General features: G+C 50.2%; 2 protein-coding genes across 2 annotated transcripts; both read right to left on the bottom strand.

Annotated features, from left to right (window-relative positions):
* Window positions 1–30,186: 30,186 nt before the first annotated feature.
* LOC119098722 (zwei Ig domain protein zig-2) lies at window positions 30,187–51,959 on the bottom strand. The gene is made up of 10 exons (XM_037221732.1): window positions 51,918–51,959; window positions 43,276–43,375; window positions 42,582–42,648; window positions 41,941–42,092; window positions 39,610–39,735; window positions 36,492–36,561; window positions 35,258–35,357; window positions 34,045–34,153; window positions 31,562–31,684; window positions 30,187–31,216 (listed from the first exon to the last, which is right to left on the bottom strand). Exons 2-10 carry the CDS (start codon window positions 43,372–43,374, stop codon window positions 31,205–31,207), a joined length of 858 nt encoding a protein of 285 aa, XP_037077627.1. The 5' UTR covers window position 43,375; window positions 51,918–51,959; the 3' UTR covers window positions 30,187–31,204.
* Window positions 51,960–54,257: 2,298 nt separating this feature from the next.
* LOC119099024 (embryogenic cell protein 40-like) lies at window positions 54,258–55,569 on the bottom strand. The gene is made up of 2 exons (XM_037222071.1): window positions 54,966–55,569; window positions 54,258–54,265 (listed from the first exon to the last, which is right to left on the bottom strand). Exons 1-2 carry the CDS (start codon window positions 55,567–55,569, stop codon window positions 54,258–54,260), a joined length of 612 nt encoding a protein of 203 aa, XP_037077966.1.
* Between the last annotated feature and the right edge of the window lie 16,520 nt (window positions 55,570–72,089).

Raw genomic sequence — 72,089 nt, 5'->3', positions numbered from 1 at the left:
AGTTCGGAACTGTGCATTTTACGTTGACTGCCAGCTGGGTTCGCTGCATTTTTACCCGGTCTGTGTTACCTTGCTCGCGGTCACAGCTGTTCATGAAAATGAACTAATCTGATTGGAATTGAGCAGAACGTTGCCCGCATACATATCACCCGTTGTCCATATCCTTGCCAACACGTATTGACGCCAATCAAATTCCATTTGACAGACGTAGACACATACCAATAAGATCCAGAACATGCAAAGCATGCGACTTAACGGTGTGCGAGCAATTTTGAGGACCTATCTACATGTTATGTTACCTGTTCTTTCTGGCATGTCTGTTTAACTGACCTTTCCTTTCTCACCCGTCTGACACTAATATGCCTGCCGTTTCAAAAACGGCTTCCCGCTCAATTTGTTCTTCTAAGAACAGTTGCCCCACCTTGGAATGCTTGCTCCATACAGAATGCGTGCATCCACCGAAACTCCACCTCTGATGTAAAACAGCCTTCAAGCCTTCAGCTCCCGGGTATACGACATAATGAGTTTAGAGGTCTTATGCTGAAGTTCAGCGTTAAAGCGTTAACGACCTTCGTTGTACCGATAGGTACTGGCTAAACGAAGTAGCCATTCCATTGACGGAATTCAATCCAACAGAACTGGTACACATTCCGGCACACATTTGGCGGCTGCTCTGCTGGCAAGTAGCGAGTATATGGGTATATAACCCTTATTAAACAGCAGTTATATCTTATATGCAATTCCTGGTTCCGACTCCGACAAAGGCATTATCGGGCGTCAGCTGCCGTCAAATCAAGTCTTTCACTTGGGTGGCGGAGTTTCACCGTTTGCTGGGGAGGGGTTTCCGGTCACTGGTGGGGATTACCTCCGCCCGCCTCCCCCCCCCCCCCCTTCCCACCACCACTTACATATTAAATAAGCTCTCCCCAGCATGCCGGGAATGAAAGGACCGCTCCCGGAAGGAGGGGGCTTTCTTCGGTTGTCCGGCCACTGAGAAGGGATTAGCCGGGCAATGCCAGGGCCTCCGTCATCAATGACAGTTTAGTGGATACCCCGCTGAGGTCTTTGGCTAGGCCGGATCTGTGCAGAGCCGCAACAGCAGCCCACAGAGCCGCCGACGGCCAACGGATTCAGGTTCCCGTTCAGGGTTTTGTTACAGGACCAATGTCATGTGTCTCATTCCTGTCCATTGTGTTGCATTCAGCCTAATTTGTGAGAAAAAAAAACTTGCGGACGACCGCAAAGCGAGTTTGGGAGGAGGATTACTGTCTAAGCCAGCATTTCCAGGATGCTTTTGTCTTGGTATTTTTGTCAAAGAGGTCCATATCCCTTTCCGAGTTGCATCCTAAATAGAGATCGACGTCAAAACATTCAGAGTAAGCAGCCGCGCACTTTCCAGCTCTAACTCCAAAAAATGGTCGAATTAGCTTGTATTGCAGAATCACAAGTAGCACCGCGGTCAGTAAAATTACTCTGCCTAGCCGTAGTTTGTCTGGTACTGGATGCGAATATTTGCAGGTGAATCGCAACGGAAAGTGCGAACGGCATACAGAGGTAGTATTATGGAGCGCATCGGCCACTTAGACCACTTCGCTGGCAAGCAGAGGCAAAGGTCTCTTAGCTAGCAGAATAATATGGTGAAATTCTCCAGCGGTAGCGGTATGCTATACCGCAGTCGGCGTTGGAGGTAAATAGGTTTGTACGAATGTGACAGAGGCATCTTGGTTTTTTTTCGTTCTTTGTTGTTTTTTGGGGGTCATGATCTCATGGCTGCACTGTGCAGTGAGCACCACCGGATGTTACAGCCACGCGGTTGGATATTCGCCGCGGAGAGCACCACCTGACGTTACAGCCACGCGGTTGGATATTCGCCTCGGAGAGCACCACCGGACGTTACAGCCACGTGGTTGGATATTCGCCGCACTGACATTCCCGTGTTGGAAAGGTGATGCACTGCGAAATGAGAGAAGACGTCGCCAAAAATGTCTGGATTTGGAGAAATTGCTCAATCGTTTAGGCCAGCCCAGGTGATTAGCACTGGCGGTCTGTGGGCTTCCCAATGAACGTATTTCTCAAATTCAGGACGCAAAAGTGTCACGAGTGTCGCCACTAACGGCGAAAGTTCACAGCTTCCTGTACAGCCAGCGGTAGGTGCCGCCCCATTCCAGCGTGTTATCACAACTGACGTCACCCAGCAGGGTGAACAAAACTTCGTCTCGCTCACCTGCTGGTGTGGCCCGGTGCGGCTTCCCACTGCTATGACTCTGGGTCGTGTCATCCCCTCTCATTTTCATCATCATCATCATCGTGTCTCACATTTTTAGAACCTAGAATAGAAGGGCGGTGCGTCTCATGGCTGCACTGGTAGCTGTCGTAATTTATTTTACGCAGGCGTTATCAGCCTGACAGACCCAAAATGTAGGGATTTTTCGCGCACTTAAAAGAAGCTTTTCCATAAAAACATCCCGATGTAATGTTCATAAATTGACGGACCTGACTGAACTGATCGTCATTTTCCGAATGGCGGACACATAGGTCCCGTTTCACTGCATGATTAGTATCCCACCAGCGCATGAAATGTTCTTCCATTTCAAATTATGACTGTAAGAACATTATGCTCCACCTCTGCCGTAAACATACCTTTGCGCCAGGAACACGTTCAAGACATGCTATTCCACGGGCACAGTGACCCCGGTGAGACACAGTGGCAGCACGGCGCCTGTTCGCTTTGGAACAAATTTCACCACCAAGATATCATCGAACACAAAAAGGAGCAATACCGACGAATGTGTCGTTCGTTTTTACACTCCGAACAGTGCTTATAAGCTGTAAGATAGTGATCTAACCGCTTCGATTCAGAGGGCTCGAGAAGCGCAGAAGCTAGGAGCGCAGACCGGCCGTTGTGGTGCGGCTACTGATTGGCTCATGCTGTGAGGAAGGCGAGGGAACTGGTCCAGTGGCTCAAAACTGGCCATATGGGTGTTTGCAAGCTCGGTATTGTTTTGCTTGTGAAGGGATGTATTTTTAAAGTGGCAAGAAACACGTACTGGGCTTTTCGCCGGATCCATGTCCGAGTTTTCGTGATTTGCAATTAGAATGCCGTGCATTTTATTTTGTCTTTGTCCCTCCAGCAGTTGCTTCTTACGTCTTTTTCAGCCAGATCTGCGTCAGATTTACAGTTAAACTGATTCGCTATCCCGTTCACATGTCATAAGTATGCTGGGCCGTTTTGGTTGTCGTGGCTTTAATTTTACAATGTACTCGACATCTTGTAGCCGCGTGATATACAATTTGTAACCCATTCTTACTCGGGCTTGGTCTGTTACGTGTAGCGTCAGCGTGTTCAAGGAAGTGTTGCCGAGTCTGATAGATCCCGCGCAGGCACTGCTTTTGAGAAACCGAGTTATTGGTTGACGACGCATAGGATCGGATCAGCCACGTGGAATAAAATGAGCTGAAGCGAGCGTTTTCGTACTTCACAATTTTCCTTAGTTTAGATAACGCAGGTGGGTTCAGTTGAATAGGACAGTCACTTTCATGACAGGTTTTGAGAAGCCGATTTTCGCCACGTCGTATTCATCGGTTCGATACTTTATGTGTGTGTGTCCTTTCTCGAGAATCTTATTTAACATGCACGTGATGTCCGCTGATCAGAATCCGCTGATGATGACAGCCATTCTTTTTATCGGAATATTCGGTAGCTTCTCGCAGGCGAAGAGGCTGAAGCCGATTTATGGCCATTTCTAACCTTGCAGAGTAGAGCCATGTTACCAGGGTCGTTGGTTACACTCCGAGCACTTCACGACCGCGTTAAGGCAGCGAGGAAGCCCTATGCGTCTCGTACATTATGTTTGATGAGTATCGTTAGGAACTGCATCAGGATCGCAGGCAGCATATTTCAAGAAGATACGGGCAGCCACGTCCCACACGATTTGTATGGAAGCACAGTCCAGCCATGTACGTCTGTTGCCAGGATCGGGTGACGCCGCCTGATTTGCTCGGCAAAATGTAGGCCATCGGGGCCCTGTGCCCGCACGCGATCATCCTTGGCCCTGTTCTGCGCTTCCGTCTGATGCAAGCTGCGATCCTGCGCACACTGTCTTGTCTGCACAGACGCCGATTTTGCGGTATGTGAAACGTGCAAGCCGGGAAGAACGTGCCGTGCCATCTGTCCTGCTCGCTGAAGGGTCACGAACGGAGGAACGGGGCTCGGGGGGGGGGGGGGGGTGTAGGAGTAGACCAGATCACACGAGTTGCGTGATGTATCATGCATAAGGAATGGTGTAGAGTATATTTCGAGGCATGAAGCATGCACGTTGGCAGTGTGCAAAGCCTTTACGAAATGCAAAGGACATATTTTGCTCGCGTGGACGTCCCGCTGCGGCCAAGGCCGGCTTATCGCCCTTGAGACGGTGATATATTCTCAACCGTTAGGCACATCAGAAGCAGATCTTGGCACACTGAGACCAGACTTATTGGAAGACATAGACGAAATGCTATTGCTTTTGCCAGGGGAGTACGAATGGGGGATGGGTGATGGCAGGGGTCCGCAAATGAGTTCCTGAGAGACTGGGCAGGGGGATATGGCTGAACCCACTCTCGAAAGAAGGAAAAACGAATTTCCCCCGGATTTGGCACACCTGTAAAAAGTGTGCGGGAGAGGGGAAGGTTCTGCTGCCCCACCCCCTTCCTTCAACAGAATAGAAAACTACACCCCCGTCTATTGTCATTATGAGTGGCGCTACATAATCCGTTAGCAAACCCTCAACATCTTATCGACCAATAGATATGAGACCAATGACTGTGTTAGACAATTATGTCTCGAGCGTCAGAAAGCTGACAAAATGTTCACCGGGGAAGAACACTTAGCTTTCCTCGAGCTGTCACGAACCTAGAATGTTTGTGAAATCAATCAGCATCTAGTTTATCATATCACGCTCATCACACATACTGTTGGTTGACGGACGGGATGTAAGGACCCATAGTCCCCCCCCCCCCCCCTTCACTTGGCTACTTCACTCCCAGAGTCCATGGTGTAATTGCACCCTTCTCACCAGTTCTTTTCTTTGCAGTTGTCCTTCTAAACAAAGCACGCTAATTATTATAAATTCGTTTTGACTCATGACATCTTTAGAGTCACACGACTCGAATCGTGTTCCAGCTAGATTTAACGCAAATTCCTGTAATGCGAAGTAAAATTCAAGTCAATACAATTCAGTAATGACCAGAGGCATTCTGTTATCAATAGCTAGCGCACAGAAACAGTTGGTCATAGTATAACGGAAAGAGCCTAACAGGTGCAAAAAATAGAACGGAAATTAAAAAGGAAACTGTTATCGTGCGGTTCGCGTGCCTGCTTATTGTTCGGTGCGCTGACGTAACTCTCCCCAGCCGCATCTCGCACTGTTTGCGAACTACACTAAATCTCCATTACGGCTCGCCATAAGCCGCAACAGTTCCGCGCTCACCCAGTTTCGAAAGAGCGGGCAGAAGATTCGACCTGTCGGCGATCAGCCCCGAAACGGCCGGATGGCACGCGTCTGTTCGCCACAGATAACACCGCGGCTTCGTACTTGTTTTGGAGTTGGTGGAGGCTCTCCGTGTTTGGGCGAGAGGCTTCTACAGACGGGTGCGTGCTGATCGCGTTCTGTATTAAAATGGATGGGGTGGCAGCGTCCACTGGAAAGTACAGAGCCTCTTCACTGTTAGGCTGGATTTACTATTGCCCATCTGGTTCGGTAACTGGGGACCGATACGTTGGGAGGAAGAACCCTGACACGGAGACGGCCAGTGTGTGTTTTTTGGACGCGTCTGCCAATAGTTAGAGAGAGTAATGCGAAGGATTGCGGACTCGGAAATGGACTTGCGGAATTTAAAATCTGTTTGGCTCGGCTCGGCGATGAAATTATCCCATTCGAAGTACGACTCAGTAGCTTTCAGAAAATTTCATCCGCCTTATACATGAGCGAATTGTGCTATTCCCGAGCTACCCCCGGTACTTAGCCTGACGCCAGGGATGGAACTCGCATATTAGGGACCGCCACACATATTTGGAAAGGGAAAGAGGCGCAGGACGTCTCCTTGCTCCCTTCTTCAGCACGAATGGCGTGTCATTGAGAGGGGGTCCGACCTAGCGTTGGGAGGGTATGTCAAAGAGCTGCTACTTTTGAGCCCGCAGGCCAGCAAAGCGCGGGCTTAAAACGCCTGCAGTTCTTTTAGCTGGTGTCACTATGTTGCAAGGGTTTGTGGAGGTTTTCCGTTTGAAAGGCTTCCATTTGCGCGCTTTTAACCGCGTATTTGCATCTAATCAAACAACAATTGTTGACAACAAAGTTTGATGCAAGTCACAGTTATCTTTGCCCAAAAATAATGGCACAGAGATGTAACAGCATTATCAAGTATTTCAAATATGCAACGCATGCCATTTCATAGAACAGTGACCCATGACATGTAATAGCTTCAGGAGTAGACTACCATAGCTTATTAATGGTCGGATCTACGGTTAGGATCACTTAACTACATACTGAGTGGGTGAAACCTTATTACACGAGCACAAACCATTCTGAAATAGTCCCAAATTGGCGTTAGATTCCTTTTGTAAATGCATTTAATTCATTTTGACATCCTCACCAGGCATTTTTACTGATGGTGAATTCTGCCATGAATGTAGCTTCCCGCTCAGTTAATGGGCTCCAGCTCTACCCCCCCCCCCCCCAAATGGCTAAAAAAACATGCTTAGCAATTTATCCCTGCTGGGCCCACCTCAAGTATATATTACAAAGCTACACTCCTGGATTTTCCGCAACATTTGTCGATTAAATCACAGGTCACAGAGAACACAGGTCACAAGCGAATACACAATGGTTTGTAGGCGCATCTAATGAATGCACCTGCACAGAACATGCTCAAACCTCAAACACTACCTGACGTCTGGGTTAAATTGAAAGCATAGTTCTACGTGTCAATTAACCAAACCATTCCAGCGGTCACAGCAAACTTTCAAAATAAACGCGCCGGAGGACGAAATCGGCGCACGGAGGTCGACAAGGAATGGGTAGTGTCGTCAGCTGTTCAAGGAGTTTGGATGTGCAAGATGGCCTTCATGTGGCATGCTGCCGAGCTGGCATTGCTAGCAACTTTTGAATGGATCATCAGGTGGCCGTGGTCAAGACATGGGGTCATGCATGGTGCACTCGTCTTTTACCAAATAATGTGCTTGCTTTCCGTTTCTCGTCATGTGTCCTGACTATGCCGAGGCTGGTCGGCATTCCGTCTACACCGGTACGGAACGCATTTGGAGTATAAATCTAGCATTTAAAAATAGTTTTGAGGTCAAACTCCAAACCTCTTTACTTCACGAAGGCACGCCTAATCAGCCATCAGTCACGTATCCACTGCTGTGTATGACAGTGGAAAGAGTGCTATTGTGGTGTCCATGGGCTATGAACTCTGCTGTTCTTGACGTTCCTTCCAAAGCATGTGTTTGTGTGTGAAGCTATTTAGTTTCCAGCGTGTGTCAATAGTTTCCCGTGAAACGGGCGACTTGGCTGGTGTAAAGTACCAAGTACCTTTGAGCTTTGGATGACCTCTTTTGGTTTAAAAAACATGCCTTCACATATACATATATACAACTGAAAGTCGTCGGATGAGCGCGGGTAAATGTCATTTCAATGTTGTCTTTTGTATTCTGATCCTGGTCGGAATCGTTTCATTCATTTCCTTTCAAGGCATTTACGTATCCACGTATTGGCTTCATATCAAGAGCCTTCTGAACGACCAGAATAATTACTTTTTTAGACGAAGAGGATGTTATGCTCGGCACCAAGGGGATTGAATGTGTTGGTTCTTGAGCAACCTGCTTAAAATGGCTCACAGTTTCAGATATTGAAATGGATAAAAAAACAATTTTGCTCAGTTTTTGTTTATAAAAAGCAGGCGAGAGAGCAAATGTTGGTATCTTTATTGATTCATGTAGAGACCCTAATACTATGATAAGGCAAAGTGCGTGTACCTGGAATGAAAGATAATGTTGGAGGGCCCATACGTGCTTTTGGGAGAGACTTACCTTGCGGGGCGGGTGTGGGTTTTCACATTTGGATCCGCGATGGGTGCAACTATTCCAAATCTCCAAAAGTAGCACCTCTTATGGGATTGACTCCCTCAGAAAGGCACACGGTTTAACCCATGCCTGGCAACACCAGGGTTATTTCGCCATCCACAACTGCGTGGAGAGTTCAATGATATTCCCGGTTATTCAGAAATAATTGAGTCAACATATGCCTGTCACATTAGTATTGGTAGACAGATGTGACACAGCCGACCCGGGATAAATCACGGAACGAAGATTTTCTCGTTTTCTTTTCAGGACAAGGAATAGTCGTTTGTTTTGCTTTTGTGATCGGTTTTGTCGTTTGATGCTTGACACCTGTATTAAAATATATGATGAACCTAACGCGCCTGTGTTGAAGCCATCGTTTTTATGTCGTGCTATGTTTTTTACTTGCAAAATCATAGCTTCACAAATGCGTCGCGGGTTTGGTCCCACTTAAGAAATAATTTCCGTTTTTTTTTTGCAAGCAGACTTTTAGTAGCAGTTACGGCAGTCTGACTGCAAATTTATACCTGAATATGCCAAGCCGTCTTCTTCTACTGCCACGGAATGAATACATGAGTTGAATCTTCGACCTTAGCATGTGCATACCTTATTTGGGACGCTGAGGACAGTCCGCCCGCTCCCTTGATGAACGGATTGCCCGTGTGCCATGTTCATCGCGTGCTGCGATGCAGGAATGCCGTGCGGTGTAGTATCGACGAAACCGAGCCATTTCCGGTCGGATGCTTGAAATGTGATCGCGTATTTCGGTAAGTCACAAATCATCTGGCGTTTACGATGGTGGGACCTGTTGTACAACAGCTAAAATTTTTGAGATTGCTAATGGTAGCTGTCAGGGCCATACACAGACCTGAGAGCGGGGGGGGGGCGAAGAATAGAAAAGTGCCCCCCCCCTTAAAAAGCCAGCGGCGGAAACAATGCTTCTGTGCCCTCATTCCAAAAAAATTACGTAAGCGTTCGTACTTTATTTGTCGAAACACATTTTTGCTGTTTTCGACAAGGCCTTTGCAAACTGGTAGTTTCATTTTTCCTAGCAATGGTCAATGGTGCATACTGGCAAACGGATGGCACACCATGCTGAGATTTAAGTTTATAACTTGCACTTGCGATATAGCCGTATTGTATATTTATGTTTCAGTGCTGCTGAGCCGTCTGTATCGCGAATGAACGCCTTTGTTGCAGCTGAAAAGGCGAGCAGCAAGGCTGGTTTTGTGGCCATCTATAAGTTATGTCACGTTGAAAAGGGACATTGTTTTGTGGAGTATACCCACCATTGCCCTTGACAGCGGCTAACCATGGCTATCAGAATAAGTTGTTCAAAGTGATTTGAGGTGGTTTGACTTGTGTGTTGTTAACTTTGTCTGGTGTCAACAAGCTGACACAAATTGATTGAACCAAGGCACTAGTTGAAACCAGCCAAAAATAAGGCTTATCATATTTTGCCACAAGTGCTGCTGTCAAGAAAAAGGTGAGGTGAGTTGAAATGATGTTCGGCACATGGACTAGACTAAGTTAGGCTGAGTTGGTTAATTCCATGGCAAGTGGCAGTAGGAACTTTGCAAGAACCAGTTTCTCACAAATGCTGCTGTGATACAAATAGGCAAGACATGATGAGATTAGGTGAGGCTTCTTTAGGTTTGGCTTAGTTGGGTTACTTTCATGGAAATAGACATTAGTATGTTGCAAGAAACAGTGACATAATATTTATATCTACTGACTATCTTTACAGAGGCCAGAGGCATATAAGTGGTGTTTGATTTGGTAATGTGTTGACTTGCAGGAGTCCAAGGTTTGTTATTTGAATGTTTTATGCGGGTTTAATTTTTTGTTGTTGTTTTTGTTGCTGGTTTCCTTGCTTTGTTTTGTGCTAAAAAAAAGTCCTGTGAAAAGGAAATGCAAAGTACAGCGCCAAATATTGGTGTCACATAGATTTTGATACTCGTCACATGATTATGAAGTTACCCTTATTTAATGTCTTCTGTTTCACTGTAATGACCTAAGACGTCAAAAAAACATTTTTGACATGTTTCTGATATGACATCCATGCCGACTTCAAAGGTGCCTCTTTGTTTGCTGGAAAATCTCTCACTGACTCAGAAGTTACAACTTTTGTAAACTTAATTTTTCACTCCCGTACGGTCTTTTTGTGATGGAGCTTTTTGCTCCCAGCCTAGTTCAAAAGTGATTCTAGATCACTGAAGTGGAAGCCCGCAAACAAGGCAAGCATGCTTGAGCATAAAATAGCGGCAACAGTTGTACAAACAATGCACAGGTACGTCCGAGCAATACAAGTGATAGCCTTAAGTAAAAACCAAATTTGCGAAAAGCCGATGCAGCCAAATACAAAGCGGGCGGTTTTAGGCCTTTAATGCTCTCAGCGACGCACGAAGCGCGGGTAGTGTCTGACGTTCAGTGAAGGCAGGAGGCCGCTGGTTCCACGAGGCGGAAGCATGGTGGCAAAACCCGCTCTGTTTCGAATGCCCCTCTCTCGCACCAGCTGCTCCATCCAGGCCCACCCCAGGGATGTTAATACTGGACCGACCCTGTCCCGACGCCACACGCCAGTCATAGTAGAAAACTGAAGTTTATAATTTTTATCAGGGGTAGCAATTTTGGGTTGTTCCACCCCACACAAAAACGCGGTATAAAACGAGCGAAATATGTGCGTTTCAATCAGCATTTTTAACATTACCTGGTTGAAGTGGTGCCAGAACTAAAGAGATATGAGAATGGCGTCGCATCTTTTGACCGGCCGATAGGAATGTCCTCGGACATGCGTGGGTCGATGTCGCACCCAGCAGTTGTATGGACGACAACGCCTTGGCCACCGGCCCAGCTATACTTAGCTGGAAGTCTTAAGCTATAGTGACAGTTTTGATGAGTTCTGACTGAAGTGAAATATGATTTTCCTGAATTCATCCTCAGTGAATGTTATCTGAACCAGTGCTGTAATGAGATCAAAGAGATTTCGACACGGTGTATTAGTGATACAAGATTTTGAGGGTCGGGCGGCGAGTGATCGAACAGTTGGGTGTCGTTAGCATACGCCATCAACTGACAGCCCAGCAGGTGACAGTGAAGGTCGTTCGTAAACAGGCTGAAGAGGATTGGCCGGGCGACAGGCTCCTGGAGCATCCCGAAACGGACCGCCAAAGTCGCCGTACCGCCTCTCACCAGCTGCCTCCGGCCATCCAGGTGGCTGCGGAGCCATGCTAGGTCGATCTCATACTATCCCAGCTTGCGTAAGGGACATCATAGTCGACACTGTCGAAGGCTTTACTGAGGTCGGCGGCAGTGAAGTTACATAATTTACTGACAACAGTTCGAAATAGCGAGTTGGGAGCGGAGGGTCGGGGCCAGACGGTAGACGTCTGCGTGGAGGGCGATCACTGGAGGAGCGGAGGGTCGGGGCCAGACGGTAGACGTCTGCGTGGAGGGCGATCACGGGAGGAGCGGAGGGTTAGGGTCAGACGGTGGACGTCTGCGTGGAGGTCGATCACTGGAGGAGCGGAGGGTTAGGGTCAGACGGTGGACGTCTGCGTGGAGGTCGATCACTGGAGGAGCGGAGTCAGTGTCAGACGGTGGGCATCTGCGTGGAGGGCGATCACTGGAGGAGCGGAGGGTCGGGGTCAGACGGTGGGCGTCTGTGTGGACGGCGATCACTGAAGGAGCGGGGGTCGGCGTCAGAGAGTGGACGCCTGTGTGCAGAGCGATCACTTGAGGAGTGCGCAACGCACCGGTAGTAGGTGGAATAACTGAGCATGAAATCGCGTCGAGCCTCCGCTAATTAAATGAAGACAGATTTAACTATAGATAAGGGTGTTATACTCGAAATGAGCCAAGCAGTATGCATGCTGCGAAGGATGTGTCGATCGCTTCCCCACCACATGTGAGAGACTGCACGAAAATTGTGGGGTGTTTGTGCTCTTTGTCTCGATGCGATGGGCATGGATGTGAAAACGAAGACGCTAATAGAGGGCAAAGTTAAGATCAATATTGAAAACTGTTTTACGATTTCGTCGTTAAGAATGAGTGGTGGCGAGGAATAGCTCGATTAGTTCGAATGTAGAAGACTGATGCGGTTTTAGGGCGGAGACGAAAGACCCTAGTGTTCACCTCAGGCATCGCCATGATTAAACATCTGAGCACCTTGGGCAGCTTCATCCATGGAGGGACGTGCAATATAGGGTCACGCTGTCTACGAAGATTGAGTGTAATGTGAGTGTAACGATCATCTAGTCACCTGATTAAGCATACTGAGTAACGGTGTTGAAGCTACTGCACTGCCCTGGACTGGGTCAAGGGGCTCGTCGTAGGGAGGGACTGACGTGAGCAACATCTTACTTGAACATGCCGGGTCTGGAAAAAAAATTGAGAAAGTTGCAAAATTACCTCGTAGTTCCAGCTATGGATTTTAAGTAGTGCGTCAAGATTTACCTATTCCTAGGTGTCGGTCAAATCTAGAAAGACAGCCACTGTACGAAATTTGAAAGTAAAGTCGCCTTGAATGCAAAATTGGTGAGACGGAGGGTGTTGCCGGCGGGAAAACGACCTGTCCTAAAGCCACATTGAAATGGGTCGAGCACGTTGCAATATTCAAGAAGGCATCAAAAATGCAAAATGACCGCCTTCTCAAAATTTTTTAGGGATAGCTCGTCAGCATGATTTGTCAATAGTCGCTGCGTATGTTATTACGCTTTCCGGTGTTCGGAATGGAAATACTTACTCTGGAAAACCATTCCTCGGGATATTGTCCATGGATTAACAGCTGCGTTAAAGCAGTCCAGAAGTGTGCTGTTGGTGGAGGGCGATGACGAAAGAAGTGGGAATGGATGACGTCGGATCCAACAGAAGTATTGCTACGGTAAACATATATATGCATGTATACCTGTGCCCAGCGTTTATGATTAAAAGGGAGGGTATATGGTTCAGCACAGGTAAATGAGATCAGGAAAAATCTCTCGCTACACCAGTGTCTTAGAATCCGGAATATTGCGTGGAAATCCACACCCAACTACACTGTTTTTTAACCTCGCCACAGTTTAAAAATGTTTCCCTTCAGAGCTTCCACTGAATTCCTATGCTGGATGACGGTAAGTCATACAGTTGCACAGGGCAGGCAAACAAGCACAAACAACAAATGTGACAGCGACAAAAACTTAATCATTCGCGCGGCACCTAGTCTAAAGCTGCCACTTTATGGGACTTGGAATACCTTTAACCGCAACGCACCCAAATTTGAAAACTCGCACTCGGCCCACACGGCAATGTCCAAAAACAATGCCACATAGGCCTGCCTGTCTTATTTATTATTCCAGGTGCACTTACCCAACCTCATAATATGATTATTTCCAGAACAAGAAGCTATAAAAAGCCTACAAATATATCCATCCCCTCCTACAAACATGTATTCCTTTGTCTTTTTTCTACACACTAACACGGAGTGAAACTATTGAATTCTATTCATTTGAAGAGCGTGAACTATTTTGCAGAGACCGCCAAAAAACAAACACACGCAATTCCCAAGTCCCAGGCACGCGTCTCTTTTTCCGGGACAAAGCCCTCTTGGTGGTTTAGAAGGTTTGCTAAGAGAAGTCAATGATCCATACGTTGATAGGAGATAACTCAACCAGCTCCAACCAGCATCAGGATGCAAAATAATCAAGACTGAATTCATATCTCCTTAGGCTCATGCGACATTCCTTAGAACTCTACATGCATATATGCAAGCATGCCTTTTGTTACTAAAAATTGGTCATCTAATCCCAAAAGTAATGGGTACTTTGAACTAGCCAAGTTGTCAATGTTGCATGTAAACATTGGCATATACGATGACAAATGGACAGCCTCACTTTAAACACAAGGCATAGAAAGAATGTCAAAAACCTCATTGCCCATGACCAATAGGCACCACAACAGCAATATTTCCAATGCAATAGACAGAAGTGGGTACCTGAATGGTGTTGCGGGCCTGTGGGTTCAAAAGTGGCACCACTAGCATCTACCGACCTCTCGACCTATCCCAGCCTGGAGATGAGCCTGTACTTGGCGAGTTATGGACAAGCCGTATTTGATTGCAGTGCCTAGTAATTCAGACGGTAGGAAAATGATGCTTCCAAATTGATTTTTACACTATTTACGCAAATATGACAGCCAGGTCAATTAAAACACATCACGTGATACCCCCTGCAATTGAACAAAGTGACAGTAAACCCAATAGACATGTTGCGGATATTAATATTAAAATTGCCAAACCATTCCTTTTATTCATTGTGTAAGCCTGACATCAAAATTCAAAACTGCTGAAGGGTGACCTAAGCCTCCTTGTATCACCTATATGGAGCAGCACCCCTCATGCAGTTTACCCCTCCCCTCTCAGTAGTCGCACCACTCACATTTTCACCAGTGAGCTAAGCTCGGGTCAGCACTTCTCTCAAATGCTTAATCAATGAACACGGCAGGGGGCTATCATTGACCAAACGTGTGTGGTTAGCTAATTTAAGGTAGGGCTTCGTCAATATCTGCATTAAGCTTTAGGTCAGATATGGGGAGGGTAGTGGGGGCGGTGCCAAACTACCGCTGAAATGAGACGCATTCTTCACATGGCTGTCAAAAAATTGCGTCCATGCTTGTTGGAAATAATCGGCTTCCGCGTGACGTTTTCAATGAGTTTTTTTCTGATTTAACACGCGCTCGGATGGCCGGTCGGATGCCCTTCGCTCGTGTGGCGGGCACAATGTGACCCCCAAAATATCAGAAACTAAGGGGACTGGAGACATTAAATTCACGTGGTGTATCGGACTTTACAAGAACTCACTTGTGTCAAAATTTTGTATTCCTAGGCCATGACCTTCGGGTCAAATTAGGTCAAACAAAGTCAAACTTCAGACTGGTGTCCCAAGTACCTCCAGACCATCTCATGTAACCGTTGTGAACTTAGATACTTGATTTAAGGAAAAAGCCACTCGTGTTCATTTAAGGTCAGTGACTTTGTTTAATCTTTTAAAGATAATTTCGACCAAAATCATACTAGACCGCTTTGGTTTTTGCATTTAAATAAGCTTCAAAGATTACGCTTTGCAGTATGTTCTTAAGAACAAAATGTTGATCTGGAACCTTGCAGGCCAGTGACCTTTTCTGCGTTTAAGAAGTTCATGGAACATGTATGATGCGGTTCCTGTCATCAATAAATTCAAAATGAACACCAGAAACTACCCATTACAGCAAGCTCTGGTGTAATAAAACAGGTTGGTTTTGACCTTGTCCTGGCACCCCTCATACCTAGCCTGAAGTCAATGGAATTTGTTCATCCAATTGTTGTGCTCTCTACGAGATTATCTCCGAGACGTATGGCTTCATCTAACAGTCCATTGCTGCATCAGGTCGAACGATTCCTCAGAAATTGTCTTCGCTGGACCAATGGCTTGACTTTTCCATGCCGTAGGTCGGCTACCCTGCAAGCTACATCTTTCTCCGGTATGCCCTGCAACCACGCCGAAATTTTGTAGTGTACTGGCAAAGCAAAATGGTCACTGCAGGAAAATAAACACATTTACTCAATTTAGCAAGCTTTTTTAGATGTGCGACGATGGCATGAGCACAGAATAATATTTTTTTTCTGAATTCTAACGCTCACGTTGTAGAATGCCTGCTTTTCGTCATGACCTCAGAAGAACCCCGCCCCCCCCCCCCCCCCCAGTTTTTAGCATGTCCATCTCGACAAAAACACAGGGTAAAAATGTCAGTGAACATTGTATTGTCTCCGGTAATACATGAGGCATACCAACAAAACATTGTGTTCATCTATTGCTTGAAGGTCATCAATGGTTGTCGTTGATGTTGAATGGCAATCCGCGCCTGCCGTCTTTAACCAGCCGTCGTCAACAGCTGATTACAGCACGCTGTTGTTGTCAACGTTGGGTGCTGATCATGTCGTGTAAGTATTGTTAAATGTTTTTGGAAACCAAGCATTGCGTGTTGAGATGAACGTTGTGTATATGGTGGTAGCTGAACTACACATTTTCCATTCTCCACCGTTTGCTTCAGTGTATCAGTTGTCATCCAGCACGATGTTTGCTGTGCAGTCAAGAACAAAGCGCAGTTATTTTTCAATTTCTTTACTTATAATTAATCATCTTAGCCGTTTATCGCTTCAGCTACGTTTCTCCAGTTTTTAACTCGCAGAGTTTTACAAAAACACAGCCTAGAAGCAGGCATTCAATGCCTGATTGGCACCAATGGTGCATAATGGGTACGAAACAACACCTTTTATTTCTCCACTATCTACATGCCACCAACAGCATCTATCAGTAAACGGTCACCTGATTGATATCAGTAAATCTGATTGTTGTCTTTGAGCAGAGGATCCGAAGTGAACTGCAATGTCGTTTCGCCATAAAAGTAATGCAACATTTTGAAAAAGCAAACCATCACATGTTGAACAGGCCTGTATTTACTTCTTGAAAGCCTTCGTTCGCAATTTACAGACTGTGTACAGAATTCACCAATGACCGATATTGGCCATGAACTTCACAGCGGGGAACGCCGTCTCGCGTCCGCTAGAACTGTCCAAGTCCTAATAAATTCAGTTCGGTGCTGGTCTGAAATGTTGACCGTGTAATTTGGATACGAAAGTAAATGAAACATATTTTGGCATAAAATTGTGTTGCTGTTGCAGGTCCGCTCCTCAGTGCTATTTACTCTCTCCAGCTATTTATTAAGCTATTTATATTAAGGATTGGTCCTGACAGATAATTAGAGCATGCTTTTAAAAGTTGTTTCAAAGGTAGGACGTTCCCTTTACAAACAGCGAATCAAGGCGAGAGTTCTTGTGTGGTTATTAGCTCTACCTTAAGTACATCGGTGTCTGCCAAGCACTGACGGAGATACCCGAAGACGGTAGCACATTCGCGCCAACGCGCTGCACCAGATCGATATTGGTAGATCTCTTGTCTACGACAAAAAAAAAATCTGCCGAAAACGATGGCTCGCGTAGCGCTACGACGCCACCTTCTATCGTTAATAGGATCGGGCCTCCCAAAAATTAATGGAAGGTAAATCCCTTTTTTGCTGAGTTTGCTGAGACGCAGCAATGCGGCAGGTTCGATCTCAACACGGGCCGATTTAGAGAGGGGTGTCACATTGCGGTACATGCTTTGTGGAAGTGTTCTGGCACAGATGGTACGCAAAAGTCAAGCCTCCATTGGATGTACCTCGCTGGTTCTAGGTATCTTGGAAAAGAATGCTGTCTGGCAAGCCCAGCCCCCCTCAAGACCGTACCACGCGTTTAGTGTTAAGAATTGGCATCTTCAACGTCCGCTGAGTCGAGATCGTGGCGGTGTGGTTTTGTCGATGTATCGTGCACTCTACAGATGATCGGAGCCTGAAATGAGGAAGGAATAGATAAATATAAGTAAGCAATCAAACGTTGCGGGATTCAGCTCATCTTTGTCGCGTTAAACATATCGTCAACGCCGTGATTTTTCCACGTCCTTGTAAAAAGCGACATCACCTGTCCATCCAAATGAAAAGCTAATATAGCGTCCGGCCACGATCCGGTACCTCTCTGGGGCTCCGCATCTTGCTTACGGAGCGGATAACATGTCCTGAATGACCTTCCCAGTTGTGCCCGCCCCCCTTAGCCACCTCAGCAACAGCTAGATCGAGCTGTTGCTGAGGTGGAGCGACAGCGCCGAGCTGTTGAAAGGACACCACATTAATACCGCTGCACATCAATGGGATCACCGCAGGACGGATCCGGTTGCGCACAGACCTATAGACTCTTATTTCTATTATATCAATTTGAGGCAGGCTTTGTGAAGAGACTGGGACTTGCTTAGCTAATGAGCTTTGCCATCAAACAGAACGTCCTTAGCTGGACAGGTTTTGCTCCGCGCTTTCAACGGAGAAAGCATCGCCACCACCAACAGTGGTAATAAATGTAAGGCAATGCCACTGGCAACAGCCCTCCCTCTTCCCCTCCCCTAATGCAATAAGCAGCGTTAAGCACAGCCGCCTTCGGGAGAGCCTGGTATCGGTATCACGTGGTTTCGAGCGTGGCTTCATGGCCGAATTCGATCAATCCGTGGCGGAACGAACGTCCGAGATGTGACTCACGCGTCTCCAATGACCAATCCTTGACCTGTTCTTCTTTACAAAGTTTGCAAACGATCTGATGTAACACGCGACGCACGGACGGGTCTCCATGTACGCTGACGACATCCAGTTTCTTGACACTGCCTCACTTGTTAACATTTCGGGGCGAAAAGGCCGTGTGAGAAAAGCTTGGCACTACTACTAAAGATTCCAGTCAGTAATTCATTTATCCGAACAGGAATAATCCCCATCAAGCACCACCGGCTAAACCCTAGCTCAGCTGCTGGGTCACGCAAAATAGGACGCTGTAGAAGGAAAGACGACGAAGAGAAGTCGTAATTTTGTCGCTCGTATTGCAAGAAGACATACCAAATTAAAGGCTTATTGGGCAAGATTCTGGCGGGAGTAAAAAGGACGTCTTAGTTTTCTCTTCCTGGGTCTGGCATGCCAAAACTGGCGGAACACCTTACCATAAGTTTCTCAAATCACATCTTTAGGAACGTCACATCTGCAGAGCATAGCGTCGTCCTTCACCTAGCATCGGATGATATCTTAGAGCATGCATTAACACCACCTTTAAAAGATAGCAACATTTCTATATAGTTGTCCCATAGTGAACTCACGTACCGCACGTCCAGATTGGGAAACTGTCCAGATTTCAAAACTTCAGCGCACAACTGACGAGTCACATTGACAAATGCATGGGAGCAAGCTATCAACTCAACAATAGAGTCGTGCCATGCATCATTCATGTTTGATTACAACTTAAGAGGCTCTTTTTCTATTTGCATACAGCGTGTGCTTTGGGCAACATTCGTTGCATAAGAGGCAAATCTGGGCGCCTCTTCACCTATCGATACCTCCGGCGTACAACTTCCAGGAAGTACGGAGCGGAACTACAAGAAAGCAGTTTACCAAAACAGCGGGATTAAGACAGGCAAGACTCTGATGCGAACTAGCATAGCAAGTTTGGCTGCTCTGCTGCTTTCTCCCACTTCATCCTATATTTTGGTTCAGCATCCCTTCCTAGCACGCAGACAGCGCTGTAACTTTTTGGTACCTCATCCCGGCACCACAAGAGGCGAACAACTTCTCCGCATTGACTCCCCGGTAAGCAAGCGCGATCGGGCGGCCGAGGGGCCGTTACCGGCCCCGGCCCGGCCCGGGCTGACCGCCCTGCCGCGCTCCTGCACAGAGCCGACGCTATCCCCCGATCAGCGGACCGGCCCGGCGCGGCGCCATCCCCCACCCACCCGGCGCTCCCCCACTGACGAAACCTGACGTAAAGGCTGATGCAAACCCCGCCCCCACGGACGTCACCGCTGCCCGGGCCAATCAGCTGCCGCGCTGTTTTTTGTCAGCGAGGCCTTCTGGTCAGTTTAGCCGGGGCAGACGCCTATGGACTGCGACAGGAAGTACGCGGCTGCGAGGAAGGTGGCACGTTTGGCCCGGCCAACCTCGGCAGCAGGGGCGAGTTCAGGGAGCTCACCAAGGGCCGTCACGATTACTACATACTTAGGGGGAATTCTTGACGATAATGCATTGTGCGTTTTGAATGGATGGATGGATGTGGATGCTGCGGTGCCTGGATGGGCCACTGACCACCCCTCACAGTGCCTCTGTCCGGCCGCCTCGAGACAGGCAATGTCTGCAGAGGCCGGGCATGGGGTGACCCGCTGGGGGCTCGCCGGGCTTGTCGGGGTCGGCGACCTCAATACGGCTGTCTGGCTGACGAAATATGGATAGCCGGGCATACCGAGCTCCGGGCAGACCGTGTGTCGGCCCACCATCCACTCATGTGTCGGTCGTGTACTGCTGTGTCGTCAGCCGTGCGACGTTCCGCGAGTTTGCACTGCCTGAGCCCTCGGCCTGGGGGCCACCAGTGCGCAGAGCGCCTGCAGACGCAGGGCGCCTCTCGGAATCCGCGCGGGCATGCTCCTCCGCGCGTGCTCCTCTGCGCGGGCGTGCTCCTCCGCGGGGCTCCTCCGCGCGGATGTGCTCCTCCGCGGGCTCCTCCGCGCGGGCTCCTCTGCGCGGGCGTGCTCCTCTGCGGGGCTCCTCCGTGCGGATGTGCTCCTCCGCGGGCGTGCTCCTCCGCGGGGCTCCTCCGTGCGGATGTGCTCCTCCGCGGGCGTGCTCCTGCGCGCACGACATCTGAGCACCGAAGGTCCCATCGGTGCTGATTCGTATAACACCAGAACGTCGCTGTGTTCTGGTGACTGACTGCGGCCGCGTAGCGACGCCTGTTCATAATAGCAGACGCCGGGGGGATGGCTTGGACCGGCGGAACAGGAGGGGAAGGGGGGCGGGGCAGCGAAAAGGCTGGGCCTGGCCTACCTTTCTGAAGAGACAGAATGTCGTGAATGAGGGGAAGTCCGCTGTGAAATAGTGGAAACCCGGGACCCAGGAAAAAGGCAGAGGACTGTTCCCGCAACACAATTATCTTGGAAAGTCTAGAGCCACGGTGACGTGGGAAGCTCTTGGAATTACTGGAACAAACTCCTGTAACGCAGATAAACCGGCGTGATCGTAACCACCTCTGGGGGCGCTGGGTTCCGGGCCACAAAAGCTTTTGGGAAGGATCGCACTAGTTTCGTTTTGACCTCATAAAGGCTCACTAGCAGGATGCACCTCAGTGGCCGTTATTGTGCCAATATGTGTAGTTGTAACCTTGCGTAAAGTGTGGTAGCAAGCCGCGGCGCGATCACTTGGCCATATTGCCTTCATCGAGCGGGATCCGCAGCCGCTAGTGTAAGGATCTTGAATGATTAGGGGCATTTACGGCAGAAGGCCCCTGCTATGGCCATTGCCAAAGCTCCCTGCCAAAAGAGTGGATCCATAGTATAGGGATCTTGGAAGATTGGGAGTAAAGCAAATTAAGAGACATCTAGGGCCTTTATTTATTAAGCACATTGAATAGTAGAGGCATGACATGGCCGATGGTGCTGTCATGACTGAGTTTAGATGCCATAATAATGATCATCTTTATCGTCATGTACATTTGGTATCACACGAGGTCTCTGACATAGCTGAAATAAGCCTGCAGCATAAACATGTTGTGTGATCACGACCAGAAGTAAATCAATCTTTATCGAATCCCTGTGAATCACAGAATCTCTGAAATCGATTATGTCGTGGCCGAAAGGATCTTGCGTAAGGGCCTCGGATGGTTGTCAGCCATGGAACGGCAGAAGGCGTGCGTGATATGAATTGTGCGTATGGAAGTATGTGGAATATGATATGCATATATGCATTTGAAATTTCTTGGGTCGTAAAAGTTCATAAAAGTTAACTTTCAAGATTCGTTCCAATGCAGTCAATCAATTTTAAATTCAATCTAACCACCAATCGGCGTTTTCATGGACTGCCAATCGACGCAATGGATTGACAAATTTGCAGCATAATTCGTTGTTCAGTCAGTCACAAGTCGTTTTTGCTGGGCAGATGTCAATTGGGCACCATTTGGGCACCATGTCGCTCAAAACATGTCCTGATATAGCGCAGTCTTGTTATTAAATTGACACTGGATGTATGAAATCTGCCACTCACTCCATTAGGTGACTAAAAAAGGTTTATGGCAGGAGAACCTACCATTCTCGTCACTGAAAGGTACTATTGCAATAGAAGAATCTTGGATTGTCAGGAGCCATTGTGCGGCAGGAAACCTTAGCACGACTTAAAAGCCCCGTAATGTGAAGATCTTGGATGTCGGGAAACCATGGAACTACGGGAAGCTCACTGTGTGACGAAAATGGGCCCTGCAGTGTGGGAATTATCAGCGTACGGCGAGAGGCTTCTGCTGAGACCAAAAGGATTTCACTGAATCAAATGACCCTAAACGGTCGAGAAGCATTCCGCAATGGCCGAAAGGGAGACTCACAACCCGACCCTTTAACCGTCGGCGGCTCTGTGGACTGCAGCTGGGGCCCTCGCAGGTGAAGCCTGGCCAGAGACCCCAGGGGAGTGGCCACCGAACCGTCATTGATGAAAGCGGTCCTGGACACTGCCCGACTAATCCTGTCTAAGCCGCCGGCTAAACGGGGACGGGTCCCCTCCTTCTGGGAACGGTATTTTCATTCCCGGTGTGTTGGGGAGGGGCAAGGGTGTGGGCGGCCTCCACCGTGGCCGGTGCTTGGCCTTGTCTGAGCCGTTGGTGGCAAACAGCGCGCTGGTTGAGTTCGCTTGAATCGTGAGATGCCAGCATGAATTCCTCATTTTATAGGCAAATACTTATGAGTATCCGGTTCAAAGTGAAGCATGCGAATTTCGCTCGCTCGCTCGCTCGCCCACTCCTCCCTCCCTCCCTCCCTCTTTTCCCTCTCTCTTTCTCCCTTTCTCCCCCTCTCTCTCTCTCCCTCCCTCCCTCTCTCTCTCCCGCTTTCTCCCCCCCTCTGGTCGCTGAAACGCATAATGGCATCCAGGATGTATATATATATATATATATATATATATATATATATATATATATATATATATACATGTATATATAATGTAGGTAGGTAGGTATGCGTATATAATAGGCAGAATGTATGTATATAGCATATATAATTATCTTGGATATAGAACATCCTCGGAGGTAAGGACAACAGTCAACAGTACCATTTCGGTAGTTTCAACGTTTCGATACACTGAATGTCTTTGTCAGGACGAGTACAGTGGTGCAAGTTCAGTCAAGCTACAACGAAATGTTAGAGAACTCAAGCGGCATCGCTCGACATGACAACGGTCACAGGTACACAAATGAACACTCCCTCTCAGCACATGAACAGGACATATTGGAAAACACAACAAAAGTTACTTGACGAAATGTCCTTTTGACTCCGCGTGAATAAGATTACCTTATAAACTGGAGAGGATATGTAGACCCCATGATACTCAATGGCGGCTTTTGTTGATGAATGTGAAGTAATTCTAAAACCCTAAGATCAAGAGAATTTCCGCAACCTCCTAACACGGAAAAGTTTGCTATCTTAAAATGAGTGTCACACGCAAATGAATGGTCTCGGATGGGAGAAGGGTCTAGGTGAGGCAGAATGTTACCTGTACGATCAGATCTTTCCAAATGTTGGTGCACTCTGCCATACAATGTTGTGCTTCGTGTGGAGCATCTTCCGTGAGTTCAAACCTTCGTAATTTCCATTGCCGCGCGGGGACGGAAGCCATGGCTGGGAGGCTACGCCGGCCCGAGGCGACGGCGGGAGCCGCGTGTTACCTCCCTCGCTGATGCATAACATACAGAGGACAAGCTTTTCTCCATCAGAAAAATGCCGGCATTTTTCGATGAATCGCTGGTTCTGATGCGCGTTCCTAAAGGTTATTATTCGTTCGACATCACATAATTGTTTAAGTTGCCCGAACCAATAAAGTTTACTTCGCGGGCTTCACAGTCCCCGTCAGTGCATTTGGTAGAGTAAGCTACATTGGTCGTTTTAAACTTATATTTGGCTTAGTTTGGATTACATTTCAAAAGCAGAGAAGATGTTTTTGGACTTTCGTAGTCAATTATGTTTCCTATTTTTCCGCTGATCAGTGCAACACAGAGCTTGATGGCGATATCACGAAGTATTTTCTCATCTGTTTTTATAGACGGGTGCATAGTGTTCTTGTGACAAGTTTCAATGTTTATGACATTCCCAAGACGCATCAACTGACTGGCTTTTTGAAAAAGTTGTTTAAGGTATTCGTGGCGCAGGATTTATGGATCCGTTATTGAAGATCCTTCGACGCAGCCAGCCTAGCTCCCTTCATTATATATATATATACATTTTTTCGCAATATATATATATATATATATATATATATATATATATATATATTTATATATATACATATACATATGTATATATATATATATATATGTATATATATATATATATATATATGTGCATACACACACACATATATATATATATATATATATATATATATATATATATATATATATATATATATATGTGCATACACATATATATATATATATATACATATATATACATATATATATATATGTATATATGTATATAATGTATATATGATGTATGTATATATCATCCTAATAGGTAAGATTTTTCGCAAACCCCAAATTTTTGTGAAAATGTTCCAGCAGTCAGCACGAGATGACATTAACTGAATGGGCGGCATATATGTAGTAGAAAATAATAATAACCTGATACTCATAAAAAGTTCATTGTGCCAAACTGACGTAAAACAGCGTACTCTTATTTTCCCTTTAGACTTCTGGTGCATTGGTTCGCGTTGGACATACAACATTTGAGCAGTGCGTGTTAATTTACTACACTTGGGGCGTGGGCACGGAGGTACTGTTGTGCGCAGCACATTATAAGACTTTGGAAAGCGGAACATCCACAACGCCGTTACTTTTAGTGTAAGACATGAGGGTGCACCGAATGCACTGTGGTACCATATGCGCAGCTTTTGTGCTAGACCCGCTTCTCCGACACTACCAACGTGCTTGAGAACGGTGACTGAAGAAGTATCTCTCAAAAACATGAAATGCGCTATAACAGTTTTTCCTGGAATGAGAATGGAGACTAAACAATATCCACCCATATATTTATGTTGCATTATACTTTATTTATACCTTATCTGAATAGCGTATTAAGTGTAGAGTGATGTACATTATTTATGTTAGTCATTGACGTATGCCTCTGTATAAATGTCATATATTATGCTACCTGCCTACCAGCTGTGCATTTTTCCACGGAATCCCTCAGCTTGAAACCAGCAGCTCTCCGCTTCTATGAGCAGGCTGACCACACAGAATGCCTCATGAGTGCTAGTACAATGATAATCATTCATTTTCACAAGTTGCGTTTGGCTCAACCTCATGAGGCACTGCTTTGACTAGGACGTTTGGGACATTGGAATGATACCACATATCTAACAATGTAAAAAATACCAAGACCCTTGCAGTTCTGTGAAGTTAAGCCCGTCCAAACAGCGTTTATGATTCTCTCGCACGCACAGCACTCGATGTGCTGTGCGTAACATGTCAGGCAAGTGACGGGCCTACATTCTACATTACCTACATTAGCATTCTGAATCAACCTCAAGAAGGTGGCTGCTGCAGATGCCCAAGAACACTACAACAGCTGTCTTGAGCTGTTCGATGCTTTTAGGCTGCCTTTGCAAACGTTGCGCGTTGCGCGGCCGCGCTATTAAAAAGTTGGAGGGGCTGACTTTTGGGAAATAGGGAACTCAATCATCAGCTTCAGCTTCACCTTCAGCAAGACCATCAAACAATGACGTACTGAGAAGCACTTTACAAACTTTCAAATTTACCTATTTAGGATGGTGTTTAAAGCTAGCAAGCTTACCAATAATTAAAAGCAAGTTTTCCCCGTCATATGCGATGCTTATCTCAATATCTTCAAATGTGGACCATTCCCTTAAAGCCGCACTATTCACCAATGTTTGTCCGCACTGAAGGCTCACCAATATTTGTCCGCAGTATGGTTGTGAAAAACGCAATTTCATCCACGTTAGTTCCTTGTGGACTGGGTCGGTCGTCCATGGAGATCATAAACCTTGTTCCAGCTAAATGTCTTTGGCGACCAAACGGGCCACTAGGCGGCCTGTGAACCCCAATGGCTAGACGAGCACTTGGGCAGCTAGAAAGGCTCCCGAGCGATAAGCGGTGTCCATTAGTGACCGGTGAGGTTTTCGGCTACAAGTGGTGCCCCTCTGCAATTAAAGGCAAACGCTGCCAGCCAGGGGCTGTGCAGTGAAGGGGCCCTTGGTGGCAAAAGAGCAGGGCCAGATGACCTGGGCCAAAGGCGGTCAGAGCGATCACTGAGAGGCTCCTCTGAACAGCCCCTGGCGGGTGGCGTTTGTCTCTGATTGCTCCGAGGTCCCTCTTACAAAACCCTGTAGTGTTCAGAACGAACCTTGAATAGCCAGAGAGCAGAGTGTAGCTATAAGGCTCCTTACGGCTGTCTCTGGTGACCAGGAATAGCACACTGTACGGCCAGATGGTCTCTCAAGGTAGTCAAATGGGAAGCACTGAGCATCCAAAGATAGTGTTGTTTGAAATATCGGAACTTTCAGCTACTAGTTTGGCAAACAGTTCCAACATTATAGGTTTTCTGGGGCTCAGGGGTCCGACACTGGTCCCCGCCTCTCAACGAGATTTCGAGTCATGATTGCGTGGATCTGCTGAGACTAAGTTACCGTATATGGAAAGGCAGCGTAGGGGGGAGGGGGGGGGGGGGCGCTGCCAGCCAGCCCCCCTCTGTCTCAGTTTGCCATAGCTGCCCCCTGACAGAAAGTCAAAACATCGGTGTGATGCCTATTTACAGAGCTCCGCCCTCCTCCGTAAGGAAATCCTCGTTGCACCCGTGCAGCGTAGTCATGATTATAGTTATGCAACCGGGGACCGGTTGAATACCGTTTGCTCGAGTGGGAGGTCAATTTGACCCCTTGAAATCTCAACAAATAAGACTGCTAGAGAAACCAAATCTACTGGGAGTGTTGGCCTGCATGTGAACGCATTGGTGTCAAAATTTGAGGTTCCTAGGTCAATACCTTGGAGTCAAATGAGGTCAAACAAGATAACAAGATTCAAGCTGGGTATCAAAAACTACTCTTAAGGCAAACATCTTCTGGTTTTTCTCCTAGAAATGAGGCCATTGCTACCGCATTAGCTATGTCAATCGAAATTGTTGTAATTCTAAATCCAGTTGGTGTGTTACCTAATAAGCTATCTCAGAGACGTATGGCTTCGTCTAACTCTCCGTTGTCGCATCAGATTGAATGATTCTCTAGAAATGGCCTTCGGCAAAGGCTTTACTTTAACCTGCCATACGTCAGTGACCTTGCAAGATATATCGAATTTACTCGTGCTTGATGATCTGCTATTCAATTGCCTACAGCTATGCAAAGTTTGGTGCGTCTACACTGCTCTGTTCGAAGGTCATTCTGTAAAAAACTTAGGATGATCAAACTGTCCCGCTCCCCACCCGAGCTTCTGTTTAGAAGTACAAAGTGGCCCAAATAAAAGCTCACCCATGCTTCCCTTAACAACAGGAAGTGCAGTTGTCTGGCGTTGTATCGCACTTTATCAGTTCATTTTACATTGTTGGGCTTTTATCAGACCTTCATCAACAGGATTTCAGAGAACAGGATCTCAGAGCAAAAATATATTAGACCTTCGTTGAAAATCCAAATTGAGACTCAATTAGGGGTGCAGACGGCCGACAGCGGGCATGCGGGGACAATCACGCGCCCGGTTGGAGGGCCCGAAGAGCTCGAACGGCCGCCTAGAGGCCTTATTAAGGGGCTCCAGTCCGCGGGCCGTCAATTATAAGTCGGGGTGAGATATTGAGACGATATAGACGGTCAGGGACTACCCATACTGAGGCAGCTCCGTGTCGGTGCAGGCTTTGGGCCCCTTTCCCAGACAGGGACAAGGCGGGGCCCGCGATGGTCCTGAAAATCTCGCGCATCGGTCAGGGCCCCTGACACAATACATGCCCTTTGCATCAGCCAGTGGCCAACAGTGCCGAGCAGAGATCCTGCGTTGGCGCCGTCTGCGGTTGTCCCGAGCCACCTGGCCGACACAACGCACCAGGGCATGGTCAGCACGCAGCTGCTAACGTCGAGCCATCTGGCGGGCAACGAAATGCGTGATGCAGGTGTGTGCTCGAAAATGAGCATGCGCATAGCATTGAGCATGCAAACTTGAAGCTTCTTACGAACACAGCGTTAGTTCTTTTTGTGTTGTTTTCCAATCTGAGTTGAGGCGTGGACTTCGAGGGATAGCTTCCGTTTTTGGCTAAGTCGGCATACAGTTCAACTGAAATTCTACCATCGTGTCCAGTTTTTGACCATATGAGTGCAACGAATGACTTCTCCAATCGCGTTGGAAACTGAGGCATAGGAACATGGGCATAAGAGACATACAGGGTTGAGGTATATAGAGGCACCAGGCGAGCACAGAGTAAGAGACCAGGGCTCTGTTTTGACTAGCTGCGTGAGTGGTTTTGGTTAGGAGATCGCGCAGAGTCAGCGCTTACTTCAGCCGGACCAGGGGGTCAGCACGCTCCGCCTCACGCTCATCACAACCACCTGCCCGTCCAAGCGGTCGTCTAGGTCACGCTGTCAAAGTATCCCCGCCTGCTGCAAAAACCGTCGAGAGAATCTGTCTCACGTGTTGAACCGGTTTATGCGTGCCTTCGGCGCGCACCGGTGGCAGTGCATCTCCATCATATGGCGCATCTCGGAGGCGGCGCGCTGGGCGGAGGATGGGATGATCCAGACCCAGCCGCCCCCCGCACCGCGTGAGAGCACAACTCCCCCCCCCCCCCCCAGATCGTCTCCTAACCCCGGGGACGAAACGATCGTCGCGGAATTCATCGCGACCTTCGACAGTGGCTTCTGGCGTTGGTCGAAGCCCGTCACAGCAGGAAGCGCCAGGGCCCACAGTAAAGCGACAGGCGCTGCGAGTCCGTGTGGAGGCACTGGTGATGGAATCGTTCTGCTTATGGGATCCCGTCAAAGAGCGAGAGGGTGCAGCCAGAGGGTCCCGTCAGAAGAGTGTGCAGTCAGAGGGTCCCGTCAGAAGTGGGGGTGGGCACCCGACGTACTACAGCCAGTATAGGAAATGATCATGTTTTAGCTGTCGTCAACTCTTTAAGTAAATTGTGTGCACCCCTAGGTCTTTCATCCAAGATTTCGATGTTTATTCTTATTCACATAGCGTCCGTGCTTGCGGTTGTAACACTTCGCAAAGACGAAAACCACATGGAATGTTTATCGTTCTTTTCCAGCCCAGCGGAAATCCGGTGATTTAGTTTTCGATGCAAGAGATGAAGTCCAGTGCTCGACAACTGCTGGCAAGACTGGTTGCCAGCATCGCGCGAACTCAGCGAGCTTTTCAAACAGATCAGCTGACCGGCGTCAGACTTGTGCTGTTGATGAAAGCTAGAGGCAGAATTACGCTATTTAAATATCTGCCGTGCAGTGGCGGAGGGTCGAAGACGCCGTCTGTCTTAAAATGTTTGTTGCGTTATTCCACTGTTTCAACGGGATGTCAATTTTTATGAAATATGGGGGGGACTTTATGAGATATGGGGGGGGGGGAGGGAAGACAGAAAACGGTAGCACCGTTTTGCACCACTACAAGTGTTTTTAATACTTGTCATTTTGGCAAATGAACTGCGTGCTGTATGTATGCCTTGGTTACATACCAGGTGCGGTGTGCACTTTCAGTTGCAGGTCGTCGCACACATTCGCTGCCTAATACTATCGCGATAGGCTCAAAAGGTAGGAATTCATCTCCTTGTAAAAGCCAGCATCCAAAATCGCTGAGGTGAAAATTGACAATGAAGTTTCGATTTTCTGCTGTGGAGCGTCGGAGATGGCAGACAAAAAGTCACGCTTAGATACGGGATAAGATTGCGTGTTTCCGCTGTGTCCGGCAGAAGGGAGCCAAAACCCGGCGGCAGGCGCTGGCGCGTGCTCGTTCGCCTCCTCCACCTATGCGGCGCTCTGTGGAAGTGCACGGATCGCCCGTCCGAATGGTGGACCTGTGTAGGCCGTGACTGGACTAACAATGAACAGACCTTTCAGCAATGGGCTCACAGTCATCTTTTGGCCGCTGAAGAACCCCGGAGACCAACTGTCTGCACGAAACGTGGTCACTGTGCTGTTTTGACTAAACCAGGACTGTTCTCCCTTGGCGTGATCACCGGGTCTCGATCCGGTTTTCTCCCTGACGTCATCACGCGACCTCGATACTTGTGCTTCCTTGACGTCATCACGCGGCGTTTATCTCGTCTGGAAAGTGGCAGGCGCTTGAAGGCAGTCGCTCTTGTTTGAGTTGGCCAAGGTGACAGCGCTACTTCCCTAACGCGCTGCAAGCCATACGTTGTGGGGTGTCCACACGTCGGTTTGTGACTCCTGTCGAAACTACTTTCAGATGTTCGGAAATTATCGATGTTCATAACGCATTTTGGAGGTCATATTTATTATGGAACTCCTCTGACATGTATTTTAATCCTGCACGACGTGGTATTCAGCGCGGTTGGAATATCAAAATAACTCTGGTCCAGCAGATGCCACGTACCATGCGACACAACAGAACGACAGAGCCCTCTCAAAGATGCTTGGAAAATGCACACTCAGAGGCTGTGGGCCCTCTGTCATGTACGGAATGTAAACTGTCGGGACAGCTGAGGTGCACCGCATGGTAATTTAGTTCTCGACTGACGGCCGCATGACGGGTATACCGTGTCGTGATAACGTGCCTTAAAATGCAGGCATTCGGATGCTGGTGTACCGCTAGAAGGGAAGGTATGCACTGTTTCAACACACAGCCTTGGATGGCTTGACACGAAGTGCGCGCCTTTCCGTTAGCCGGTGCGGGATGAATGCATATGCGGGTAGCGTGAACCAAATCATTTTATCACAGACTTTGCCTCCATGCAGGTTAGGACAGGATAAAGACGAAACGGGCTCTCCAAGACACAGCTCACACAGCTCACCTCTAAAAGACCACGCAATAAATACTATACGATAGATGAACAGATGTGAAATTATGAATGATACACATACACTCATATCTATAAAAAAATCATCATCAGAAAGCTGCGTCAAAACTAGCTAGGGGTTTGAAACAGCTACGTAAGTTGTTCATTTCAAAATAATGTAAAATACAAAGTGTAACAAAACTTAAGCTTAGGTGAGAGAACCATCACGTAGGGCTACTTCGACCCGAAGTAGGCATTTCAAAAACAGGTATTCAGTACTTAACCACCAACTGGCGTCGTACAGGGTTCGCGCGGTGTTTTCAATTCCGTACATAATTTCATGACGGTCACATCAGATAACAAGTTCACTAAATTATGCCGTTACAGTTCCCACCAACCACCACCAACGTTTCGCGCCCGACGTCCGGCATGGAAGCCAGTCTTCGTGTTACTGTCAACAGATGGCAGTAGCTGGTGGTCGTCCGCGTCCCGTTCGCACGCGGTCCGCTCAGTTCGAAGGCTGGAACAGGACGCACGAGAACTGGGTCAGGGGAAGGTTCTAGGTCTACAGCGTAGTGCCAGTGCACGGTAGAAAAGCAGGCCCGATACAGATACGACCCGTGTCCCGGACCGCTCATCGCCCAAAGGACGATCATTGCCAAAAGTCACTACATGCTGCTGACGGCAACGGCAAGTGGAGTTGCACAAATGGGCGAGGGACCTGCGCTCGCGTCCCTGCTGATTCATCACAGCACATAGAGACATTCATTGAAGGCCATATATCATCTCTGGACGAAGGTGTCCTGCAAACAACACTGGAAGCCCGTTGGTAAGGCCATGCGTTTCACGAGACTTTTGGAGTTACCTTGAACGGATAAAGGAAGCTGGTCACCGTGTCCGTGGCGAATTCGTTGGTAGCGGTACACCGGTACAGGCCCATGTCAGACCACTTCAGGGTATCGAAGATAAGGTCACCGTTCGGCATGAGCTGAAACACGGCAGAGCACGCTACCTTGCATGACGCTGGTGATTCAGAGGGCCTGCAGTGCACTTTGCGGCAGTCGTACAATTTCTGCCGCGCCCCATTTAAGGAAATGAATGCTTAAAGCTCAGAGGAACAAGAGCAACCATGAAGCATGATGACTAAGGTGGGCGTAGAGTAACTCACACACAGCTGCATCATCTTGGGTCTGCACAAGCTTCCAGATTTGGTTTGCGCTGGAAATCCCATGAACTTCGCTACATGCTTTATATTTCAGCATGAGAAAGTTCATGCAGTTGCAAATCAACGTTATTCAAACAAAGCTCCAGCGAGAAGAGCTAGAGCAACGTGCTGATTTAGTCTATAACAGATCGTGCCGGCAAAACACATTCGACTCGATCGGAGCTGGTAGGCGTGGGTTTTGTCTTTTGTTTATGTTTGGCCGGAAACTATACAACGTTATAAATTGTACCTGCTCCGTGCGTGAAGTCTTGTACACACACTAAGTACAACGGCGGCAGATTCTTGCTCCCTACCCATTTTGATGCTGTACATCACACCTGCTTCGCAAAATGTTAAGGTTACGTTAGACAGGACACGTTGAAAAATATCAGAGAGGTGGCTATGTTCTACGCCTTACGGATAAATTCGGCGAAAAGTGTCAAAAATGACGACAAAAATCCCAAATGCTTCTCAAAAAGGACGAGTTACTATCAAACTTCGTACCAGTTGTCCTGTTAAGTGGCATCGGTGATGAGTGCATGCACTCAACTCAGATGTCACAATCTCAGAAAACCTTTGTGTCTGCGTGTGATGTGACTCCATATCTATGGCGCGAGTGTATGCACTGGCACCCACACATTCCATACACCATGTGCGTACCTCCTATGGGTGTGCCCTTAACCTATTTATTTATTTCTGCTGCCGGTGTCGTTTCGAGAGGTGCCAGATGTAAAACATGGGAAATGGTTTCCCACTGAGAGATTTTGGCGGTGTCGTCCGCCATCCTTCTTGGGACATACCTACCGCGTGCTCCCAAAATACATCATATTAAATTTGAAGATTAACAGAAATCAAGCACGCGATCTTGATTATTTGATATCTGTTGTTTTATATTTACATCTTGAATATTGCACATCAGATCACGTTAAACATGCGCTTTTATTTTCGTTTTTGCAGAAGCATATTCAGCCGCAGGTATGGGACACTCAACGACGGACAAAAACACATTGTCCAATTCGACCCCGAACTCGTTTTAATCGAATTCTTTCATAGGCCGCTCGGCGGAGCACCCGCCCGATCTCAGCACACTTCATGTGAGTATGTGGGGTGCCTCGAGAATAAATACGCAAATAAATAGCAACAACTCTGTGCATCCAAACCAATGATCAGTGCCACCACAAGCGGGACGCGGTCGGCCTACGCACTCGCGTGGCCAGGAGGCGAAAAGACTGGCCACTATGTGTGCTGACCGGATGTGGGTACTTGGGGCACGTGGTCACTATGTGTGATGACCGAACTTGGTCATCACGTCACGTCACGTCAAACTTGGGTGGTGGTTCCATACTGCATATGAAAAAAATCGATATACATTACGCCATGGATAGATCTTCAAACTTCTAAAATTGGCTCAGAATTGAAGGAGTTATGAACAAGACAAGTGCAATGCATTGTTTAGAATAGAGGATACCTGGAACCTGTAACATGTTCCAAGCATCAGGCGTTACTTTCCTCAGAAGTCAGCCTGGTTGCGACATTCCAAATATGAAAGGAAATTGTATCACCCCGTCATCCCTATGGAAGATTTACGCCATGCATGTCTAAGGCATAATGTCGCCATTACTAGCCCAGCTTGGGCAGAGTTATAAATATGTGGAGCCCCAGCGCTGTCGCCTCTGGGCAAATCTGGGCGGAACACCCGTGATCAGCTGCTGGTCATTGGGTCTATTTTTGTCGAGAACTCTTAAAGCGGTGCTGCAGCCTGCATGAGAACTGCTGAGCTGGCACGAAGTTTTATCCTCTCATCTGGCCTTCCCGACCGTAGTCGATCACGAAGCGCTCAATGATTTGGACCCGATCCATAAAGCCAAAATTAGCGTTGCGAAGAAGCGTCGCCTGGGCCAAAATGGGGGCAAGAATACGGCAGCATCGGTCTTCCGTGTGTGCGCCCCAAAGAGGCGACCTCTGCGAACAGCGCTTTCAATGGCATGTTTTGTCGGTGACCCTCTCGAGTGAAGGCCGAAGGCCTCAAATAGTTCCTGACAGCCGCCTTGGTTGACGGGCACGGCGCTTAACTTTATGGGCGATTTCCGCGTGAACCAAGGCCACGTTCCGGAACAAACAGGCGGCTGCGACAGCACCCATACCGTCAGCCTGGGGTCATCGTAGGTGACGAGCCGGTCGTCCTTGTGCCAGGTGACCTGGGGTGCCGGGAAGCCAGTCGTCTCGCACACCAGCCGGGCCCGCTTCCCCATCCTGCAACAGGACCACGCCCTCTCTGTGTCCGGATGTGGAGCGGCCCCAGGTCGGCAGCGGGACAGTGTCGTCACGTGCCACATCTGGCCGTCCCGTCTGCTGCGAGATGCTGAGCGGCGGCGTCAGCACGACTGCGAGGACGCCACCGAGAGGTGGCAATCCATCAGAGATCGTGGCCAGCGCCAGCTGAGGAGCAGTTTGCGGATTGTGTTCAAAGAAGTTGTTCTTTGCGGCTGGTTGCTGGGATGCGAGCAGCCGTATCATAGTATGATAAGAGACTTGAGTGTCTCGGTTTGTCTTGAGTGTCTTGATATGTTAATGAGTGTCTGGCAGAACTCAAAGTATGGAACTGTGCGAGACATTCATTGTTTGGTGCATTGCTGCATATTCATGGGCTACGTATTCATTCTGAACTCCTTCCCAATGGGTGTACCGTTAGATCCACGTTGGTTGAGTACATCAGTTAATCGAAGCATTAAGGAATATCAAGACGCCGTGCGAACTTCCCTATCCTTGGTTGTGAACAGCCATCACCGGTATCACCGTCAGCGGCGTAGACATTGCTGTTCTCAGCTGGGTCTTACGACACACCAAGCTGCCAAGGCTACACGATGTGACCTGCCCTTCAACCTGGCGGGAAAAGCGAGCTACGAGGGGAATCGAGCCCCGTCCCTCTGGTTTGCCACACGCGGGTGGCTTACCAGACTTTAATACAAAACCTCTGCGTAGGCGTCAGTCAATCACTCGCCCCACACAAGCATCCATAGCGACAAATTCATGCATCCCTGGAATTTACGTCTGATTGCTGCATCACTGCAACCCAAAAGGTACAGATGGCATCTCTTGAGCACAGGTAACCACCAGCTAAATATCCGGCTGGTGCTGACACTACGCTATCATGTGCTGAATGAGTCACTAGCACCTTGACGCTCCAGCAATGCGCTGTCCGCTTAGTGCATGGGCTTGAAATGCCACCGACAGTCACCGTCCGATTGGCTAGCGACAATGGGAGGGGAGGGGGAGGGGGCAGGGAGCGACCAGCCGTCACAACGAGGAGCGGCCGACTGGCCACCGCTCCCTGCGACGGCTGGTCCCGCCACTCACATTGCCAGCATTTGCGATCTCCACTGCACGATCCGGGCCGGCGCCACGCGCATGTCCTTGACGCGTTCGCAAAGGGCCATGCCCTCCACGCTCGCCGGGTCTGCAACAGGATACAGCGCCCCGGTCAGTGCGGGCCCGGCACATCGGGGTCACAGAACGCAACATTCGCCGGAGGTCATAGCTGCACAGTCGCGGTGCTTACATGTGAATGTGGCTTAGTAACACATGACGCCGTCAGGCCAATCATGTATTGCGATTCTGAGCACGGGTTCCTCCTCGCCAAATGCGTCATTGTCGTTGGGTTGTATCGTGACGGTACTTGCAAAAACACGAGGGCCTCTTCAAGGCTGCGGCTCACGACGGATGCAGGCAAGAGCAGATTGCATCTTAAGAGTGCGATAAGCCTAATCATGCGAATGAATGCATGTATGTCACCTTTCGCAGCGATAAGCCGGCGACAGCGGCGCCCCTCCCCCTCCCCGTCCACCCACGCTCTGACGTCGCCTAGTACGCCAATCGCCGGCGCTCTGGAGGTCACCCCACTTCAGGGTGACCGCTGGCGGTCCGCCACCTGCGCCGGCGGCCCGTCTGGACACGCCGCGATACGGCGGCCGAAGCGCGGCCGGACCAGGTTAGTGTGGGCGGCGCGGCGGCCCCGGCCGGTGGACCGCCGGTGCCGCGCGGCCACCATGGGCGCTGCCGCTGGCGCGGGGGGCTCAGCACCGGCAACAGCGGTCCACTGCCGTTTGTGATGCTGGACCGAGGCGTTTCCTTCAAATGGCTGGTCGTTGTTGTTTTTATTGTGTTGGAATATACGAGATAATTGTTTTTTGACTGTTGCTAAGTTCGAGCAAATATCCCATTCGCTGCAGAGTTGCCCACAGTTCGACGCATATGGATAGTTTATGGTTTGAGGGTATCTGAGGGTATACTGAGATATATAATCATACTGAAAGCCATCACGGCAGGGAGACACGGATCAAAGACGAACTTATGCGGAACTGTGATAACTTATCCCTCAATCATTTGAGTCTGTTCTCTTCAACTGCTTTGGTTTTTTGCTGGAGACATTCTGTGGAATGTCTCTAAGCATGATGGCATTTTGTGATATTCATCAGATCCATCGCTTAGCGTCATCCTAACATTTTCCACGAGCTCTGGCCTCGTCGCTGGGGCTGGATCTGCTGATGGAGGGGGAGAGGATGTGGGCAGGCCGGTCCTCGGCCTCACTCACCGTCCACGAGCAGCTCGGTGGACGCGCTGTCCACGCTGAACGCCGTCTGTCCCTGGCACGTGTAGATGCCCTGCAGCAGGCGGCGGGGATGTCAGAAAACCACCCCGGCTGCTTTATGGCGACAGAAGCAGCCGGGGTCCGGCGCGGCTGGGGGCGGCGCTACAGTGAGGAGTTGTACACTGTTTTGTGCCGGGATGAGATCCGGATGTCGCTGCTGACAGCGCCGACCGCGGGGCCGGAGATCGTCCTTCGCATTTATTGTGATGATATGGTCTATATGTACGCCTCGACGTGGTCCCGTCATTCACGTGTGGGAAATGTTTACGATGAATGAAGCATTCATGTGCGCTGTGTTTTGCCCTGCATTCGTTGCCAGGCCAAATAATCAGAACGGAAGTTGCTTTCAATGTGACTTCTCGTGCATTGTTCGCATTGACACCTGACAGACACCGGGTCAATGTAACGTAATGACTTGACCTCGCACCTTGCTGTTTGTAGAAAAGCAAAAGCCGGCTTAGCGCAAGTTTTTGTCCGGTCTCCAACCAGAAGCAATTATCCAGTCTCGGATGTGGCCTTAGGCCATCGGAGCGAATAAACACATGCTGTTTACTGATCATTGTTCAAGATCTTCGCATTGTAACATTTAACAGTTGTTCGCATGTAACAAGATGTTCGGGAGCATGCCATTGCAGTGCGTGCGTGGAACTGTGAAGTCATTGGAGGACTAACGCCCTCGATGCTTATATTTTCATAGGAACCACGAGCATTGTTTACATTGAATGAGTTGAAACAGATCATTTAATCATTCAACGTATGTGGAAAATATCTAAGGAAGGACGAAATGTCAGAAAATGGTCGGTGCTGCAAAGCTTCTGAAAAATAACGGTGACGCTACATTAGTTTTAACGAGGGTTCGCATATTCGCAGCCACACAGGCACATATCTTTCTCCAGCAAGGATCGGCGTTGCTATGGCGTTGCACATAGATGATCCAAAATGTGTTGAGCGGCAATCAGTGCTAATACCTGGAATCGTCAAAGACAGACCGAGGTGGCCACCAAAGTTTCAACGGCCTAACCATCCGTGAGCCCTTGACACTTGAAGTGCCCGGCCCAATAGAAAGAAAAGTCGCTGAGGTCAGGAGATGGTTCAAACAGCTGTCACATGCGGCTGCAGCAGGGAGGGGCCCTGCTCGTCGGCGGCAGCGGCAGCAGCTGGGAGATTCCGCAGTCGGCTGCAATCGGGCGCACGCCCGGGGCACAGCTTCGTCCTTGATTATGCCGTTTATATCCAGTGTCAGACGTCGAATCTCTCACTCAATCACTGCACTTTCAGAAATGTCGGTGGCGGCTTAATCCCATTTCCGTCCACTGGGAAAGCTCAGCTGGCAGTGAAGCAGCGCCGGCTACCGGGGGTTATGCAATATTCCGGTCATGCATCCTCCTAGATCCGAGAGCGGCACGTGACTTATGTAAGAGCGCCCTCTGAAGACAGCCGATCTCAAGGCATCGTAAACTGATCGCGGGTCGTACTTTTTCGTAAACACAGAGTGCGACATAGTATTCACCAGAGTCGCACGACTGCCAGACTTCCTGTCGTAGGCAGCACGCAGAAATGTCACATGCTGGTCTGTTTATACCGTCTGGTCAGGCGACGATTGTAAATACGTGCTGCGCCATCGCTTTTCGTGCAATCAATCGCGTCCGGCGCGAGTTTCACGAGCGACAGGAAGGGGGAGGGATGTCGTCTAAACACGTTGGAATCTGTAAGCTTGAACTGTGGAGGTCGACTGATTTTGCCTTTCGGAGGAAATCGCGCAATTATTCCCGTCAGGACCGCGAGAGGGTTCACCTCGCACGCCGCTGAGAAACCAAAATGGCATAGTCTGAGGGCACCGAACTTATTGCGAGCGCCAAGTCGAACATCACGTGATGCAGCATCATGCACACCTCGCCGGCCCTCTGGTGACATACTGCATGTAAGGCGTGACAGACCCCACTGGACACAGCGGTGGCATGTCAGAAATAATCATGAGCTTCGTCAAACTCATATATCCGTTCGCGCCTAGAAGCATGTGCTGGAGCCGAGACGGCTGACTCAGTGCACCCGGGAGGGCGTGACAGTGGCGGGGTCAGCCGGTACGCTCGTCGTGCCCTCTAGCCCGCTGTCTGACTCTGGCCAGGTCACACGAGGTCATCTCGTGTCGTCGATAGGCACCTCGTTTCAATCCAGTGATGATGTCAGGTCAGCTGCTGCTGCCCGATTAATATCACCTAGCTTACCTCTTCTTTGCCTGCTTTGCAGCAAAGCAAGCAGAAAAGCTTTGCTTGCTTCGCGGCTGATGAAACAAGGCGGCTTACCGTACACTTTTGCCTGGTCTTGGGCTAGATATAAACTCCGGATTTAACTTAAGGTTCGGCCGTGCCCCGGATTCAACTTAAGGTTCGTCGGGGCGACAAAAAGTACTGCCAGCCGCTCCACATCAGCCGCGAGCGGCGGGCTCCGCCACGACAGCCCAGCAGCGAAGGTCGAAGAACCCGCGCGATCCCGCCGGCCGATACCAGCTTGGCATGCCGTCGGTGTACGGTACAACAGCACCTAGGTGTAGGCGGTGTTTGTGGCTGACGGCCCGCTCGTGAGCTGTGAGGTGACGCGCCGTCTGTGGTGCTGACGACGACGCTGTGCTCTTGCTCAGCGGGCCGACGTCTGCCGTCGCAGCGTAACGGCTGCTCACGACAGTGACCGCCAGAGGTCGTTGGGCCGTGGCAATGCGAGGTCAAGGCACTGCCTTATGAAGAGCTCTGCATTCACGCGGCCACCAGAGGCGCCATTGTTTTGCAGAGATAGGAAGAGATGAGGAGGAGCATGTGAGGAGGCCATTAGAAGCCAAAGGAGCCGCTAAAGGGTCTCTTGTTTCAATTTCGCACGCCCCCACGTCCTCAAAAGAACACTTTTCATAAATGCAGTGACTGAATTTTGCCGAGTACGACGTCACGGCGCCGGCCCCTTGGCAACACCAGCAAAGTAGGTGTGACCATTCCCATCTCGTGCGGAGCGGGTCGTTCCGAGCCGGTCCGTAACGAGCGCCAGCCCTAGGGGGCCGCCCATGGCCACCGACCTGCTCCCGCGGGGTCATGCAGTCCAGGTATAGGCGGGCGTGGGTGGCCGCGCGGGTCTCGCTCGGCTCGCTGAGCAGCGCGTCCAGGCTGTTGGTCTGCTCCTCCAGATTTTCGGCCAGGCCCGCCTGGAAACGAAGGGTGGACACGTGACGCAGCGGCCGGCGGCGGCTTGGAGGCGGCGGTGAAGACAGCAGAAGAGCTGCGCGTGCCGCGGAGGCGGCGTTTCGCCGCCAGACGCGGGGCGAGCGACGGCACGGCGGCGGCGAGCCGGGCGGAAGCGGTGCTCCCGGATCGTAGTCAGTTGCTGTGTGCAGTCCCTGAAGCCCACCGGGTGTCAGTGCGGGTCCACGGGGGCCGCTCCAGCCGGTGCGTCCGCCCGGAGACAGGGCCAGCGTGCAGACTACATGCTGCGACAGACAGCGTGACGTGCACGACACAACATCTGACTCGGATCGAAGACGAGAAGTCTGGCGCAAGTTACATCGCACAATCGAGTTGTGAAAGGGTTAAGCTGCTGTGGAAGCTCAAGCTCACATAACATTGGGTGGGATGATCAGCGAAATAGGTTGGCGCGCGTTGTGGTAGCATTCTCACATCAGCACTAGGTAGTGAGTGGATTAATTAGTCCCACCGGCTACCGCCCAGATCCCTCGTCAAATGACTACCGGAGAAAGCCATTTTGAGCCCCCTCGCTCCAGGAAAGAGTGAGGACAGCAAAAGGCCAGGTGGAGCACCGAATTCAAATATTGTTCCCTAAGGGTTCAGCACTGCATGAATAAACGACTGATCTACCAGGCATGCATAATGCGTGTTCAAAGAGCCTCCCGACATGCAAGTACGCGATGTGTATCGGATGCGCATTAAAGCGCAGAACACAGCGTGTGGCCGCACAGCTAATGTTACATTGAGAGCGATATTTGTCTCCCGTCCCCACTGCTGACAACTGACTGCGTTGGAAGACCTGCAACATGAGCTCTTTGACTGCGGGAGGCTCGAGTAAGCAGTTGATGAGACGGCCTTTGATGTCAACCATTTCCTCTGGAGGGATATTCTTTACCATCTACCTTTGACTGGCTGTTGATGGTGCACTCATTCAGCAACGCTCTCTCCAATAGCGAGAAGCTGACTGGCTTTGGGCCGAGGGCTTGTTGAATGTTTCTATCTAGACCGGTGGCCGCTGACTGGTCGTTGGTGGCGGACCTGTTTCAGTGATTCTCTCCTCGCCACTGGTCGCTGACTGGCCGTTTGTGGTGGGCCTGCTTCAGTGATTCTCTCCTCGCCACTGGTCGCTGACTGGCCGTTTGTGGTGGGCCTGCTTCAGTGATTCTGTCCTCGCCACCGGCCGCTGACTGGCCGTTTGTGGTGGGCCTGCTTCAGTGATTCTGTCCTCGCCACCGGCCGCTGACTGGCCGTTGCCGGCGGACCTGGACCCGGTGATTACACGCATGCCCCATTACGCGGCGGCAGCTGTCCTGTTATTACGCGCAAGTGGCACGGCGATCTGTAATGACCACGTAGCGGTCGTTACAATAGCCGCATGAGGGTCATTACGCACGATGAGGGGCGGTTTAGCGGCTTGACGAGCCATCGTCCACTTGTTGCACGCCGGTTAGTGGGCCGCCCGAGAGCACGCGCCCGGGTTGGCCACGCTCGCGGCCGCGCGCACTGGAGTTCACGGCGCCGACGGCAGCCCCTGATCCTTCGCATCACTGACAGTTGCTGCGCCCCCCAAGCCAAATCGGGCATTTGCATGTGGTTCAAACAATGTCGGGTGTCATGTAATGACGTTCACTTGCATGGTAGATTGCATTGTTCACAGTCCAGGTTGTGAGGTATATTATTGGCTTCAGGACTTCTTGGTTCTAAAACGTTGGTTTCTACTGCCAATTTTGATGACTTCGCAGTGTATGCTAAATGTATGCAAGTTGATACTAACTATGCGTGAATTGGTATGCGCCAATGAAAGGGAGCGTTTGATCTCGGCTGGCATACTGGTCGGGTGAGCTGACAGAAGCGTGTTAAAAAATATACCATAACTCTGCTGTAGCTTTTTCCTTTCATCCTTTCATACCCCAGATTATTATATTTTAATGCTAGACATCTATCAAGCAGCTGGCTTTAAGAAATCGTAAGGCATCAACGACAATCAGCGTGGAAATGAATCAAAACACACTGTACCTAAAACTGTTCCTGCTCCGTTGGTTTATCAGATATACGTGCAGAGTCAGAGAAGATGTACAGCATCTACCCGCGGGGTCGCCACGCGCGACGAGCGGTGGCTCAACGGTTCGTCCCTTGACCGCGTGCTTCCACGCGCCGACCCTGCTGACCTTTCTGAGCAGGTGGCCGTCCTTCAGCCAGTCGACGGAGGGCGCCGGCGAGCCGGAGAAGGCGCAGTGGATCATCACGCTGTCGAACTTGTTGACCGTGTCGAACGGCGGGGGCACAGTGATGGGCCTCACGACACGGTCCCGGCCGACGCCTGCCGAACGACGCCAGCACGGTCAGCCCGGAGACGACCGGAGCTGCCACATCATCATCAGCCCGCTCCGGCCAGAAGGCGGCGACAGCCAGGAGCGCCGGCCGCCCCGAGCACCGCCGCTCCCGACCGACGATCCGTCCGGTGTTAGGTGTGTGAGACCTGGGAGAGGCTGACCGCCTGGCACTGCGAGTGGGTTCGGGAACTGACCGCCGCGCGGGCTCATTAACGGTCGGTGAGCTGGAGACAGTACAACCGCTGCACCTCCTAAATCCCTTCAGCAAAAATTATATCCGCCCCGGAAATAGAACGACATGTGTTTCTTCTACGAGAGCACTCAAGATCAACGCACAACGACCCTCCTGATCGCGACTGCTCTCTGGGCCTCTCCGGGGCGATAAAGCGGTCGACGCCAGCGGCCGTCGAGCTGCAGGAGGGTCCTCAGCGCGACGGAGGGTCCTCCCGCTTCCGCCCGTCGCGCCGTGACGTCACCTGATTGAGACGACCGGGAGCGGCGCAGACGCGCGTGGTCATGTCCGGCGGCGAGGGCGGCGGTGGCCTGCGGCGGAGGTCACGTGTCAGCAGTCTGCGCCGCAGGCACCGCGGGGCGGCGTCACGACCGATTCCCCCCCCCCCTCTCCCCAGAGGGCAATGACTTGGTTGCACGCCGCCCATTTACTCTAGAGTATATCCGAAGAAAATGCTGGAAACCTGGCGGAATCAAAGGATTGAAAGCTACAAAGTGATGTTCTGTTTGAAGTTATGCGGTGGCTACATCGGGTTTCGAGGGAAGTTTTCCGAAGGCTGTCGCGCTGTGGGCACGAATAAGTGAACGACCACCTTAGTGCCACGACCATGAGTTGTGACCTTTGAATATGCCCACTAGAAGGCTATTAACCCACTAATGGGCTGAATGATTGATAGCTGCGAGCTGTGCTAGACAAATGCCGGTGCTTGAATGCTCACTGAGACTAAACAACAGAATGACTGATCGACCAGGATAATTGCACATCTGACGGGATGATTTACGCATAGCATTAACCGGCCTGGAGCATGCCTGGACTGGCGTCATTCCCGGCCTATCGATAACGCCCTTCGACGTGGGGGACTGGTGACACCTCTGGATCGCGCGCTCCTGCGCGAAGCACACCTGCGCAGCGCTCGGTGGCGGTGGGGGACCACTTACCGCGGACTGAAGTCGGCCGGGCACGGACGGGTGTGAAGAGGCGCTCAAGGCACACGTCCAGACCACCAGCAGGACCGGCAGGCACGGCCAGAGGCCCATTCTGAAACAGTCCGCCGCACGGGCACGTCGGTCAGTGGCTGACGCCGCGTCCGCCCGGGACAGCCCCGGCTGTGTGACGCGGCGTTACCGCGTGTGACGCGGCGCTCGGGCGTTGCCGGCCGCTGGGTGACGCCCCCACTCGCTCAGCGCCGCCACGGCGACGTCCCAGATGTGGGAAGTCACTGCGCTGTCCTGGCGGTGCGTTAGCCAGGGGCACGCAGCAGCGTTTGTGGCCTTGAGGTGGGCAGACCTGCAGTTTCGCTGGCGCGTGACTGCAGGTCTGATTTGGAATCACCGGGGGATGTGGGTGCGGCCGTGCCTCGGTGCTGCAGTTTGCGTGTCGTTTTCTTATTTTTTCATGTGACTTGTCACTGAACGTATAAAAAACACACTGGCAATTGATATTAGTGTTTTTATGAATGTAGAATGGTCAGTGGGTGTTTGATGTGTGGCGGTCCTCCGGTTTTCCTCAAGCGGGCGCGTTTTTGTGGCCCTACATGGTTTTCCAGACTCCATTGTGTCCACATACAGACTGAATAGGGGGCGCGTCGATTTTCGTCGAGACAGAGGTATTTTACTCCAGCTAGTTTCCGCCTACTAAAGCCAATTTCGGCGATTGCATGGCAGTGTCAACGTTTTGTGCACATAGTGCTCTGGAGAAGGGCCTCTTACAATGTTTCTAAGGCAACGTATCGAGTAAACTTTCCTCGACCAGTCGCTGGGGCCCCGCGACTCGTCTGGGGGGGGGGGAGGGGGGGGGGGCCTTGAGGCCTCGCGAGTCTTGCCGCTCTGAATCAAAAGGAATGATGCAGAAATTCCAGGCCAGGCTGATTATTCGCAAGGGGTCTGCTGCTCATTCCCGTTTCCGTTCATTCGGCGCTGCTTAGAGTGAGCTGCTGAAATTGACCGCAAACCTGCTGAAGATAACTTCGGTAACCTCGCCGCCTGAGATTGGAGCGGCCCAGTTCATATTCAGTGCATTGGGCAGTTTCGAAGAAAAGTAATGAAGCTCCGGATAGTGTTATGGCGCAGGCAGGTAGTAAAATAATTTTTTCAGCTCTGTATATTTTTGTGATCTGGGGTACACTGATGTTTCCGAAACGTTAATACAGAGTGAAGGGACTATCAGAGTTAAAAATTTGGTTGACAACAATTGAGGAATAGCCCACGCAGATCGAATCAGATCAGATCAGATCAGATCAGATCAGAAAGCCCGCCCACTCGATCCCCTCTGAGTATATCGGAGACTCCGCCATTGTCGTCATCAGCTCCGGACACTCGAGTTGATAAACAGTTCGTTGCAACGCACGTGGGCCTTGGCCGATCTGCAACATTAAAAAGCCTTTTGAAGCAACAGTGTCTAACTACCAAGGGCAAAATGAAAAAAACCGAGCTTGCATCTTAATCCCGGGTTCCTGATGTGTGTAAGTCACCAGTTTGCACAGTCTACGACTTGTTCACACTGTTTTATGTAATCGTTTTGCATCGCCCAGTTTTTGCATTGTCCAACATTTCGCATATCCACATTTAAAGTCTGTAACTGGTTCCTCTGTATCTGGTTCCTCCTTTCTTTTTGCTTCCATGCGCTGATCTCTTGCCGTGGTTCGCCAGCTGGATCCTAGCTTCTCAGAGTTGATAGACGGACCCCGTTTTTGGGGGCCTGGGACCTTTGTTGTTTTGTTGGCTTTTCTTTGCATACACCATCCGCTTACTGCCGTCCGACATTATGAACTCGTGTAAGGTCTGTTCGCAGCTATACAACGCATCAAAGCTTTCGTCACGGATTGTTTGACCACACGTCTCCGCTGCTGCCTTGTTCCCTGTAACTGACGACAGTAATGTATAAGTTTGTCCTTGTGGATGCCGCAGTTACTGACTCAGTGTCGGCCACATGATCCTAAGCTGGCTGTCATATCACTCTGCAACATGCATAGATGTGCGCTAGCGTCTGTTAATCAATCAACTTAAAGCCCTCTGAAAGCATTAAGGATTACCATTTGTCAGCCGAGAACGGGATGGTAAAGGAAAGCCGGTTCCTGACACTGAGATGAGTCACTATCTCTATCGCCAGCCCGCAGCACCACACACGATTACTGCGTGCTTTCGCAACGCCGGTGCAGTGACTGACGTTCCCCCTGACCCCGCCCCGTCCCCTCCAAAGATCCGGCAAGCGGCGAGGCGCGTCGGCGGCCGTTGGGTGCGCTAAGAGCATATCTGGCCGCGGCGACTAGCAGACGGGGATGCATTCCGGTCCTGGAGATAGTCACGAGAGATCGAAGATAGGCGGAAAGGTGTCATACGCTGCTCTGCTAAACGGGGATCAGTCCCAGTCCCGCAAAGTGATGCGTTGCCACATCGAGACGAGGGGCGTTCCTGCTCAAGACCGGATGCCGTGTGGTTCTGTGTCTTCTGCTCGGGAGAAAGCGCTCTTCTGGACGGGATTTTGCCCTGAGGAGCCTTTCCGAAAGTTCCACACAGCGAAGGTCCAGCCAGCCTGGCCCAGCACCGGTCGGCCCGGCCCTCGAACACCGGAGGCCAGCAGCGCCGACAGCGCCGCCTGCCGGCCCTGGCCTGCGCTCTGACCGTCCCGGCTGACCTGGCATCCCTGTCGCGGCGCGGCGGCGCTGTTGCGTCATCTGACTTCCGTGTGCCGTCGCCGGGCGGCGGCGGCGGCGGCGGCGGCGGCGGCGGCGCTGACTGGCTGTCTGATGGCGTGACGCCGGCAGTTACCTGACCGCCCCGCCCCCTCTGGCCGCGGGGTGGGGGAGCAGGCTATTAGGCGTGCCGGGCAGGAAGGATGTCGTCAATGAGCTGGCTGCTGGCTGGCGGCTAATCGCCCCTGGCCGGGGCTTACAACCAAGACGTACGCTGCGACGACGCATGCCGGAAAAGTGTAAGGCTGGTGACCAAGTCCATTCATTCTCGAAGCTGTTGCGTACAGGAAAAGAGCCAGTGCGTCTGCATTATTTGTGTATCGGATCATGATAGCTGACTACGACGTTTAAAAGATAACAACCATGAAAAGTGCTGAACTACGTGGCTAAAATTTCACGTTCCGCATTGTTGGCGCGGCCCGCCCTGTCCTGTAGCCTCAGCTGACATTGACAAACCCTTGCCACCTGCCGCATACCATCCCAGTCAGGGGTAAACAGCAAGCGCGTGTAGCGACTAGAACCCCCACCCGGCCACGGGCAGGATGAGAGGCGGGCGCTCCACCCGAATTGGAGCCGGGGGGATCGATAGAAGAGTGGGAACTGCAGGATATGTGTGGCACCAGTCTGACCAGGCATCAGCGGGAAACCTAAAAAAGGTCACATTAGCACTAATTACGATCCCACAACAAAAGGTCAACTGATTTCTGGGAGTCAATCCTGACGTACCCTAGACTGAAGTCTGTCCCAAACGATGCGATGATCCGCTGCCAGAGGCGTCCGGAAAACGGACGACTGCTGATTAACAGCAGCAGAAGCCACTGGAAATAAACCTTCAAAACAGACAACGTCAGTTGAAGCCAACCCCAAAACCAGATCTCCCACACCCACTGATGCTGAACCTTCGAGACGCGGCCTAGCAGCCGTAGCAAACTGATTCAGTTGCTATAATATCTGGACTGCGGAGTAATTGTAAATGTCGCACAGTGTAGCGTATGTGGCTGCTTGCTCATTCATTTTTGTATGGTTGTTATGCATAATTTGCATTCAAACTCATTATATATGTGCATATAAATATGTATGTACATGCATGGTTATGTCCATATTCCTACAAATATATATATATATATATATATATATATATATATATATATAATATAATATAACATGACCACAATGATTAATTAACCATAACGTTACCTAAACCTGCGCCTGACACTCAACATTTTCTCAACAATTTTATTATTTTCGGCAGGGCAAATAACGCATTGGATGTATGTGGTTCGTAGCTCTGGATGCCCGGTAAGGTGTTCTTTATTGGAGTCGTCATAAAAACACGCACTGCAATGCAAACTTGCAAACTTGCAAACTCGCATGCAAACTTGATTGCTATCGAGAACGCAACATTGGAGAAATGAACACAAGATTGCGGATGGAGACGTTAGTGCAAAAAAAACACCTCGAGTTTTTTCTTGCCTTGTTCGGACGAGCTGAACATCTACTTTCTCTGGTCGCAACGTAATGTGTAGTGGGCATTATCGCATACATCGCGGCACATAAGTATCCATGTAAAACCAAAGATGAGAAGCGGCATGTGCAGCCTGCAGGTTTAATTGTCATTTTGCATCAGCAACATGGCGGTGATGCTGTCTGATGCACCCTCATGCTGTCGCCAGGTTTCCCGCTAAAACTACGTTGGGGCGACAGACTGTTGCAATGGGTTGTGAGGGCGGAAATTCCACAAGCATTCCGCTCCATTGATGCTACTACTCAGCGTTCCAAGGGGCGGACTCCCAGGCGCTTGTCCGACCGACCGGCAATGCCACGTATAGTGCGACAAACGCCCCCTGACACGTCATCGCGGGGTTCGCGTGCTCCCGCATGTGCTCACGGGGTCATGTTTAGACTCTCTGAAACTTGTCGGCCCCACTCGCTCGGCACATACCTTCTGACGAGGCCTGTGCTTAACGCAGGAGGAATGAAATCTGATTCCATAATTGACTCCGTTTGAGCCCGGATCGGATTAGGCTTCATTGACGCTTGGCTGAATCAGATTCTGAATTCATTGGCAGGGTTTACGATGGCATTGGAACTGATTCCATTCTGCTTTCAAAGTGTCTGACTCATAAAATAACTCATCAGCAGTCACGAAGTTGTTTACGTGATTGGGTTACAACTGCACATGATGAGCTACCCAGCTAGTATTTACTGACATTGAATGTAAAAGAAAATATTGGAGCTATCTTCTCAGTAAATGGAGGTGTGGTGGTCGGAGTGGGGGGTTAGAGTCGTTAAGACCCCCCTTAAAGTTCACAAAGTTTGCTTTATTACCCATGAATTACTCATACCGCCAAGCTGTTTCAAATATATTATTAATCAAAATCATTTTTAACTTATAATGACAGCCCTTAGTCCCGTTCACGTAGTTTCAGTGATCTGACGCATGGCTTCCTCAGTATCTTCATCCCCAGAAAGTTTTGCGCCCACCCAGCCATCACAAGACCAGGACGGGAAGGGTCCGCCGTTTGCAGTTGGCACCACCGTATCTCACACCTCGACCTCGCACCGAAGCTGCACTTCAAGCCGGCCAGCCCGCGCCGCGAGCCGCCGGCCGTGCTCGGCAGACGGCGGCCCTGAAGCTCCTCTTCCGCTTGGTGGGACTCCAGCTCTTCCGATCGGCCAGCGCGCGGAGCGTGAAGTAATAGCCCGCCGGCGGTGAGGCCGTCTGCCGTCAGAGTTTTCTCCGGCGCGCGGCGATGCACGGAGGCGATCGGCGAAACTCTCCCAGTTGGGCTTTAAGCCCACGATGCACTTACGTGTTAAGAAGTTGGGCGTAGTCAGATCAAACTCATGTAACTGTAGTCGCTTATACCGGGTAAACGATGATTCATTCTTTCATGAGGTCAGCGATGGTCTAATACAGCCCTACCTGCGCGCGTCATTCCTTTAACGGACAAACTACCTTGCGAACATTATCAAGCTGGATGACTTTTCTGCGAGTCAGCTCGCCACAGCCTTATTAATGGATAACTTACAACGACCGTAATAATAACGGTATATGATGGGGCTCTCATGGATTCGCTCAAGTCTTGCGCGCTGGTTTACTACCAATCTGAACTCACGCAATGCAACGTCCGCCAACTACATATGTATTACGAGCTTTTGAAATACCCCTTTTTGACCCTCGCCTCACGGAAGTTTTTCTCACCCTCACCTGTGGGAGGGGCCGCAGAGCTCCCCAGAAATATCAAAAGCTTAGCAAGGTGGAGCCAACAGGAAAACGGAGGTGAAAAGCTTTCGTCTAATTTTAGCATGTAGGTGTGCCTTACCAATCATTTATGTTTACTTTGACATGTCAGTTCAGGCCAAAGTGGTAAAAAAGACTTTATAGATCCTCTTGTTAGCTCAAGAATTAAGCGTGCTATTGAAACAAAGGAGGTCTCATGGAACAGCTTTTTAAGATCTCTTTTCTACCTGACAATCACCCATAACCCGGTGGCCAGGAGCGTCCACCCCTCGCTAACGCGGCACACAATACCTACCGCTAATAGGAACTGAAACGTTGCAGGACCACAACACTCCAAGCTACGAAATGGGAAGCCTGGTAAACATGCCGAAAGCAAGCGTAACAAAAGGGATGAGTAATTCAGGATTAAAGATGCTTTGATAGTATACGCTAATCAGAGGTGATTAAAATCCGCCATCTTTAAGGATAACAACTGGCGGACCAATCATATCATTATCCGGTTAGTGGAAAGTTACAAAACAACGGTTGGTTAACATGCTTCAGAGTATCAGGGACAGAACAATATCCTGGTCTTGTTGTGTGCATACCGCCGCCTCAACCCCGCCGGCTTAGCAAGCTTGTTGTCAAAGGAGGGCAGATATGCCGGCCTAGCCTGTCGGGCGACGTCGCGATGAGTTGGCTGAAGGCAAACTGTCGGAGTAACACCCACCAGCGTGCATGTCCATGTGTACACACGCCATTCACGTGACGCATGCGAGTATTGACACCTTCGACCTGCGATACGTCATGTCAAAAGGGTGAGAGCGGCTGTTACTCCAGCCCCTTCAGCTATATCACTAACTAAACAAGCCACATCAGTGAAAAGAGCAGGACTAACAGGAGAATCAGGGGGATAGAACAGGGCAACAAGAAGGTCTTCCGAAGCCCAAAGATATGTGCTATGACAGATTAAATCGTATGACCTTCAAAGAGGTGAAGTCTGATTACAAAAGTCAAAGTTGCTTCTGTACTTCTGCTATTATTTCGATAAAGGCATGTTCCCGAAATATCAGCCTACGTATATGTCCATTCTCCCGGTTTTTCCGAGGAATAAGGCTAATACCGCTGTCTTGTCTGGTTTAAATTTCGAGAAGCAAGTAAAAGCCTGGACTCGACAGCACTTGTACTTGCGTTATAACGCGACATATATCTAAATACGTCTGCGTGCGACTGGTGGATGGTATCCTGATCACCGTGATGTAGACATCACGGTGATCACGCTTACATCGTTATTTACATACTTACCGTGGTGTGTTAATGCTCGATCCCGTTTACCTGAGGCTCCCTTGTTCTGCCACGCTATGTTATCGCTATGGTACCCTGCATATTTGACTAGCTGTGAGAAAGGAAATGCAAATGGTTTGCTACCCTTAAAGCATCCCGAAGCAGTAGACCGGAAACTGTACATTGTATGTCAGTTGCGCTGCACTGCAGATCGGCATAGCAACCTAAACACAGAAAACAATAAGTACGTCGTCAGAGCAGGCAGAAATTTGGCTCCCGACAGGTTGTCTGCCCGTTGGTGGTAATGCAAAACGAATGCTGGGTGTGCATAATATGTGTTTAAAACATTGAAATTAAGCGAAAACCCGGCGACCGAGTCAGATAAGACACATGGGTAAACTAATTCGGCCGTCAGCAGCGCCAAAGGCTGCCGCCACAAATACGTAGAAGTCGATAGACCTTTAAGACTGATTAGCTAAAATTGTGATGGTTGCCATTCTTTACGGAAATATTGATGTTGACATCTTTGACCAGCGTTGACGCCTGAAGTACAATCAGCAAGAGTTCTATACTATATGCCTCTGGCATATTGGCATATATGGCATATATATATGCCTCTGGCATATACTCTCCACTGGCATATTGAGGGTTTACCGGTCGTCCGTTCTTTGCAGAGTTTATCATATTTGTGATAGCATCTGAAGGTGCCACCGTCCTTGAACGACCTGTCGCGTCAAGAAAGACGCGAGACCAATTAAAAACCATTTGTAACAAACGTTCTGTACAAATTGCAGCACAGTGAAAGGTCTTTGGACAAATCTAGCATATGTTAACATGCATGTTATTCTATATGCACAATCAGTGTTTGGTTTTCTTCTTTTTCTTATGCTTCCAGGATGGCATTGGCAATGTCAGGGTACAAGGTTGACGCTCTGGCACCATCGCGGAATTTCCCAATGGATTTTAAGAAGCCAGCAATGCGTACGCGTTTGCTTTGCACGCGAGAAGATGCGGTTGACATGCGTCACCAACGCCGTAATGAAATTCCCAATGCATATTGATTCCAGTGAGTAGAGGAGTGACGTCCCCTTGTCCAAAGAGTGACGATATTAAGCAGGCGGGCTGAGAGTTTTCGTGAACAAAACTGGGTGTTACCCGGCTTTGCTCTGCCAAACAAACAAACCACGAGAACATCGCCAGCACATTCTGTTTACCAAGGTGAAACAGCTTTGCCTAACCTCAACGGGGCAAACGGCCAACGCCGATCGTATTTCAGAGGGAGCGGAGCCGTTCGCCCCCCTTGGGGACGGGTCACGAGGTGACCTTTGACCTCGTCCGAACAGCGACGACCCCGTCCACAGGCGGCCCGTGTCGCGACTGACCGTGCGGCGGTGGCGGTGGCGGCGGTGGCGGCGGTAGCGGTGACGGTTGCGGCGGTGGCGGCGGGGGCTCCGGTCTGATGCGGAGGACGGGGCGCGGACGTGCACTGTGAGACCGGCGGCGGCGCGGGAGGTGATATAGCGGCGCGGTGCGGCGCGACGCGGCGCGCAGGCGCCCCCGGCCGCCACCGGGCCTGCGCGCCGCCCCGCACGATCGGTAGGCATGCCGAGTGCAGGACATGCTCGGCAGGGATAATGACTGGCCGCGTCGCACGATTGGCAAGTACGCATGCCGAGAGCAGGACATGCTCAACAGCGGCGATGACTGGCCGCACTGCACGCAGTGGGTAGGTATGCTGAGTGCAGGACTGGCTGGCCGCACCGCACGATCAGTGGGTAGGTATGCCGAGTGCAGGACTGACTGGCCGCACCGCACGATCAGTGGGTAGGTATGCCGAGTGCAGGACTGACTGGCCGCACCGCACGATCAGTGGGTAGGTATGCCGAGTGCAGGACTGACTGGCCGCACCACACGGCCGGTGGGTACGTATGCCGAGTACAGGACATAGTCGACAGCGGTGATGGCTGCCGGAAGACTAACCAATCGTGGGCTTTGGCTCCAAATAAAATGGCAGGAATCAGAACAATAAGGTACAGAATATTGCCTAAGTCAGTGCTGATTGTGGTTAGCGCCATGCAAGGTTGAGCAATCCACAATACTTCAAGGCGGTATCCTTGCTTCCGTTAACAACTATTAATAAAATATTCGGATCACATTTACTTACTTCGGATCATATCCGCCGGTAACGCACTTGATTTGGCGAGGAATTGCGGGGAGGCAACAGAGAGCGTTATCATTATTTATATTGTTCTGGAGCGTAAGTGGACGCACCCAAACTTATTCGAAGCCAATGTCAATGCGTTGTGGCCATGGTTCTGTCGTTTTCAGGGAACACGTATCAAAATGCATCGATTTTGAGTGAGTATTTGCCTGCCACTCTTTCTGTCCCTTATGGCTTCGTCTTTTTATGTTCAGGCTACAACGACCATAAATCGAGACCAGTTTTAAAAAGGTGACATCGACCCTATCAGGCCAATTGGTGACGCCGTCATAGATTATACAGTATTATGCTGGCAAAATCCAACAGGTGACGTGCGAAGCTTGGAACTGATCACGGCAGAATAATTAAAGAAATGGAGTGTAACAAGAGGCAACTGGCCAGAGATTTGCACCAAGTTGCGACACTCATTCCAAAATAAGAAGACGTCTCGCTCCTCTCCAATGTTCATTGCTCAAAGTGCGATATTTTGCATCACCATGGCCTTGACAGGGTTCCTATGTGAGAGACAAGCATCTTACTTGAGAAGTAGGGTTAACTGCACGGCATTGTATTAGACAATACCAAGCGTTAAAGTTCTGTCAACAACTAAAAAAGATGCGAAAAAGCGCAAATATTCCAATTATACCACGTCTGTTGGAGATGAGTGCCAGCGCTATGGAATCACGGCCTTCTCATCAGTCTAAACAAGAATGGGTCGAGCCATCTTCCTTGACAGGAGCATCCATTTTCGCCAAACCGTGCTGCTTGCCGCTGCAAACCGCATAGGGTGGCGATCACGCGGGTCAGTGAAGCCGACTGAGCGGTGGGCGCCTGGCTTCCGGAGATACCCACCGTATGGACAGTTGACGTTGATACCAGCCCTGCTTATGCCCTCGCTCTCAGTATTGATTCCTTGATAGGGACGGTGACGCGCATTGAGAAGGCTTGAGGTTACAATGCTCGAAGATTAAGGATGGAACGCAGCAGGGCACCCTTCGTGTCATATGGTGGTTATGCACAAATGCTGCTGTAATTATAAATCTTTTGATGACTGCATCCATCCGAGTGAGTAATACTGTCGCCACCAAATTACCACTGTTTCCGTTCTGGCAGACCGACTCAGAACAGTGCTTTTAATAGTGCTTATAATCGCTGCCAAATAATGTTGCAATTTGTGCGACAGCCCAATCTTCCATCCACCACTCGATGATAGCAAAATAAAGCATATAGGCTATACCGTACTTGGTTTTGGGAATCATCGGATTACGCGGGAACTCGCTTAACCTCACCGGAGTTCAACGAAGGACCAATCGTGAACGCGCCTTCGACGTCATTGAATTGCAACTACTCTTTCCAGAACCATTGGTCTGGGCCCTGTGTTAAGTTATTGCACTACAACTCTTTGTTTGGCCGCAGTGTGGCACTTTTCCTGTCACGAACCATACTCCTGCATCGCTATGGCAGGAAAGCAACTATGACTCGGGGTACGGGTTGGGGTCAGAATGCTAATTTTGATCGGCCTTCAACCCACTGGCCACGCGGCAGCGACTGAGAAGCCGACACACAGCCCGCTATCACTTCGTGTGCCAGCGGTGTGTCATAGCAAACGGCAGATAATCCCGGCACCGATAATATACATTATCTGTATCAACAGGGGCCCGAGTGACGAGGCAGTGGGATGTTACGAGATTACGACAGGATACCAAGCAAGGGGAATCAGTTACCGTGAGACAGCGTTTCCCAACCCCCTTTTGTTCCATTTCTCCCGGAAGATGGGCTGCACTGTGATTCCGCAAACTAAGCCACCAAACAATTAACCAAACGGTCAAACAGCTAACATAACGTGTGCATTCTTACCCCTCAATGTGGATAGAATCATGCAAGCGGCTGATGGGTCCAGATGAGCGCTATGCACAGCAATTATCCTTTCCTGCTGCGTTGCATGGAGGAGCCTCTACCCTTCCATAACCATCACACAGCCGAATGTTATATTTTATGTGGAGATGATCGCTATAAGCAAGCTGTTGAGGGTGGCTCACTGCTTACGTACTTCATTATACAACGCCTATTGATGTTTTCCTCGGAGATCTTTGGTGATCTTGGTCGCAGATCTTGGAGTGAAAATGAGGGCATGTACGAGCGCAGAACATGATCAATACTTGGCACGCGAGTGCGCCACCATTGCAGCGCGGCCAGAGATGCGACTGAGACCAACCGCAGGTCAACCGACAGCTGCAGAGTGACGGCGTGCCCGCTGATGTCACGCCCGACATGTCGACGTCCTCCCACGTGGTCCCAATCCCAGCTGATGTCACGCCCGACATGTCGATGTCCTCCCACGTGGTCCCGATCCCAGCTGACGCCATGCCCGACATGTCGATGTCCTCACACGTGGTCCCGATCCCGGCTGATGTCACGCCCGACATGTCGATGTCCTCACACGTGGCCCCGATCCCAGCTGACGCCATGCCCGACATGTCGATGTCCTCCCACGTGGTCCCGATCCCAGCTGATGTCACACCCGACATGTCGGCGTCCTCCCACGTGGTCCCAATTCCAGCTGATGTCACACCCGACATGTCGATGTCCTCCCACGTGGTCCCGATCCCAGCTGACGCCATGCCCGACATGTCGATGTCCTCACACGTGGTCCCGATCCCGGCTGACGCCATGCCCGACATGTCGATGTCCTCACACGTGGTCCCGATCCCGGCTGACGCCATGCCCGACATGTCGATGTCCTCACACGTGGCCCCGATCCCAGCTGACGCCATGCCCGACATGTCGATGTCCTCACACGTGGTCCTGATCCGAGCTGACGTCACGCCCGACATGTCGATGTCCTCCCACGCGGTCCCGATCCCAGGTGATGGCATCGCCACATCGAGACGGCCGTCATGAGGCTCCGCCGGGCCCGGCCACCCGCGGTCAGACGAGGCGGCGCGGGCCAGACGTGCGATACCATCGGTTGCACAACGAGTGACGGGGCGGCCGGGGGCGCGGCCGGGGGCGCGGCCGGCTTTAGGCCTCAGCTGGCAACCAAGTGCAGGTGTACCGAGGACCAATAAGTTCTGTCTCGGAGCTCTGTTCCGGACTGGACAAGCGGATGTGCCAGCACCAATCGTGATGTTATCATGCTGCAGTAGAAGCAGCACCAGATCGCAGTATTGCACCACTGCAAGAACGAAAGCCTGAACATACCATACAAGCATAGAAATGATGCAGCAGATATTTCAGCTCAGGGGGGCTTCCACATAAAACGCGAGCATTGAGGAGTGAATGGATATCATGAGGTGGAATTCAATCACCATTTACAATTTTGCATATGTATATTTACAACCGAGGCCGCAGGCGCAGGCTGGTTTTTTTATTCAGACTACGAACAATTTGCCACTTGATCAGCCCAGCCTGGCCTGGCCAAGTTGTCACGCTTTCAAGGCGTGTAAAGCTGTTGTGTCTCTAGAAGCTTCCATGTGAAGCTGCTTTAGAAGTCTTTGCAATCACTGATCGCACGTCCCTGCAGGTTTCAGAAACTTCAGAAACAAAAAGAATGGATATCATGAGGTGACGTAGGTGAGTATCGTAGTGGTGAGTGACGTAGGTGAGTACATGAGGTGAGTATCATTCTTTGAAAGTTTTGCCTCATATTTTCAGCATCTCTCTGCAAGCTATTTTATCAGACGGTTTGTTACGCGGCGTTGAAACATCACCACTATTTCATCTGTTCATTCTATTAAAATCAAACAAGCTAAATTTTCAAGTTTCGTCAAGGTTAAGGGAGCTAAGAAAAAACACGAGACCGGTGGACACCAACAAGAGAGGAAACGTGCAATCGCGATGGTAAAAGAGAGACTAGATGGGTTCCAAAAGCTCATTTGGTTAGAAATCCAGCTTTCAAACCCACCCACCCGTGGCGGGGTGTGTTCGAGTCGCTTTGGGTACTCGTTATTTGACTTTGACACATATGGTCTGTGGCCGGGGGCGGTGCTTAAGGCCAGGTGGCATCAGAGAGCAGGACAGACCGTGCCGACGCTAGCATGCTACACTTTCGACTTAGACTTGCAGCACGCTAGACTTTCGCCACTAAATTCTGCCGCTGATTTGGAATCGCACGAGCGAACGTTTGGAGTCAGGGCCCATACAAGCGCTGTCATCGTGTGCTTTGAATCCACAAATCCCTCCATTCAAAAGGTTTGAATGACATATTTATAGATGTGATTTCATATGCCCGTGCCATCGTACACAAATCATTGATTCGTCCGTCTTAGGGCGTTATAATAAGAATTCTTGCCGGATTTCGACAAGCTGAGCAAATACAACACATCCGCACGATGCAGGCACATACATCCACTAGAGCTAACAGGCCTTAATGCCACCCGATCCATAGACGCACTGGTAATGGGTCGGAAAACTGCCAATGCCACCGATTTCAAAACCCATCTTAAACGCAAGATGCTGCGGTCTGAGCAGAAAGAGAGACTGTCATACAAACTGCAGGGATGTATGGTCCTGTTTGCAGTGGCCAAAATGCACTCGAATACTCGGGTGCGTTCTTATTCTTTGATCACGTTTGAGAAAAACAACAATGCATCATTGCCAGTCCTGGCTGGGCTTAGAAGTCACTCAGTTTTCAGTCCATGCTAATTGCGAATTTGCTCGCAAATGCTACATCGATAAGCCTTATTCTGTTCAATCCGAGTGTCAGGTATTTTCCACGGAATTGATCAAACCCGTAGATGTCGGCTTCCAATGAAATCTGACCCTTTTTGTTGACCCTCTGAAATATTTTAGTGCCGTAGTTTTAAGCATCATGCACAAGATGATAGCCTACAACCTTCCCATCTGCCAACACTTCACTCGTTCCACGCTACGCGGAGCGCCGACTGGTGGCGCTTTTGCGTTTCGTTCAAAGCATGGCCTGAGCCATAGACGCATGACTCATTTATCCAAGCATGCTTTTGTAGGCGAGGTAGATCTTGCTATGCTAGCATAGATGCCAGGATGTAATCTGGTCCTCACAGCTATCAATATTAGTATCATTATCGTGGGTCGAAGAGGCGCTAACGCCATTTCAATACGGGGTGACAGTGAAGACAGTCATGGCTAAGATGTTCACACCCACCCTGTACCCACGTAGTCACACCCGCAACCGCGCTGTACCGGCGTGGTCACACCCGCACCCGCCCTGTACCGGCGTGGTCACACCCGCACCCGCCCTGTACCGGCGTGGTCACAGCCGCACCCGCCCTGCAAGACTTGACACCTCTCCGGGAAAGATTTGTGCCCAATTCCACGCAGCCCAAGGGATCGCGATCGTAAGTGGGACAGCAGTAATATCATTGGCATTATATTGATATGATAAGACAGCAGTAATATCATTGCCATTGTCAACAGCCTAATTATCATAATGAGGCTATCGCTGCCGTGAAAGATAAGGTAGACAGACATTTCCATGAAATTGACGCTTTCGGTCTATCAAAAGAGGATAGCTGCGGTCTTCTGAAATAGTGTCTCCAGGTTAACGCTTTCTCTTTCGGAGATGACTCCTATCGGTACAAATTGGGAATTGCAGTGGGGAGCCCATGCGCCCCTCCTCTGGCCATAGTATTTTTAGACCAATTTGAAACGAGTGGGCCACAAGCCCATTAAAACTAACTTTCTTAGCTAGGTACATCGATGATTACGCTGGGATGGACGCACGGACAGCGTTCTCTTGAAGAGTTTTTAGACTTCATGAGCAACCAACATCCAAATCTAGGTTTTACGATAGGGCATAAAGGGGGCGGGAAGGGGGTCCCATATTTGGATACACTTATGACGGTGGAAAGGAGGAGCTATTGACTTTGGTGTGTGCCAGCGGTGACTTTTCTTTTTTCGATTTGTGTGCAATTATGGGCCGCGCGTAATTTTCAATATATATATATATATATATATATATATATATATATATATATATATACATCACCAGATTCTGTGACCAGGCCATGAACACTCGTTGCCATGAATATCTTATTTCACTTGTCTGATTTGAAGACGCTTGCGAGCGCAATAATGGGCAACCCGCCAGGAATACGCTCTAGCTGGGGCTGCTTGCTTCGCTGGGGCACTGTTGCTGAAGCTGTGTATCATATGCATTGTTCACATATGATCTAAATAGGAGCGGGGTCGCGGGCCGAGAATGACAAATTTGAGGAGGTGAAACTGTACTCGTCATCGGTTCTGTCACGCCTTCCAGAGGCCAATATCTGGGCAACCACGCATCGCAGCTTCACGCTGTTGCCGGCAGATAAGAAGCGCAGCTAAAACAGACATGCAAATATTCAGGGATATTCTGATGAAGTGTTTGCCCAAAGGCATTCCTATAGCAATGCAATGTGAATAATCGCGTTAGCGTTCACCATTTGAATAACGAGAGAAATGTAACATTTCCTCATTGCAAAAAACCGCACAACGCCGGTCGGAGCCGGGATCAGGTCACGGCATGCAGCATCACAACAGCACCAAGCCCATACGGTTTGACGGAAGAAACAACGGAAACCCGTGCTAGCGAGCGCAGCCCGCTGCGCCCCGCTGTTCGCGAGCCTTCGGCGAAACTGGCGGACATGCCCACCATCTGGCGTGTTTAAGAGAGGACATCGCATCGCATCAACTAGAGCGGGTAAAGACATTATACAAGCTGCATTGTACAAGCCAACGTGCTATCTACCCACTGAGCGTTCTCGACACTGTCCAAGCTACAGGCGCGCCACCCATCGTGTCGTGACAAAGCCGTTGTCGGCTAGCCGATGCCACCGAGCTGTGGAACTGGCACCACTGAAAGCGCATCCTTGTGTATCTCTTTCAAGACTATCTCTCTGGTCCCTAGTTTCTAAATACAGAATTTAGATATCGTCATGCAGCTCAGCTACTGTTCTTTACGAACCTTATTACCGCTGTTTGCGTCAGCATAAGACTCCAGTGCAATAGCTGGCGGCTGCGGCGAGTGATAAATGGGGAACGCCTTAAGGCCGACGCACTTGGACGCGCCGCTTCGGCTCCGCCATCGACACTATTTTCAGCTGTTGGCCGACGAACCAGGCAGCATACAGATGCCCAGCAACTGGTACTGGGTGACATTGAGTATGCGGGGTAATTGGGTCGGGGTGGGTATCAGATCCATTCTCATCCGCGTGTCATCGGATACTTGCCCTCATTACATTTTGTCCTTTTTGAGACTTGCTGGCTGATGACATCCGGCCATGTACTTGCGCCACAGACAGCCGGCATTTGGTGCACGGTCGGGGCAGACCGTCGCCTCTTCAGCCTGTCGCCATTCTCGACAGCAGATGGGTACCATTCGAGGCCACGGATGGAATACCGGTTCGCAATATCATCCTCGTCTGGTATGGAAATATGTACTTAACGTTTCGGTCAGTGAACACGCACCCGGGTGGCCAGTTTAATGCCATGCCGCTCGGATGTGGACGGGGGTCAATATGACCCCTGGGATCTCAAACATAAGGGAGCTAGAGGCACTGAACTCATGGTATAGATAGGTCTGTATGTGAAGCCAATTTCGTAAAAATTTGAGCCTGTGTGATTATGGCCTTCAAGTCAAATATGGTCAAACAAGGTTAAACTCTAGATCGATATCCGACGTTTCTTCAGACCCCCTTATTCGACTTCCTTTAACCAAGATATATCTATCAAGCAAAGGGTCACTGGCACTCAATCCAGGCTGTGACCTTATCTGAACTTTAGAATGTCACGGTGACTAAAAATCTTCGAAATTGCTTTGACCTTTGAATTCCAATAAGCTCTGAGGATTACGCCAGGCGACATGTTTTTAAAAACAATAGGTTGATCGGGGTCATTCTAGGTCAGTGACCTTTTAGCACATTTTTATCTATCCGCGGTCAAAAAATGCCTAATGAGCGTTAAAAATTATCCCACAAAGCAAGGTCCCTAGGAAAAAGTAAAAAAGTGTTGATCTAGATCTGATCTTCGTACCTGATCCAAAGCCATTGGCTTAAGCCGTTATCCTAGATTTAATTATATAATTGTCAAAGAAACCGCTTCAAAAATGTATGACTTCCTCTAACACAACACTGTCGGGTCAGATTTAACGATTCTCTTGAAATATCTTCCGCTGGTAGTCGTTGTTGTTGTTCATTGGAGTTTTCGGGCGCGTCGACTGCAGTGGTCATTTTGCGCCCATAACTATGCTGTTAATTAGTACGGTGTGAAAATGACTTGAAAATCAATATCTTTTAAAAACGAAAAGAGCTGTTTGGGACCAAGAAAGGAGGAACTGTCACCAAGCACATCGTTTATCGTCAGGGTCGAAGCCTGTGAACCAAAGTGACGTCGTCGTTCTTCGAAGAGGCATGGACATGATATAATGACATGATGGACAGTCAGGACGGCACCACACCGCTGGCATAGGGGTCTGTCGGCTCCATGTAACAGATGGCCATGGGTGGCATAGGTGTGCCCAATGCGCAGCCTGCATAAAACCACCTTTTCCCACCGCACACTGCGAGAGCATGACGACCACAAGCCCAACTCTGTCTTTATTGCCCTGAGCTTATTGCCCCCCACCTGGTCCCAACAGCGCTGCAATCTGCTTCTCAGGAAGGTCTTGACTGCCGGGTAAAAATCTCTGACAGGGATAGGCAAAAACCGGGTATATGGTGCTACCGCTGCTCGCTTAGCAGCGGCATCAGCCAGTTCGTTGCCCACGATACCGACGTGACTAGGGATCCAGCATAGTGCAACTCTCTTTCCAACCCGATTCAATTGTGTCAGGCGTGATAAAATGTCCTGTAAAAGGGGACATGATGGATACAAAGACTTCAGTGCAGAGAGACTGCTCAGTGAATCTGTAAAAATGGCGTGTGAAGATTCTTCACCCACTTCGATGAAACATATCGCCTTGGTGATTGCAACTAATTCCGCCGTAAAAACTGACGAGTGGGCCGGTAACGAGAACGATCGAGTGACGGACCCGCTAACGAAAGCACAACCCACGCCATCCGAGGGTTTTGGATCCGTCTGTGTATGTCAGGGTATATCCTTCATAACACGCCAAAAGCTCAACTGCCCTGGATCTCAATAGGTGTGGTGTGACGTCTTTTTTCCTAATTTCCGTAAGCGAGGTGTCAATGAAGGGTGTGGTCATTTGCCAGGGAGGAGAAGCCAGGCGGCTTACTTGCCTTACACCCCGAACAGGAATTCCGCTCTCAAGCAATAACGCTCTCATTCGGGAACCAAAAGTTAAAGCGTGCTGCTGCGGCCCATGACGAAGAGAACTTACTGCAAACCGCGAAAATATTGCAGAATATGTCGGGTGAAGTGGGAACTGCCGCAGCTTCAAGGCATAACGCATGCCAAGCATTTTCCTCCTCGTCGAAAGTGGTGGTTCGTGTGCCTCCGTTAAAAGGCTGACGGAAGGTGATGTGCGAAACGCCCCAGTAGCAATGCGAATGGCAGTATGGTGGACGGTATCAAGAACACGCTTGCTGGATTCAGACGCGCCATCATAAACAAAGCATGCATAATCCAGTTTGGAGCGGACGAGGGAACGATATAAAAGCATAAGCATGCTTCTGTCTGCCCCATACGATGAACGAGACACACACTTTAGTATGTTGAGAGATTTAAAGCATCGATCGCGTAACATTTTAAGATGTGCGTTATATGTAAGGCGGCGGTCAAAGTGTATCCCAAGATACCTGGCCACGGCCTTATTTGGAATAGAGCGACCATATAGACGGATGCTCAGATCATCACATCGCTGGCGACGACAAAAATGCATCGCAACGGTCTTGTCGCCTGAAAAACGAAACCCGTTCATGTCACCCCATCTTTCAACGCGGTCCACAGCCAGCTGGAGACGCCGCTCCATCGCTGGTGCTCTCGCTGCACTGGTCCAAATAGTAAAATCGTCAACACAAAGGGCACGTCCGACCGACTGTGGGAGCACATCACAAATATCATTTATCATAACTGCGAACAGTGCAACACTTAACACGCCGCCCTGGGGCACGCCGTTTATTTGTTCGTACCTGTCGGAGAGGACGTTGCCGACCCGAACACGGAAGTATCGTTTGGCTAAAAACCTTTGGAGAAAAGCACCCATATGGCCACGTATACCATATTTAAAGAGCTTTTGAACAATACCATGGCGCCATGTGGTGTCATAGGCGGCTTCAATGTCGAAGAATACTGTCCCCATATGCACTTTTTCTTGAAAAGACTTGCGAACTGTGGTGTCCAGTGTTAAGAGATGGTCCACCGTACTACGGTTTTTCCTAAATCCGCACTGCGAGTTACTAAAAATATCGTTGTTCTCTAAAAACCAAGTGAGTCGCACGTTTACCATCTTTTCCATGAGCTTGGACAGTGATGACGTCAGTGAAATGGGTCGGTAATGAAGAGGGTCCAGCCCACTCTTCCCCTGTTTTAGGATAGGCACCACAACAGCTTCCCGCCAGGCCGGAGGGAACTCACCTCTTGACCACACCCTATTGAAGGCCGCCAATAGTGCACGACGTGCACACGGAGGCAGATGTCGGAGCATCTCATTGTGGATGTCATCAGGACCTTCCGATACACTACGAAGTCTTCCGATTGCCGACTCCAACTCCACCAAAGTGAAGGGCTCATTGTACGCCTGTGGTTGCCTTGTAGAAAAGTTCACTACGGTTTTTTCGGATTGTGCTCTTTGCCGTAAAAACTGTGGGCTCATGTTTGCACCTTCGCTACGGTGGGAGAGTGCTCGGGCGATCCCGTTAGCCACATCCAACGGATGAGTCACCACCTGGCCGTTAACATGTAACACAGGAAGTGGCACGGATGAAAACTGCCCGGAGATACGTTTGATCCGAGCCCACACCTGCGAAGTTGGTGTGAATCGGTTGAGCGTGCTTACGTACATACGCCAGGATTCACGTTTCGCTTCTTTTATCGTGCGGCGGGCGAAAGCCCTGGCTTTCTTAAAGGCTACTAAATTCTCCAAGCTACTTCTGGCGTCAAAAGCTCGGAAAGCACGTTTGCGTGCGCGAATTGCGTCACGACACTTCTCCGTCCACCACGGCACAGGAGCGCGACGAGGAAATCCAGAAGTGCGCGGGATGCAATCGCCAGCGCAATCCAGAAGTCCGCGAGCAAAATCCTCAATAGAGGGTGCCCCCCTCACACCTCCGGTCTGACATAATGTCTCCAGTCGAGCCTTAAACTCTCTCCAGTCAGCCCTTTTTAAATTCCAACGTCGTGGTCTTACACCCAACGTTCCTCTTATTTGGAATCGAAGCCACACTGGGAAGTGATCGCTGCCCATTGGATCATCTGCCACAGACCACTCGAGGCTCTCCACCAGCTCGGGACTAGAAAGACTCAGGTCAAGCGCGGAAGTCTGACCAGACGGCAGTGTAAAATGAGTACGAGTCCCTGTGTTTAAAATACACAGTGACGAGTCACGGATAAAATGTTCGCACATCCTTCCGCGGGTGTTCGTGCTATCACAGCCCCACGCGGTGTGATGAGCGTTGAAGTCGCCTAAAAGAAGACATGGTGAAGGCAACTCATGCACTAAACGTCTCATGTCTTCCAATGGAAAACCGACGCCAGGTGGAAGATATAAAGAACACACCGTGATGTGACGGTGATTAAAATGTAGGCGTGCGGCTACAGCCTGTAGCGTAGACCGCAGGTTAAACCTCCTGGCTGGCACGCTGTGGTGGACTGCAAGAGGACACCGCCATGTGCGATACCGTCGGTTAACACATCATTGCGAAACAGGGCGTATCCCTTCAGCGTGCAGTGGTGACTAGAAGCAAGCTTGGTCTCCTGCAACGCTACGGCTGCAGGACAGTGCTCGCTGACGACAGCCTGGAGGTCGAGGGCATTTGCCCTTATTCCTCTACAGTTCCACTGTAAAAAGGCCTGTAAAGGGGGCGTGTTAAAAAGCCGGTTGGAGGTCACATACTAAAACCGGGCACGTCCTAAAAGAACTGGGCTGCGCCAGTTGCAGAAGCAGACTTTTCTGACTGAGAGCCACGGTTGGAATCTGCAGGGAGGTGCCCCACTCTGGGACGAGTTCTGGGGCTCCCGCCGTCAGATGGAGACGGGGGACCGGCCGGGGCACGCTTGACGCCAGCGTACCCGGTCCGGGGTGGCGGCGGGGGAGGGCCCATCGGCGGGCCTCTACCGGGCGTCTGGGGGTCAGCGGGGGCCTCCACTGGCCTTCTCGGCGATGGTGTGCCACTGCGAGGGGTGGGCTCCTTGCTTGCAACGGACAAGCGATTGGCCGTCTTAGCCCTCTCCAACTCCGCTAGGCGGGCCCGCTTGGCGTCGCGGGCGCGCCTGTCCGCCTCATGCCGTTCCATCGTTTCCGCTGCTCGTCCACACACACTCGCCAGCGTCGCCGGAGGCGACGAGGGCAGGCGGAGTGACAGACGGCGAGGAAGGCCGAGCCCGCGGACCATGGCCGCGCTTGACCACCGTCCATCCCTCCTCCTCCCCCGCCTGCGACCCCGACGACACATGAAGGTCCGGCGGCACAGCGTTGGTAGAGCAGGACGCAACTGAAGGACCAGGAGGATCCGACTGGGCGGGGGTCGCCCGCCCCGCCGGCACCACAGACAAACCGAAGGATCGCAGGAGCGTGATGAGTTGGACCGCTGACATGTGACTGATGCTGGTGGACTGTGGTACAGAGGTTTTGGATTTTTCGGCATAAGATACCTTGGGGTGATTAGCCTCATACTGTTCACGCGCCTCGCGGAAAGAAATGTTCTTTGAAGTTTTGAGTGATATAATTTCCTTTTCCTTCATGAAGGCTGGACAACTTCGATCGAAAGTTGTGTGCGGTACCTGCCCCGTGCCACAGTTCACGCACCAGGGCTGCACAGAGGTACACTGGTCTCCCGAATGCTCGGAAGATGCACACTTCCCACAGACAGCTCGATTACGGCAGTGTGGTTTTGTATGACCAAAGCGCTGGCATTGAAAACATCGCATCGGATTCGGAACGAAGATCCTGACTTTGACAACTGCGTAGCCAATGCGGATATCAGACGGTAAATCAGGCCGGTTGAATGTCAGTATAATGTTGTTTGTAGGGATTTGGTCATCACCCCTCCTGGTCGTGATCCTACGTGCTGCCGTGACCCCGAAAATTCCCAACTCTTCGACGATTTCCTCCTCGCTGACGTCACGAAGGTTATAGCAGTTTATGATACCTTTTGAGAAATTTTTGGTGTGGTGCGGTGTGACCGTGACCGGCACGCTCACGTCTCGCTTTGCACCCTCGGTTCTCGCGGCATATACAAATTCAGTTACAGTCAAAGCTCGAGTCGCATCGGTGCCGTTTGCGAACTCCACTTCGATCGCGCCGTCCCTCAGCTTGTCACAGCGGGTGACTTTTCCCAACCTGTCGCATCCGTTTCGGCGCTGAAACGGTGAAAGCGATGCCAGGTTCTTCACATCACTCCGGAAGACAAGAACGCGTGGGGCAGGTGGAACCGACTCCCCGCTGCACCCTAAATTCATCGCAGTCCGTCCCCCTCTCGGGGGGCGGGAGCTTTTTGGGTTTGTAGATGCCATGCAAGGTTGTTCTTTATTTCGGCACCGGGGCTCCCCACCCACCTCGGAGCCCAACTGGGGGACGGCCCACTCACCAGTTGGTGGTGGTGCCGCCAGGGCTACCTCGGTGCTATACGGGGCGGACGACGCCTCCCACACGGCCAGGTGTAACCGGGGAGACCCCTCCCCGTCCTGACCGTGGTTCAGCGCCGCCGCCCCTTGACCCCTTAAGCCGCTGCGCGCGGCCAGGCGCCCCAAGCGGAACCCGCAAGGAGCACCCAACCGCGACGCGAGCGACAAGCCGCTAGACCCGTGTGGGGCCCCACGGGCCCCCCGCGCCCCCGGATATCCTGGCCAAAGTGGAGTGTTGGGACGCGCCGTGACTGACCCGCACGACGCGCCCCTCAGCCACCAGGATCCGATCAACCCGGGGACGAGGGCGAGGGGGCACGGCGACCCCGATAAAACGAGGATCAGGAGTGATGAGTGGGCCGGATGCGGGAAAATGGGTAATGGGAAGGGAGCAAGCGGGACAAGGAGAAGGGGCTCACGTACCGGCAGGGTCGCTACGCCCTGAGAGGAACAGCTTGCGCTGTCCACCCGTTACCGGAGCTGGGACCCGAGGGGGTGCTAGTCCCCTACACCGACCGAAGCCGGTGCCCCTGCGGGGTTTCGGGTAGTCATAACTTGTCGTTGACCTGCCATAGGTGAGCGAACTTACACGGCACATCCCATTTTATACCGCAAGTTTCCTTGCTTAATTGTCTACGGTTAGGCACGTTTGACGCGGCTTCCCCGCTCCGTTCAGATGTTATTTGAAATAAATATGCAGGAGAGAAATTGACCACCAACCGAGCACTGTGTTAACTCTCCGGCCGTCGTGGTGCCAGGTGATCTTGTGTTAACTCTCCGGCCATCGTGGTACCAGGTGGTCTTGTGTTAACTCTCCGGCCATCGTGGTACCAGGTGGTCTTGTGTTAACTCTCCGGCCGTCGTGGTGCCAGGTGGTCTTGAGTTTTGAGAGAGCCTGGAAGGTGTTTGCCTCCCCGCGAGTGATGAACAGCTACCACGACATGAGAAAGCAATGCTGAATAAAGGACTAAGGCTCGCGACATCAAACGCGACAATAAACGATCTAGATATTGCAGCTCCTTGGGAGGAGACCGCAGTTGCAGATCGGGAGGGAATAGGAAGGTGAGCCACGCTGGAAATTAAGACAAGCATTGGACAGGGACAAAACCATCAAAGCCAAATATGACCAAAGAAGAACGAGCAGCCATCAAGAGGCGCAGGGACGGCATCGTCATCATTCTCCCAGGTGAAAAAGGCAACATCACATTGGGCGTGGCCGAGGAGGCGTACTCTCGCAAGCTGAATGGCCTGGTGGGTGACCGGCACCGGGGGCTGCCCACACTGCACGGAACATTCCGAAGGTACTGCGATGGACACTGCAGCACTTAAACCATCAGTGTGGCAGTGTGGCCACGCCGACACATTCGTCCTCTGGCAACACCAGCAAGACGTAGCGACAATCCTTGACCACATCAATGGCTCGCAACCATCCACCCTGTTCAAAATGAAAGGCAAGGACGATAAGAGGCTTCCGTTTTCAGACGTGCAAGGCGAAAGGATCGGAGTTTGAACGGTGGATATGTTTTGATGGCAGAGAAGCTAGCTGTTGTAACCGAATGTAAGATTATTGATGTGTGTTTTAATAACACTAGCTTATATGTCACACGGCGTTTATGACGCGCCACGTATCTAGCTTATCTTCCTTTTCCGGCGGTGCTCGCCATTTCTGCCATGGGATGAGAGGCGGGCGACGCTGTATATGCTGAGTAGCTGAGAGCGCCGTAAAGCCCCAATGACGCGCGCACCTACACATACACGCGCGCGTGAGCACGCACGCACGCACTCACGCACGCACGCACGCACGTACGCATGCATGCACGCACAAACGAACGAACGCATGCACACACGTACACCAGAAAATCGAAAACAGGCTCAGAACATCGATGTACCGGCAATCAACAGTCACTTCCTGAACCTCCAGCGACATAATCTGGACACCGTCAAATGAGGTATCGTATAGATGCCTTCAACATCGCGCAAATGTCATCAACGATGAGGACACAAAGCTGTAGGGTACTGCGCAAGGCTTTATAAACTAGGAGATCTGAGGTCATTGTTTGCAAACACTTATTATAGTCAGGTATGGGGAGGGAAGTTATGCAGTATATTCGTGCCACTGGGAGGTCATAAAGGTCAAGCAGGCAACACACATGACATTGAAGGGCAGTCCCATTAGTAAGCCAAGCGTAGAGATAACTTCGAAGAAATCCAAAAATATCCAAGAACGACGCCAAGTTCCGGCATCAAATTTCTACACCGAGGCATTGCCCTTGTCAGTGAGCTCAGTTGGTAAAGCTCAGTTCTTACAATAATAAATATCATTATTATTCCTTATTCCTTAGTCAGCTCAGTTGGTAAAGCTCAGTTCTTATAATAATAAATCTCACTCTTGTTCCCAAAAAATTCCATTCCGAAAATTCCGGAAGTGATGCGTACTTGGCCAAAAGCCAGACATCATTCACGCTTTTTCAGAACTTCATAACATCGGACGACAGCTGGAAAGACAACAGACCAAAATGTTGTGCACCCACTAACGTACTGGGTTCGGGCGATAGTCCGAACAAATCCACCGAATACAAGAGGAACTGAATCAATTGTTCCTGATCAACCGTGCCGATCAATTGTTCGGCTGAACAGAAACCAAGCAAATGAGCAGAGGCCAGTTTTATAAAATAATGTATGTTTATGTATCTGCACGATGTTAGCGAATGTACGCGTCGGGAGTTCCTAAGAAGCGGACCGATTTTATCTTAGAAAAGCAGTCCTCTAAGGAAACGACAAAGCAGGCCACATAATCTTCCTAGAAGTCATTTCAATGCTATTTTGTGTCGGGTCTAAGGAACAAAATCGGAAACTCAATAAACTATGTTCCCGCACACACTGGAGGATAAAGTAAGGATATGGTCTTTCGAAACAAGTGGCGTTTGAAACAAATAGTCCTTTGAAACAAAATCAGCGATCAAGACTCAGTCATAAAAAGCTTAAGCGTCAGCTTAAAGCACGAAGAGCACCACAAAGAAATGCCATTTTGCGCCATGCGTCAAAGGTCATCGCAACACGCAGCTTTGGAACCTGATTACTAGAGGAAGACCAAGGAAACGAGTCAAATAGACCCCAACCGAGATTGAGAGAGCAAGAGAGGTCAGAATGACTGCGGAGCGTCAAAATCCGCCGGCTCCCTTTGGCCGCACAGGAAATACGTTTTAGCAAGACCACTGCAGCCTGGCTGGCAAAGTGGTGGTTCAGATTGTTCTCAAACAAAGTTAGCTGACTTTAGAAGCTCTCACCAACCGCTTGCGACGAGTGCCTGCGCTACAGTGTCTGGTCCCCAGTCGTTGCGAACCTGACCTATCGATCATCGACCAGGTTTGCTGAAACGACGTGGCGTGCCTTCATTTAGGCGGTAAAGTCAGCGGCCAAAGTTACAATTTTGGCCTACTAAGGTTTCTGGTGAGGTTTGCGGAGCACCACGCTAAGTATTGCACTGCACCACTGATTGCTCACCGCTAAGTGTGCAATCAACAGTCGAGGCGCGGCTGCCGCCGTCTGGTCTCAGGCAAGCCGATGGGCTTCGGCGACTGCGGCGGCAAGACGGTGCAACGCGATACGTAACACAGTCTGAGCGGTATTGCAGAAAGTCTACGGTGAGGTCCTGAGAGGTCAGTGACCTCAGCAACATGGTCCGACGGTACATATGGCGAAGGGATTGGACCAGTGGCTGGGAGGGTGATTTGGATCAAGACCATTTGCCTTGAGATAGCCAAGCAGCTGGCTAGGCCGCACGCCCCCTGATTCGAGTCCTAACTGTATTTTTCCGAGTGGGTAGTTTAGGTCGCAGGTGCACACATAGAGCATGAATATCCTTCTGGATCTGAAAAGGCAGAAATGAATGGCCACGAAAGCTGTACAGACAGACGGCCATGCCGCCATTTGAGTAACGAAAGATTGGGCGTTCGCGTCTGGGGCGAGGTGCGGGTCATATTTGAAAATATGTGCTGCATTGTCCAATCCAAGAGGAGCATTAAATTAGCAGCAGCCAGATACAAAATATGGAGTGGGAACACTTCGAATCCGTCCAATTTTCCTGGAACGCCCAGTACCAGCAACATCACACCAGTGGGTCCCAACTCTGACCGACCAACATGTGCGCAGCCGTGACGGACCGAAAATCGGCTAACGCCGCCATTCCTGAATTCGATCTTGGTTGTGAGACGCTGGTGCCTCTACCGATAACGATTTGACGAACCATGAAAACTCTGAAAAAAGTAGTTTAGGCTTGCTTATTTGGATCCATATTCACCATAAATGCTTGGCAATACTTTGATCGCAGTTACCAAAACCGTAAATCATTGCAAACTTACCGGTGGCGTCGCGTGGGAATTTTTTGGCGTGGCCACCTCACGACAGGCCATTTCTCAAGCAATGCTTTTGATGAATCAGTAGCGAGCTTGACGTTATTGACCTTTGTCAGTCAAATTTTCATAAGCAATATTTTGAAGAAACGAAATGGTACCTGTAGCCGAATGCTGGCGCTACAGCCGCTCATCTGCTATCATCTCGCTCATGTTACACCTCAGAAGGCGTCTTGCAGCTTATCGAAAGTCAAATGTAGTTTTTTTAGATCGTCATGGCGTGTACACAGCCCATCTTAATAAATCTGTTCAGCTCATGAACTCCCATCTGACTAGATCTGCTCTGTCCCTGGAGCATGATCACTGCAAACACTGCTGTATCAAGTGTGACCATCTCGAACATTGCTGTATCAAGCGTGATCATTTCCAAGACACAATCGTCTGCACCGCTTCCGTCTCTTCACCCGACCCTATAACAGCTATTACTCAAAGCTCTTCCTACTCAACCGTCAGTAAAGTCGAGCAGATCCTTTTTTACCTGCCGCATACGCTGTCTTCACTATCGTTATCATTGCATCATCTTTATTTCCTACACTTTATCTGTATGGGTGTCAGGCTTTATTGGTATTCGGGATAATGATATTGCAGTCACGCTGCAAAGCCAAGCTGTCTCTTACCCACCGTTATCATAATGCTCGGCCTGTTATCGGTATACTTACAGAAATTAGGACGGCATTTCGCTCTTCCCTTGCGCGTGAGAGGAAAGAGATCACGTTGACCTTGACCGGGGCTGCGGACGCACTGACAGGTGGCGTGTGTTGATGACCGACCGACGGTCGGCCCAGTGACCTTGACCGGGGCTGACGGGCACTCCGGACGGTGGCATGCGGTGATGACCGGCCGACGTTGGCAGTAAGAGCGTCGATCATGAAAGACCATCAGGGAAATTTCTCGTGACGGGCTTCAGCGATGTTCAACTGGACTTTCAGTACTTGCGTGATAAATATTTCTTTTCTGATGGCAGCGGGTCAGTTAAGAGACTCAGTGTTCACATACGTTAAACGCTCTGCTCTCCAAAGCCTCACTGGCAAAGGATAGTCAGAAGCTTGTAGTTTGTCCGATGTTTGATGAGCTTGATGTCCGAGTTTGCTTTCATCTTCTGTTTCGCGGCCCAGCCTTGTGAAGTTATTGGGTGTCCCCTCATTACCGTAATCCTGAAGCACTTGGGTGAATCTCTGATTAGGAGAGTGCTCTTCAGTCCTTGCACCGATGTTCTGTCGGGGGTTTTCATAACGCCCAGTTTA

This window comes from Pollicipes pollicipes, unplaced genomic scaffold (genome assembly GCF_011947565.3).
Source record: "Pollicipes pollicipes isolate AB1234 unplaced genomic scaffold, Ppol_2.1 Scaffold_4740;HRSCAF=5597_pilon_pilon_pilon, whole genome shotgun sequence".
NCBI classification, from domain to species: Eukaryota; Metazoa; Arthropoda; class Thecostraca; order Pollicipedomorpha; family Pollicipedidae; genus Pollicipes; species Pollicipes pollicipes.
The sequence above is the reverse complement of the archived record's forward strand: the minus strand, read 5'-3'. Positions and strand labels throughout refer to the sequence as shown.

Coding starts and splice junctions, on each gene's coding strand:
- LOC119098722 (XM_037221732.1), bottom strand. CDS start 43,374: ATGGGCCTCTGGCCGTGCCTGCCGGTCCTGCTGGTGGTCTGGACGTGT. Junction 42,649..43,275: donor CCGGCCGACTTCAGTCCGCG/GTAAGTGGTCCC, acceptor CCTCCGCCGCAG/GCCACCGCCGCCCTCGCCGC. Junction 42,093..42,581: donor CTCCCGGTCGTCTCAATCAG/GTGACGTCACGG, acceptor GTCGTTCGGCAG/GCGTCGGCCGGGACCGTGTC.
- LOC119099024 (XM_037222071.1), bottom strand. CDS start 55,569: ATGTCGGGCGTGACGTCAGCTCGGATCAGGACCACGTGTGAGGACATC.